The following is a 72,089-nucleotide window of genomic DNA, read 5'->3' as shown; positions in this document are numbered from 1 at the left end:
CCTGTCAATCATCTGATTTCATAATGGCCACATTCATACCAGACATTTAAAGCACCATGATTCCAGGTGCCACTTCAAACAGTCATGGCTTCCCCCAAAGAATTCTGGGAGCTGTAATTAAATCCTGGAAGAGTTGTTAGGAGACCCCTATTCTCCTCACATGGCCATAATAAATCTCTAAACAAGGATCAAACACAATCACTTCTAGATGGGATGAATCACTTTCCATTCCAAGATTTGTCCCACCAGCCTGCTAAAGCAGGATGAAAGGTCTCTTCTGCTGATCAGGCAAAGGCAGTAGACCAAGCTTCTGGTATTTATATCAGGTCAATCCACTCTAGAGTTTTCATATTCCCTGCCAATGGCTGATATTGCACAAACTAAGCCAAGCTAGAAGTTTCATAGTGTTATGTACTGAGTTGAATAGGATTCAAAAGGCAGCAGTCTGATTGGTCCTAGAAGAATAGGATCCAGAATGCAGCAGTCTGATTGGTCCACAGGAGCCACCCAATCCAGCTCCAGGTGGAAGGGAATCCACAACCTGATTGGCCTACAGGAGAATCCCGGAATTAGCCAATCATGTGGGGCGCATTGTGTAAATAATGTATGTAAGACAGACATTCTGGGGGAAATTCCATTCCTCCTCACCACTATGAGCTGAATAAAGAGCATGAAATCCACTCTCTACTTCGAGTATATTTCACATAGTCCCTGCCGACGGCTGATGTTGCACAATCTAAGCCAAGAGAGCACCAGTGTTCTCTGAGAGGGACTCATGAACCTTCCACAACCTCCTGAGGTTGCTGGACCACAACCCCCATCGCCCCCAATTACAGGCTATGCTGGCTGGGGCCGATGGGAATTGTAGTTCAGCATCATCTGGCGGACACTACGTTAGAGAAGGCTTCCTTAGCCCCTCTCTCAACACACCAATGCTCTCTGGCATGCTGCCTTAGAGAGTGGAAATAAAGTCACAATAAAACAAGAGGCCGTGTGTGTGTGTGTGTGTGTGTGCGCGCGCGTGTGTGTGTGTGTGCGTGTGTGTACAAGTGTGAGACGAAGCAAGAAGTTCCTTCCGATTTCACTGTCTTGGAATATTATAAATTGCCCAGGAGGAATTATGCTTTAATTGCTCTTGGTTACATGAAACACATATTCTAATTACTTTATTAAGCAAAGCTATAATGATGAGAAGCCCAAGCAATTAAGTATTATCTGTCTTAGTCACTTAATCGGAAGGGTGCAACGCACAGCTCCACCCCCCTCCCCAGCACTTTCTGTCGCAGATAACGAGGTTGGCTTTGAACAACCACTTTAAAGGCAACATCCCCCCCCCAAAAAAGGAGCAAGCGACTTGTAAGGATTGATTAAAGAAGTTTGATTTAATAACTGGGCCGGGGATAGAAATGAATAGATGTAGAGATTTCTCTCTCTCAGGCCCCAAACTGGATGTGATGCTTGTCATGTGGTTTGTTGTTGTGTGGGGCAGTGGGTGTTGTGGTGAGGGGCATCTGAAGGCAGCCCTGTTAGAAGAAGAAGAAGAAGAGTTTGGATTTGATATCCCGCCTTTCACTCCCTTTAAGGAGTCTCAAAGCGGCTAACATTCTCCTTTCCCTTCCTCCCCCACAACAAACACTCTGTGAGATGAGTGGGGCTGAGAGACTTCGGAGAAGTGTGACTAGCCCAAGGTCACCCAGCAGCTGTATGTGGAGGAGCAGGGAAGCGAGCCCGGTTCCCCAGATTACGAGACTACCACTCTTAACCACTACACTACACTGGCTCTCACCCACACTGGCTCTCACTGTTAAGGGTAGCTTTTAATGTTTAATAGGTTATTGTATTTTAATATTCTGTTGGAAGCCGCCCAGAGTGGCTGGGGAAACCCAGACAGACGGGCAGGGTATAAATAAAAAAATATTATTATTATTATTATTGGTGTCACACACCAGGGTATACCTTCAGGGGTGATGATCGCAGTTACAAGATGTATTCGTATCCCTCCAACATTTCTCTGATGAAAACAGGGATGTCCTAGTCTACATCAGGAAGCTTCTCCCGTGTTTGATATCACCACACTCTTATTCATCATACACACATATACATCAGTCACCTTGAGCCAAGTGCAACCTCTCTGCCGAATTTACCTCACAGGATTGATGCAAAAATAAATAAATAAATGTGTGAGGGAAGGAATCGTGTACAGCTCCTTCCACAGATAAAGGAAATGAAATAAAATTTTAGCCGTAAAGTGCCTTGAGTTTCTGTTGGGGAAAAAGGTGGGATATAATAATAATAATGATGATGATATAATAATAATAATAATAATAATAATAATAATAATAATAATGGAAATTTTGAGAATGATTAGGAACATTCTGGTATGAGTACATACAGGAGTAAATCCTGTTGAACTCAGTGGGAATCTAGTTCTGAGTAAATATGCTTGAGATTGCAGTGTAAGGCTGCCGAGTCTCTACCCAGTTACTTGGGGGTAAGCTCCATTGAATACAGTGGGAATTCCTTCTGAGTAGACAGTGTAAAGCTCCATTTACAATAAAGGAATAAACACTCCGCACATTTCCTTAAAAATGGCTGGCTGCGGAAGCATTGCAATTAAAGTATTCAAATTGGATTAGTGACTTTTTCCTTCAAAATTTTAGGAAGGGCTTTGTAAGCCACCTTCACCATTTTCTCCACCTGGTACAGGGGTTTTATTTTCTGTATAAACAGGACTACATTCTTTGCACCTACACACCCACCCACCACTTTCAATTGTTCTCTGAGACACGGAGGGGAGGAAAAAAGAAAAACTGGGACATTCAGAGGTCAGATCAGAAACTTGGATGGCTTCTATAATTCTGGGACTGTTCCTGGAAAACCAGGACACTTGGAAGGTATGTAAGATAAAGGGTAAAGAGACCCCTGACCATTAGGTCCAGTCGTGGCTGACTCTGGGGTTGCGGTGCTCATCTCGCTTTACTGGCTGAGGGAGCCAGCATACAGCTTTCGGGTCATGTGGCCAGCATGACAAAGCTGCTTCTGGCGAACCAGAGCAGTGCACGTAAATGCCGTTTACCTTCCTGCTGGACCGGTACCTATTTATCTACTTGCACTTTGACGTGCTTTCGAACTGCTAGGTTGGCAGGAGCAGGGACCAAGGAACGGGAGCTCACCCCGTCGCGGGGATTCGAACCTCTGACCTTCTGATCGGCAAGTCCTAGGCTCTGTGGTTTAACCCACAGTGCCACCCACGTCCCTTAGGAGGGTATGTACAAGTCATCATCAAAGAACTCTCCAATGGAGACAAGGTTGTCAATTCAGTACAAAAATACCAAGCTCAATATCACAGGGAGCTCAGGCAAGGTAGAACAGGTTGAAGCAGTAATGCTTCTGAATACTAGAAACCACAGGAGAGAATATTCTCTTGGGCTCAAATCCTGCTTGCTGGTTTCACACAGGCACCTGGTTAGCCAATGTGAGGACAGGATGCAGCCCCTGGCCTTTACAAGACTGTACACAACTCATATGCAGCCGCAAGCAAGTGAAATATATTAGTAGCAGATTTGTTAGGGCAATCAAAACGGTCATTAAAAGTGATGAGGGAGTTCTCCAGGTGGTTTCCCCCAGGTGTTGATTGAAATCTATGACACCGGGGAAGTAATTTGTGTTTCCTAATTTAGGAGGAAAATTTGATGGCTCTGTAAACAGCTATGTTGGGGGAGGGCTGGGGAACCATGCCCAAATTACTTGTTTTTTTCTCTCTTGCTCATAGGAAAATCCTAGAGACAGGCAGCTGTCAGTACAAAACATCTGCAAGGAGGTTGTTGCGCGACATTAGTTATATCTATTGTGTGTGCCCATCAAAAATGATGTGTTTGCTCAGCTTTTGTAGTTGTCATTAAAAGGCAAGATGTTTGATGAGAAAGCACAAAGTTGGAGGCAGAGAAGGAATCTTATGGCTGCCTGGTGGCTTCTGTAAGAAAGATTAGCAGCTGCAGCATTTGGGATCTGTTTCAAGGGGGACCATGAGAGCTGAGGATCAGTCCCAACATGTTGTTCCCTTTGTGAATGATGGAAAACATCGCCTTTTGAGAAGCTGGTCTTAAATAACGTAAGCTTTGGAGTCTGGTGTTTAAAGAAAGCTGTGATTTGAGATTGTACAAAAAGGGGAAAATATATGCAAATAAGTATATTTGCACAAATGTAGTTAATTTGCATAGCCTATCTGCATAGCAAAATTTAGTATTTTTGTTTCCATTTTCTCCCCTTTACATAGACTAGATGATTTGTATGCAGCAATGGTTGTGTGTGGATTTTGTTTTTTTAAAAATAAGCTTATTCTAAGATTTGCCAAGAGAGGGGAAGTGAAAAGGATAAAGCAAAAGGATTTTTCAGTGGAAGGGTCTCCCTCAGGAGTTTGTGGACTCTCCTTCCTTGGAGATTTTTAAGTAGAGTTTGGTTGGTCATCTGTCATGGATGCTTTGCTGAGATTCCTGATTGCAGGGGGTTGGACTAAACAACCCTTGGGTCCCTTTCAACTCTACAATTCAATGATTCTATGATTCATCAGTGACTGCACAATATAATGAACTGTATGTGTGTCTGCTTAGTTCTTCTATGCCTGACTCAGCAATGAGCTTTGGGGTCTTCAATGCCCACTGCAAATGAGGAGTGAGATTTAGGTAAAGGTAAAGGGACCCCTGATAGTTAAGTCCAGTTGCGAACGACTCTGGGGTTGCGGCGCTCATCTCGCTTTACAGGCTGAGAGAGCTGGCATTTGTCCGCAGACAGTTTTTCCAGGTCATGTGGCCAGCATGACTGAGCTGCTTCTGGCGAACCAGAGCAGTGCACGGAAACGCCATTTACCTTCCTGCCGGAGTGGTACCTATTAATCTACTTGCACTTTTGGGTGTGCTTTTGAACTGCTAGGTCGGCAGGTGCAGGGACCGAGCAACGGGAGCTCACTTCACCATGGGGATTCAAACTGCCGACTTTTTTTTTTAATCGGCAAGCCCAAGGCTCAGTGGTTTAGACCACAGCGCCACCCACAAGCTTTACAAGACCTCAAATTCTTCTCTGGCTTGGCGCAACACCTGAGCTACATGTGAACTTCTGGCTCTCAAATGAACTCTTATATATCCTGAGATAAGTGATGGTCTCTGCAGTGGAGATGCAAAAGTTTTACAGAGGCAGTCTTGTGGCTTGCAGCTCCTCAATGTGGTCTGGTGAATTTTTTTGTCAAACATTCCTTCAGTGTCATTTAGAATGGTTTTCTCCCCATCATGTGTATGTGTTCTTTAAGGGGAATGAGATTAATTAATGATGGTCGTGACAAATATCTGCTAACTCTAGGATTAGTGGCAGTCTGCCCTTGAAAACCAGTTGCTGGTACAGGACTGTGATTTTAAATAGGCAATTAGAGCGTGCCAATAAACTGATCACTGAGTGTATATATACAGTGGTGCCCCGCAAGACGAATGACTCGCAAGACGGAAAACCCGCTAGACGAAAGGGTTTTCCGTTTTTCAATGCACTTCGCAGGACGAATTTCTCTATGGGCTTGCTTCGCAAGACGAAAATGTCTTGCGATTCTTGTGATTTTTTTCCGCTCCCCACCCCCTTTTTCTAAGGCACTAAGCTGCTAATAGCCTTTTAGCAGCTAATCCGCTAATCCCTTAAGCCTTTAATAGCCGCTAATAGCCGCTAAACTGCTAATAGCGCTAATCCGCTAATAGGGTTACTTCACAAGACGAAAAAACCGCAAGACGAAGAGACTCGCGGAACGGATTCTTTTCGTCTTGCGAGGCACCACTGTGTGTGTGTGTGTGTGTGTGTGTGTGTGTATATAGATTTTCTTGTTTTGCAGAAGTATGTGTAATGTCTCTCGTATTTTTTCCATGTAACATTTTTACAAATGTTTCATTTGTTGAGACATTAGGGGGAGGGGAAAAAAGGGGGGAGGGGGGGAGATGGTTGGGGGTGGGGTCAGGTGGCGATGTTTCTATTATGCTTAATGTATGTAGGGTTTGGTGTCAGTGTTGCTTGTGCTGTTCACTTGTGTTCCTTTGGTGGTGAGAGAGGTTGCGGCTGGCCTAGAAGTTGTCCGTCTTCTCTTCTCCTAACCAAGATATTCAGTTTTATCACTTGAAGCCAAGCTTTGGGAAACTCTTCATTTAACTGATGTTGGAGAATTGGAAATTTCCCCAGTGCCCTCTTCCCAGTTACTAAAACTTGCAAATTAATGAAATACCAGATCTCTGTCTTTTGGTAAAGCTGGATTCTTTACATAACCAAATATGATAACTACTAAGTTTATTAGCAGAATAATGACCTCTGCTTCTCAACTTACAGCCATCTGAAAAATTATTACGATTGGACAGCACCAAAATATATGGCGCATGTCTCCATTTAGGGCATTGCATTTTCAGCTCGGATTGTCGGAGCCCCTGTAAAGTTCTCAAGCTCTGCTCTAATAAGGCACTAGAGAACAGGAGGCAGACTGAAAGGCAGAGGCACTTACTGCATTACATCTGTTTAGAGTCATGAATTGGTTATTCCACAGTTAATTCTCTCATCGTTTTCATGCCTGGCCTCTCACGTCTCCAGCAGTTTCCTCAGAACTGCAGAACTGCACCTCCTGGCTGTGATAAAAAAGGGTCAATTAAATTAAATGCAAATTGCACAATCATGCCATTTTGAATCACGAGCTTACATTCTCGTTTTATTGCGTCATCTTTAGTGTAATTAAGCTTCCACTTAAGCTTCCAGAATCTGTGCTGTGCTGTCCTTCACTTCGGTTTGCCAAGTGGAATCACCAAGTTAAGCAGAACTGTTACTCGTGGTCATATTTATAGCCTGTCTTTTCTCTGAGGAGACTGGCAGAACACATTGTGGTTCTCAAGAATGCTTAAGGAATTTCATATTTGTGAGCTGCAATGCTGAACAGACCCAATCCAGACTAATGTGTGAATTGGAACATAATTATTAGGGCTGTGCACCAGATTCAGCTGAAACCTCTTGAATTGAGCCAGTTGTGGATAGGGGAGGGGAAAATTCGGGCTTGGGTCAAGTTGGCCAAGACATCTTCAGATCACGCCAAGTCAGGCTACCTAGAGCCAGTGGCGTAGCGTGGGGGGTGCAGGGGGGCCGGCCGCACCGGGCGCAACATGGGGGGGGGCTCGCACTCGCAGCTCTCTGCCCCCTGCTAAAATCCACGGGTTACGGGGCGCAAATTACTTGCCTTGCCCCGGGTGCTGACAACCCACGCTACGCCACTGCCTAGAGCAATCCAGGGCTATCAAAGGAAGGGGCTTGGGCTGAAGGACTTTTAGGATCTGCTTCACCAGATGTCTATAAGAAGCCCATTCACTATCCACTCTTCCTTTTATCTTCTTTAACAGATTTTTAACTTATATGCAGAATTCATCATGCGTAGGGCTGGGCTGGATGAATCCCAAACCGGAATTAAGATTGCAGGGAAGAAATATCAACAACCTCAGATATGCAGATGACACAACCTTGATGGCAGAAAGTGAGGAGGAATTAAAGAACCTTTTAACGAGAGTGAAAGAGGAGAGTACAAAATATGGTCTGAAGCTCAATATATATATAAAAAAAATACGAAGATCATGGCCACTGGTCCCATCCCTGCAACGGGGTGAGCTCCTGTTGCTCGGTCCCTGCTCCTGCCAACCTAGTAGTTCAAAAGCACCTCAAAGTGCAAGTAGATAAATAGGTACCACTCTGGCGGGAAGGTAAACAGCGTTTCCGTGCGCTACTCTGGTTACCAGAAGCGGCTTAGTCATACTGGTCACATGACCCAGAAGCTGTACGCCAGCTCCCTTGGCCAATAAAGCAAGATGAGCGCCGCAACCCCAGAGTCGGCCACGACTGGACCTAATGGTCAGGGGTTCCTTTACCTTTACCTTTATGCATGTCTATAGTGCCTTATATTCTTAACAGTCCCATTTTAAAATCTTATTCATGCTATTACAAGTTTGGAAGTTCAACTAATGTAGAAACCTGTACACAAAGCTTGCAGTATATGCCTTAAACATTTCCCCTTAAAAAAACAGCAACACAAAAAACCAATGTTCTTTTCTTTCTTGGGTTTCAGATTATGTAAATATGTTCCTCATGCTTTATTAATTTGTTTTGCCAATCTTCATCTTCTTTGGCGGTGGCTTCTTCTTTCTGTAAAGAAGATGCCGGAACAAAGTCTTTCACATAGTAAATCCAATAAATCCTGTATCTTCCAAAATCATAGCTGCTGCTTCTTTTTTTAACAAAAGCCATTCTCAACATTCTCTTCAAATCTTTATATATCACCTCCCAGGCCTTCTCAATAATTTTACATTGCCACCGCATATGGTAGCATCTCAAACCTTTTGCCAGCCCTCCCCGCTACATCACCACCTGTCAGGGAACTGCCATTGGAGCCGGAGGTGGAGAGAAGGCTCCAGAGGGATGCCGGAGAGGGTCCCAGTAGGGAGAGAGGCAGCCCATCCGCTGGGGAAGGAAATCAGCGTAACACCAGTGGAGAAGGGGGGCAGATGGGGGAATCGGAGAGGTGGCTCCAGGACTCTTCGCCGGAGACCAGCGGAGAGAGTACGGGTACTCCGCTGCCCACACCCTCCCTGCGCAGAAGACTTCCGCACAGGGAGAGTAGGAGAAGACTGGGCATCAAACGGCTTTTATGCTGGAAAAGGTTCAAGAAACGCCCACTGACGGATTCTGCCAGCGACTGAGGCAGCCACGAAACTTGAGGCTGTCCAGACAGAAAGGGTTCAACCAGGTAACCTAGCCAGGAGTGGCGGCAACTTACGCATGAGCAACCCCTAGAACCATTACACCACCAAAGCTTCCCAAATCAGTTCACCCATGGTGTCGTTTTTATCTTGGACCAGATCATAGGCCTCCCAAATCAATTCACACAAGGTGCCATTTTTGTCATGGGCCACTCTGACGTCCCCTTGCAGTTTCCTAGGTCCTCCCCCACACATCCCATCCATCCCAGTGGCAGACCTTTCTGTCCGATTCAACATCGCAGAGTCACTGGGGAAGCACCTGTTAAACTGCAACCCATACAACCAATTTCAACAGATTACTGAACATTGCCGGTACCTCGGCTGCTGCTTCGTTTATTGAAGTATAATAGAGACAAATTAGCTCCGTGGCGCACCGAGTGCCTGGGATCCCTAATTGCATCGCAAACGACTCCTCATTATTTATTTATTTATTTTGTAGGAGCCGTGCTAATTCAATCAGTTTTTTGTTTTGTTTGCTCCATCTAATGCAGGTGCACAGCGTGACTGATGTCTAATTTCCACCAATCTTCATACACACACAAACACCTCCTTTTCTTACACGCCATCTGGAGGGATCACCAGTGGGGAACTTGAAATCCTGTAGCGATGAAGCAAATTAGGTCAAATCCAACCCGCTACCCTTAAAAAGAAATAAGGTAGTGGGATGAGGAGAAAAGAAAGAAATTGAGGAATTCCCTGGATGAAGCCATCTTGTTTCACCTCCTTCAACCCGAGTGTGGAGGCTGCCAAGTCGAAGTCATTAGTTGGGGGCAGGCCCCTAATCGGCCCTTATAAGCTGCCAGCTTGGCTCCCTGTGGCCGCCATTTTACGCACAGCGGGCCCCTCATGGAGGAGACGAGTGGGTGGCGAAACCTACCATTAGCAAAGTGCACTTGTTCAATTGCTCGTTTATTGCGGGTAATGGGAAGCAGATGAGATCAGGCAGATCTTCACAGTTTAGTAAGGGGCAGGGGGCATGAGAGAGGTGTGGAGAAAGCAGACCCTCTAAGCGCCACTATTTTCCAGGGACTGTCCCAATTTTACAGAAGCTGTCTGGGTTTCTGATTTGATTCCGGAATGTCCAGCTTTTCTTAGGATGTCCCTTGTTGTTGTTTAGCAGTGTCTGACTCTTTGTGACCCCATGGACCAGAGCACGCCAGGCACTCCTGTCTTCCACTGCCTCCTGCAGTTTGGTCAAACTCATGCTGGTAGCTTTGAGAACACTGTCCAGCCATCTCGTCCTCTGTCGTCCCCTTCTCCTTGTGCCCTCAATCTTTCCCAACATCAGGGTCTTTCCCAGGGAGTCTTCTCTTCTCATGAGGTGGCCAAAGTATTGGAGCCTCAGCTTCACGATCTGTCCTTCCAGTGAGCACTCAGGGCTGATTTCCTTCAGAATGGATAGGTTTGATCTTCTTGCAGTCCATGGGACTCTCAAGAGTCTCCTCCAGCACCATAATTCAAAGCATCAATTTTTCGGCGATCAGTCTTCTTTACGGTCCAGCTCTCACATCCATACATCACTATTGGGAAAACCATAGCTTTAACTATACGAACCTTTGTTGGCATGGTGATGTCTCTGCTTTTTAAGATTCTGTCCCTATTTTCATCAGATAAATATTGGAGGGTATGCAGCTATCTAACCCCTGAGCGATCTGAAGGCAGCCCTGTATAGGGATTTTTTTTTTTAAAAAAAATAATGTTTTGTTACAGGAAAAGAGGTAGCAAGGGAACACCTAGCTACTTTAAATGAATTCAGATCTCTAGGCCTTGATGAGCTGCATCCAAGGGTACTAAAGGAGCTTGGAGATGTAATTTCAGAGCCCTTGTTTGTTATCTTTGAGAATTCTTGGAGAACAGGTGAGGTCCCTATAGACTGGAGGCAGGCAAATGTTGTCCCCATCTTCAAAAAGGGGGAAAATTAAGGCCCAGGTAACTACCGACTGGTGAGCTTGACATCGATACCAGGGAAGGACCTAGAACAGATAATTCAACAGGCGGTCTGTGAGCATTTAGAAAAAGATGCTGTGATTACTAAGACCCAGCATGGGTTTCTCAAAAATAAGTCATGCCAGACCAATCTGATATTTATTTTTTTTGGAATTAGAAATTTTGTGGATCAAGGAAATGCTGTGGACATTTGGGCCATATTTTTCAATATGAACCATCCTGATCCACACTTCTTGGACTAATTTGCGGCTCGGTACACAGATGTTCTTCAGTTTTTGAAGTTCTGAGAATTTTCTGATACAATTTTTTGTGGCGATATCCGCATCCTACACCCGCATCCTATGGAATCCGAACAGTGGAAGGGCACCGGCGGCAGGAGGCCTCATTAGGGAAAGTGCGCCTTGGTTTAAGAACAATTTCGGTTTAAGAACGGACTTCCGGAACAGATTAAGTTTGTAAACCGAGGTACCACTGTACAAGAATATTGTGAAATTCAGTGCAGTGCAGGTTTCTTTTTTTTCTTCTTAAAATGGCAGATCAGTCCTCAAACAGCACAGAACAAGCTTATGACTGACCTGTGTAACTGACACAGGCAGCAGATAAACCGATTCATCCATCCCTATTCATAACAATGTATTGTTTCATTTTTGTCTTTATTTGCCTTCAGGGCTTTGACGAGATTGAGCTGGGTGGAATCAATGTCTTGAGAGAGATCTTGGTAGCTGTCCAATTAAGTGCTGAATGCTGTCAGGTGTTTACAAAGATCATTAGTCATGATGAAGTTTCCTGGAACAGCGGTCGCAACTACCCAATCATGGCTTTAACTTTATCTTATCCTGATGAGATGGGCAACAGGCTCTTGTGGAGCCGATGATGTACGAGGTCCTGCAGATTCGCTGATAACCATTCCCTAGGCAATCACCGCAGAGCTCAATGGAAGAAGGGGTCATGACCTTTTTGAAGCACATCCTGCAGTTTTGAAGCTTTGCCATTGCAGGGACTAGTAAAATACAGCTGCTGAAGGATTAGTGAGCCCTCTTATATAAGGCTAAGTTGGGATTAGCTGCTGAGAATGCTTGCCTGTACTGATAAGAGTGAGCTGATCCCAGAAAGTCTTCTTTATTTGGTTGGAGGAATTCATTTCAAAGTAGTGTGATTCAGCTTTCTGTGCTTTGCACACTTCAGCCTAGAACTTGTCCTTTTGTGGGGGAAAAATCAATATTTAGCTGCTGTTAGAAGAAAGAAAGAAGGCATCAGCACAACCAGGTACCTTCACTTGCCCCACCTGCAACGAAACATGTCTCTCCTGTATCATTTTTTACAGCTGCCGCAGGTGCTGTAACTCTCCTGAAATATACTCAGAGTCGAGAGTGGATTTCATGCTCTATATTCAGCTCATAGTGGTGAGGAGGAATGAAAGTTTCCCCAAAGTATCTGCATTATATACATTATTTACACAGTGGGCTGCACGTGATTGGCTAATTCCGGAATTCTCCTGTAGGCCAATCAGGTTGTGGGTTCACTTCCATCTGGAGCTGGATTGGGTGGCTCCTGCAGACCAATCATACTGCTGCATTGTTCTAGGACCAATCAGACTGCTGCATTTTGGATCCTATTCAACTCAGTACATAACATCTCCAGTGGTTTGACTTCACCCCCCCCAAAGGCACACTCTGTCTCCGGAGACAGAAGGATGCCAACCAACTCAGAGTAGACCCACTAAAATTAATGACTATGACAAACCAAGGTCCATTAATTGCAACCCTTGCAGTCAACAATTAATAAAAATGATACTCTAAAAATGTACAAAGTTGGCTTGTTGGGTTAAACCAAAGGCCCATCTAAGCCCAGAACTCTGTCTCCACCAATTTTTGTTGTTGGCACCTGTCTATCGTGGAATGAGAGTAACTTAAATAGTTTGACTTTACTCCCGAAGGCGCACTCTTCCATTGTCTTCCAGTATCACCAATAGGCAGCCAAGAATTCCACAAGGAAGGCATGTTCTGTTGTGTACCTATGAAGATCAAAGATTCACTTTCGCATCACTGCTTATAACAGGGGTGGGAAACCTCAGGCCTAGGAGACCAAATACAGCCTCTGGCCATTGTGACTGTCCCCAGGCCATTCTCCTTACTACCCTTACTACACACCCTCCTTAAGTGTCTTTACCTGGCTGGAAAATGCCCTTGAACGTGGAGAATTACTCCTGTTTTCCTGGATGGAGGACAGAAAAGTGTGGTTGTGTGTGTGTATGGAAACTAGCCTATCTACAAAGGTCAAAATTTACTTTCATTTCTCTGCCCACTTCTTCCTCTGGCCCCGCCCACCACTGATTTGCAGGTCCTGAAAGATTATCCACAGTGCTCAGTCTGAAAAAGTTTTCTCACCCTTGGCTTTTAGGCTTTGATAGTACTTAGCTTGCTTGATGTTTTTTCCTCTACTTTCTGTGTAACTGCAGTCTATACAGGTTTAAACAAATGGATCTGTTGCTGCTGCACCTAACAGTTATTAAGTATAATTGGTTTAATGGACACTGAAATGGGAATGACTATGTGTATTAATGAAAGATTTCACTTGGGGATTTTCCATGGGCTATACTGAAGCCAAGAATAAGACTCTGAGTTCTATCGGAGTTGATAATTAACTATTGTTGTTTTCTGCTAGCTAACATGTGAGTGTTTAACCTTAGATCACATGAGAGGTATTGAATTGCAAATCTGCCATCTTGGAAGGGTGGTGGCTGGAGTTCTGAGACTGTGAGAGTGAGGATATAAATGAAACTCTCCAGGTAAACAGCCTCAGGCAGGATGCAAGCTGAAATGCAGGCTGTGGGGAAAGACAGACCTCTGCTAAGTCTGTTGGAATTAGTTCATATTTTGTAAGATGCTGAACCTATGCCTTGCACTGGCATATGTCTTCTGGAATCATTTGGATGTACCGTTGATGTTTTTGTTATGTTTTGAAGGACGTTCTGCAAATAAAGTTTTAATTAAACTTATGGGCCTTGATAATGTTTTACAGTCATATCTCGGGTTATAGACGCTTCAGGTTGGGTTTTTTTGGGTTACGGACCTCCGAAACCTGGAAGTACCGGAACGGGTTACTTCCGGGTTTCGGCGGTTGTACATGTGCAGAAGCACTAAATTGCACTTTGCGCATGCGCAGAAGTGCCGAATCGCAACCCGCGCATGCGCAGATGTGCAGTTGTGGGTTGCAAACGCTGTGGGTTGTGAACATGCATCCCTCACAGATAACATTCGCAACCTGAGCAGCCACTGTATTTCCAAAAAGGAGTCAGTTTTTATGCATCCAGTCGCTTCAAACTACACAATATTAATGTCTGCAATAATGGTAGCACCACACACAGTGGATTTAGCCTCTGCTCTGACCTCCTGACCTTCTCCAAGAGAAGAATCAGTAGGTCACACATCATGGACACATGAGAAACTATTCCTTTTTCTCATCTGCAGGAGCTGACAGCTTGCTTTACTACACTGTCAAGTGCTTTGGGTCCCCAGCCTTCGCTAAGAAAACAGCAATGGAAAAACCCTGGCTAAGCTAATATTCTCTGTCACAGAGCTTGCCTGTGGGGGGATGGACCCCTGCATTGTGGGCTTAGAGATACGGTCTTTGCTTAAAGCTAATGCTGTTGGCATTTAGAATGAACTTTAATTCCTTTAATTGCCAAGCTTAGCTGCTGATATTCAGAAGAATTCTAACTGAAGTGTTTTGGGTTTGATTAAAACAAAAACAGGTGGAGGACAGGGAAATGCTGGGATATATCAAAACACCAAGGAGAACTGAATAATGCTGTACATTTGTATTAATAAGAGATGGAAATCAAAGGTATGGATCCTGAGAGGAGATTTAAGGCAAACTTGCCTTTTATGGTGCTGCTGTTTCCTCTTCCAGCCAGCCAGTTATGCTGTCTTCCAATATACTCCATTACATTCTCCCAATGGTCAGTGGACACTCATTATGCTTTGCATGCAGGCTAAGACCCTACCTGCCCGCGGACTGTCTCGCCAGAGTGGTGCATGCTCTAGTTATCTCCCGCTTGGACTACTGCAATGCGCTCTACGTGGGGCTACCTTTGAAGGTGACCCAGAAACTGCAATTAATCCAGAATGCAGCAGCTAGACTGGTGACGGGGGGTGACCACATAACACTGGTCTTGAAAGACCTACATTGGCTCCCAGTACGTTTCCAAGTACAATTCAAAGTGTTGGTGCTGACCTTTAAAGCCCTAAACGGCCTCGGTCCTGTATACCTGAAGGAGCGTCTCCACCCCCATCGTTCAGCCCAGACACTGAGATCCAGCTCCGAGGGCCTTCTGGCGGTTCCCTCATTGCAAGAAGTGATGTTACAGGGAACCAGGCAGAGGGCCTTCTCGGTAGTGGCGCCCACCCTGTGGAACACCCTCCCTTCAGATGTGAAGGAAATAAGTAGCTATCCTATCTTTAAAAGACACCTGAAGGCAGCTCTGTTCAGGGAAGTTTTTAATATTTAATGCTGTATTGTTTTTAACATTTGATTGGGAGCCACCCAGAGTGGCTGGGGAAACTCAGCCAGATGGGCAGGGTATAAATAATAAATTATTATTCTTATTCTTATTATTATCCTTAATGGGTACATGAGCAACAGTACTCATGCCCAAACACTGCAGATAAAGGGAATTATTTAATATTCTATTTTCAATATTTGCCCCAACTGTTTTATCATTTTTAATGCAATGCTGGCTGAATGAGGTGCTGGCTTATATATTTATAAAAGTATGCTCATTCTCCTTCACTGAGCTAATCTTGGTGCAGTCCTACAGTAGTACCTCGGGTTACATATGCTTCAGGTTACATACGCTTCAGGTTACAGACTTCGCTAACCCAGAAATAGTACCTCGGGTTAAGAACTTTGCTTCAGGATGAGAACAGAAATCGTGCTTCGGCGGTGCGGCAGCAGCAAGAGGCCCCATTAGCTAAAGTGGTGCTTCAGGTTAGAAACAGTTTCTGGTTAAGAACGGACCTCCAGAACGAATTAAGTTCTTAACCTGAGGTACAACTGTATTATTATTATTGCAAACATATAGATAATCATACCATGATGTGGACCTCATGGTGCATAAGCCTGGGCAGTGTTTATGGAGGTCCTGGGCTGCCCAGACAACAAGACCCCCCTCTTGGCCCGGCTGGTGTGGCCCAAAGGACCAATACGTTTGGCACCAGCTTGGCTGCAGCAGTTGCCGGAAGGAGGTATACGAGTTGTCACCCTACCATCTTAGGGACTCCATGCTGGATTTGCATAGGGTTTACTCCTGAGCCTTTTCTTTCCCCCAAATATCCTGCAAGGCAGTCAAGGTTTAGGATCATAGATTTCTTTCTCCTAGAGGGGCTACCTTCCATGTTGACGAGCCCCACCTGCCCCTCACTTCCCTCTACAGTTCGTGCAGAAACCACCTTGGCCGTTGGACCAACTATTGGTCTCGTCCACTCAGTCTGCTGGAGCCTTATGTGGCATTTGCCCTCCTAGGTTCATAAGGAAAGGGTTAACTAATTGTAAAATGACTAACCAATGGGAACCCAAGGGGCAGAGTTAACTGTGTATATGGTTTAAGCACCCCTTCATGGATCATTGCCTTGCCGTGGCGAAGGGGCTTGAAGAACTCAGAGAAGCTATGAACTATGCCGAGCAGGGCACCCATGATGAACAGGTCATAGTGGAGAGTTTTGACCAAACGTGATCCACCTGGAGCACGAATCGGCAAGCCACTCCAGTATCCCTGCCAAGAAAACTCCATGGACAAAGACAACGTGGAAGACAGGAGTGCCTGGCGTGCTCTGGTCCATGGGGTCACGAAGAGTCGGACACGACTGAACGACTAAACAACAACAAATGGTTTAAGCACAGAGGTTTTTTGGAGGAGTTAGAGTTAGGGTGGTTGAGAAGACAGTCTAGAGAAGAGAAGTCTGTGGGCTGGGCTAGTCTGGTGTGAGAGAGTTAGAGAATTTGTTAAGAGGAGTCAGTCAAACAGCTGAGATAATCAGTCAGAAGGTATTAGGAAGGTATAGGCCGGTAAAGAAACAAAAGTTAAGAAACTGACAAGAATATTATCTGAAAAACCATAAACTTGTTAATGTTTGTAAAATAAACTTGTTTTTTTTTTGGTTCACTTTTAACAACTGACTGGACTCAGTGTTTTACCAGAGAGTAACTGGTTGGTGGCAGCGGGGAAGTGAGCACAGTGGTGGCACAGGTTTCAATAGACCGTTAAACGTCCGGGGACCCTGTGTGATCGCCACAGCTGTCTTCACATGCAGGGCAAGTCCCAAACTCACTAAGGGTTTAAAACCCATTGGATACCCTCACCTGGTTTAGCCAACCAGTCAGCCATTTCCTGGGGTGTGGCTGCTGTCTCATGCTGACAGCTTCTAGGAGCCACAGGTGAGAGCTGAGTGCAGGCAGGGTGGGTACCAAAGGTGGACAAACTACCTCAGAAAGAGCAGGATGTGTCTCCCACCAGAGGTACGACCCCTAACACCACCCCCTCACAAAATGATATTTCGGAGAAACGATAAATTGTGAATGAATAAACTCAATGCTGTTTTCCCCCTGAAATGTGATGAGTAACATTTCCCTCCACCTACCCACAAAAGCCCGTAATGAAGAAGTGCAACTGAATGACAGCCAGCTATTTAAAACAAAATAGCAATAAAGTGCTCAGATCAATTGAGATTGCATAAAGCGAAAGCGAAAGGACGGGTTTAATCTGCTTTATTAAAAATATATATAGATCTAGCGTGGTTTGTATCTCTTGGCGATATTGCTTGATTGCTTTGACAAAATGAAGGCAGCGGTTGCGGCGGCGAAGTAACATAGGAGCAATGAAAGGTGGGGGAAGGGAATCAGGGAGGAGGGATGTTGAACATTCAAGGCTGGTTAATACACTGCTCCCCCACACCCACTTCTACTGGCAAGTAGGCTCCCAGTACGTTTCCGAGCACAATTCAAAGTGTTGGTGCTGACCTTTAAAGCCCTAAACGGCCTCGGTCCTGTATACCTGAAGGTGCGTCTCCACCTCCATCATTCAGCCCGGACACTGAGATCCAGGGCCGAGGGCCTTCTGGCGGTTCCCTCATTGCGAGAAGTGAGGTTACAGGGAACCAGACAGAGGGCCTTCTTGGTAGTGGCACCCGTCCTGTGGAACGCCATCCCTTCAGAAGTAAAGGAAATAAGCAGCTATCCTATCTTTAAAAGACATCTGAAGGCAGCCCTGTTCAGGGAAGTTTTTAATATTTAATGCTGTACTGGTTTTAACACTTGATTGGGAGCCACCCAGAGTTGCTGGCGAAACTCAGTCAGAAGGGCGGGGTATAAATAATAAATTATTATTATTATTATTATTATTATTACTACTACTATTACTATTACTATTACATGTTGGTAAGGCATAGGAGCAAGCTAGGTTCAGTCAGCATTTAAGTCCCCAACCTTGACTCAGCTGAAGAAATGCCACATAACTTGCTTATCCCAGCTCAGCCAGGGCTCAGTTGGCTAACAAGCTGTGCTCACAGCTAGAGGCATAAATGCTTCTGAATACCAGTTGCTGGAGACCACAGGAGCAGAGGCTAATTTAGGACAATGCAACTGGTTTCCCCACACAGGACGTAGGGCCCAAGGGAGCACCTTCCTGCCTCTTTCCCAAAGTGCTGGGCTTTGGGAACGATGGATGCAGGTGGTGCTGTGGGTTGAACCACAGAGCCTAGGACTTGCCGATCAGAAGGTCAGCGGTTCGAATCCCCGCGACGGAGTGAGCTCCCATTGCTCGGTCCCTGCTCCTGCCAACCTAGCAGTTCGAAAGTTGAACTTCAGGTTGAACTTCAAAGGAGAAAAATCATGGGGTCGCTGATCTGACTTTCATGACAATGAATGTTGATCCTGATGTGCTTGTGGGGTGTTTACACATCTTTCTGTTACTCATTCATTCACCCCACACTTTTGAATGAAATTCCCCATCGTTTTCCAAACCACAAAATGTCCGCTTTTTTATATATATAAAAAAAGTAGATTAGTTGTGCTAGGATGACAGAGCTCTTTAGTCCTCTTTAATTGTGCAAGCCTAAAGTTCTGGTGTGTTAATCAAATTAATGGCAGTCCGGAGGCAATAATCCCTAGAAATCGCACACTGCACTTTTTGGGTGATAGAAGACGGTGTTAAAGCATACTGGTAAGGTGATCTGTTAGAGCTCTGGGAACAAAGAACATGTCAGGCAGGCAGGACATATTCTTCTCGCACTCTTAAAAATTATGCTTGTTTTTTGCTGTGTTAAGCTCCACAAGATGCAATTTGGTCATTTATAAACTATGTCCTGTAAGGCCTAAATTAAACCCCACGTTGAACAAATGGCTGCCATACTCTTATGTCGAAATCTGCCATGATTGTGAGGGGCTGAAAAATGCTCTTTTCATGGCACGGAGTACAATATTCATCAATGATTATCCTTCTTTTGCAGTGAAAAGATGATTGCCTCCCTAATTTTTTTGTCATCAGATAACAATGCATTTATGTTGCGTGTGCATTGTATTTTCTGTCTCTAGGCTAATGCATCTCCTTTTGACGTCACTATCAATAACCCTGCATCTCTGGGTTCATCTTTCCTATTTAAAAAGATAATGGAAAAAGGCACAAAGAAGAAGACTGACTGAAAATAATTCAGACGTTGCTGTTAAGATTGTGAGACGAGCCCAATGGTCCATCTAGTCCACAGTCCTGTTTCTTACTAGTTTGGATTAGGCAAGAGGGATGCCAGTTCAGGTGATGGAGAGAGAGTTTAAGAACATGCAGTCGCCCCTTCGAACAGCTCAGTTCTCGAATGTTTTGGCTCCCAACGCTGCAATCTGTGACTGTTCCAGTTTGCGAACTATTTTTGGAAGCCGAATGTCTGACGGGGCTCCCCTGGCTTCTGGTTGACTGCAGGAGCTTAATGTATCCAATCAGAAGCTGCGCTTTAGTTTTGGAAGACGAACGGACTTCTGGAACGGATTCTGTTCGACTTGCAAGGTATGACTGTACAAAGGACATATAAATGAATCAGGCCAATGGCCCATCTAGTTCTACATTCTGTTCTTACAACGGCCATCAAGGTGCCCACTGGATGCCTGCAACAACATTCTCCTCTCTTACAACTAGAGCATTGCTGCCTCCATCTGTGGAAGGAGACCATAGCCATGGTGGCTAGTAGCCAGTGCTATTTTTATAGAAAACGAGGTGCTGGAACTCACCATGGACACTTCCCTTCTAGTGGCAATGGTGCCCACCTGAGAGGTGCTGGAACAGAGTTCCAAAGAGTTCCAGGTGAAGAAGAAAGCCTTATTCTCCATGAATTTGTCTAATCCTCTTTTAAAACCACCCAGTATTATACCACTTTGAACAGTCGTGGCTTCCCCTAAAGCAGCACAAGAACTGCATCTTTTTAAGGGTCCTGAGAGTCACTGAGAGAGCTACGATTCTCAGAGTGGTTTAGAAATGGAATCAATCCTTCTCCCCAAAGAACTATTCACCACAATGTGAATGTTGGAACTCTATGTGTGTCTCTGAAAACCAGTAGCTGAGGAGCAAAAGAGGGAGACAGCTTCTGCCTTCAAGCCTTGCCAATGGATTTCTCAGAGACGTGGAGTTGGCAGTTGTGTAGATTTTGGGCTAGATAGACATTTGGGTGAGATAGACATCTTATCTTCCTTCCTTTCTGGATCTCTGGATTTCTGAGTTGCCCGTATATCTCTGAGCCCAATTCAAGGTATTTGTGTTGACAAAAAAAGCCCTAAATGATTGGTTTCCCTATACTTTAAGAACCGTTTGACCCATTGCATGTCTGCCTAATCAAAGAGGTCTTCGGGGGAATCACTGCTATAGGCCCCCCAATGGCTTGGATTGGCACATTTTTTAACAGGCCTACAAATGACCATATTTCTGTGTATGGATCAAGTCAGATCAAATACATTGTGCACTGTCTATATCATCTATCTATCCATATCTATCATCTATCTATCTATCTATCATCTATCTATCTATCTATCTATCTATCTATCTATCTATCTATCTATCATCTATCTATCATCTATCTATCTATCTATCTATCTATCTATCTATCATCTATCTATCTATCTATCTATCATCTCTCTCTCTCTATCATCTATCTATCACAGGGGTCAGCGAACGTTTTCAGCAGGGGGCCGGGCAACTGTCCCTCAGACCTTGTGGGAGGGCACTCTATATTTTGAAAAAAAAAAATGAACAAATTCCTATGCCCCACAAATAACCCAGAGATGCATTTTAAATAAAAGGACACATTCTACTGATATAAAAACACGCTGATTTCCAGACCGTCCACGGGCCAGATTGAGAAGGCGATTGGGCCAGATCTGGCCTCTGGGCCTTAGTTTGCCTATCCATGATCTATCTATCTATCTATCTATCTATCTATCTATCTATCTATCATCTATCCTGTATTGCCTTTATAAAACTCTCCCATGGGTAAATACTTCTATTCATTCAGAATTTCCTTTTAGGCCAATCAGATGGTTTCAAAATTAGATTGTTATTAGGCTGTGTGGCAAAATAAAGTGGTGTTGTGTAGTGGTTAGAGTGTGAGACTAGGACTTGGGAGATCAGGATGAATGAAGGAGAACCATCTAAGCTCCTCAGAGAAAAGACAGGATATAAATGCAATAATAAATTACCATGTGGATATGGTACTTTTTGTAGTGGTCCAAAATAAAACATAATCAAACATAAGGAAGAAAGCGTAGAATTTCTGTGAGAGAGTTTTTAATAATATTTACTCAGGAGAACAATGTCAAAGTTGAAGTGAATTTGTTTCTTTGCTCAAAGAGAATGAAGATCCCTTTGCCCAGCCTCCCCCAAGAGGAGGAAAAAACATAAATGGAGAACATTACAGAGGAAAGGTTAATAAATTGAACAAAACATTGAACATCCATGACAAAAAAAGCAGCATGCCAATCAAGTTCTGGTTAAAAAACGAAACCCAAAGCAGAATAAAGGCTTACAAATTTAACAAACCGTCCAGTCCTTTGGAGAAATAGCAGGATATTTTTATTCAATTTAGTTTTCTGCACACAGTTGGCTATGAAGAAAAAGTTGCTTTACAAGTCTTGAGAAATTCCGGGAGGATGAAAGCATGAACATGATTGCTCTGCCATAGTCCAACACAGAGTTATGGCACTTATGGAAGAATCGGTATGTCTGAGCCACACGCCCCAATCTATAGATCCATGGCTGCTCATGTGCACCTGGATATCTTGTGAACATGCAACCTGGTGCGCATGCGCTGCGCATACCTCAGCTACATCGGGAATCATGCGCACAATTGGGCGCTGCATGCGGGAATTTCCATCCTGATCTAGAAGCCGGGGCTGCACGGCCCACAGCTCTGTAAAATATGCTGCAAATGCAACAACCAAAGGTTCGAGGTCAGGAAGAGAATTGTGCATGGAGGAATTGGACTGAGATCATGTATTTCCTATTTAAAATATAAGTACCCTACCTTTTTTCTCCGAAGAGACTCAAACAATAATAAAACAATTTTGTGATTTTAGGTTGTAACTGCCCTGAGACCTGCAGGTATAGGGTGGTGCACAAAATTTATTTATTTATTTAACAAACAGAACAAAGCAAACATCATCCTTAAGCAACATGATAATTCACTCACATCCTAAAGTGAAGAATATCTTTAATCAATTTGTCTTTGATTGTCTATGCAGTAGAGATGAGGATGTTGCCTTGTGTAAATTCCATCTTGGGGCGGATCTGCACCCATCGTTTATAACATTATAAAAACGTGTTATTAAAATGGGACACCAGGGGGCGCTGGAGAGCAGCGAGCCACCGGCAATGGGAAACTGCATCAAACATTTTTAACGTTTTCAAATATAATGTTCTATGAGATCAATGTAGATCCGGCCAAAGTCAGCACTGTTTACACTGACTGGCAGGAGCTCTCTGGGATTGCAGACATTTTCCAGCCTTACCTGGAGACACCAGGGACTGAACCTGAGACCTTCAGCACTGAAGGCAAATACTCTACTGCTGAGCTAGGGCTGAGCTAGGGACTCAGAAGAAGCAAGTAACTCTTCATTGCCTGACCTTGCAAGTTTGAATTTCCATTTCTTCTTTAACGAGGTTAACATTCCAGCTCTCCTTCCTCACCCAACAGCAGACTGGCCCAGTTGCAGCTGATTTGACCAGCTTCTACTACCACTAGCCCCAACCAATGATCAAGCCAATGCTCAAGGATTATGAGAGATATACTTCAACCACATCTAGAGGACAGCATAGTGGATACCCCGGTGGATACCCTACAGCCCCAGCCGCTTTGCACGCACTGTTGGATCCGGGCCCCTCTCTTCTGCATTCATTTCAAAGCAGGGGGGCCTTCTCGGTGGTTGCTCCCAGGTTTTGAAACTCCCTCCCCAGAGAAGCTGGACTGGCTCCTTCCTTCCTGTCCTGCTTCCATTGGCCAGGGGAGACTTTCCTGTTCCAACATGCTTTGGGAATCAACTGCTTTTAATGAAAGGGCTGGTGCCATGAAGTTTGTACTGGAATTATTTAAAACAGGTTTTATATATGTATATAGTTTTAATTCTGCCAGTGTTTAATTGTATTTTAATGATTGATTGTCATATTTTTTAGTGGTTCTTGTTTTTATCTGTAAGTTGCCTTAAGTCCCAGCAGGGAAAAAGGATGGGGTGAATATAATAATAATAATAACAACAACAACAACAACAACAACAATGCAGTTGTACCTCGCAAGTCGAACAGAATCCATTCCGGAAGTCTGTCCGACTTCTGATACATTCGAAAACCAAGGCACGTCTTCTGATTGGCTGCAGGAAGCTCCTGCAGCCAATCAAAAGCCGCAGAAGCCCCATTGGACGTTCAGCTTCCAAAAGAACGTTCGAAAACCGGAACAGTCTCTTTTGGTTTTTGATCGTTCGGGAGCCGAGACGTACAGCTCCCAAGGCACTTGGGGGCCGATGTACGACACGTACTGTGCTTTTTATTTTTAGGGGAAAAGGTACCACTACTCACCATGCCACAATTTAAACATTTGGTCGGGAAAGGTGCTGGCATTGTGTACCCTTGAGTACCCCCAGAAAAAAGCACTAATCCTCCTCATTATCTGTCCACAGAGAGAAATGAGCCTGTCAACCAGCTCCCTCCATTTAAATGAAGAAGGAAGCCAGTCTTTCAGAGCCCCCTGCGTTCATCAGGATGCATGCGTGTTGCAGAATCAGGCATATATATCACAAACACACACACACACACACACACCTTGGAATCACTTACAAATGGTATTTACTAGTATAGAAGACATTGTGGTAGAAAGAAGGACAGAGTAGGCGCATTGCGTCGCAACGAGAGTGCCAGGTCTGTCGATGTTATACAGCAGTGAGGGCTATTAGATGTGCCGTCGGGGCACTTTTTCTGTTCAAAGGCTCGCTGCCTGGCAGCTGCCTCCAGCGGCACTGAAGAATCCAGCTTTGAAGTGCTGGTAGCTGAACACGTACGCCTCTAGAGTTTATAGTTGCTAACTGTACAAAACATTCCCAAAGTGTGAAAAGTCCACTTTCAGTCTGGCACTGCAGTTGGCATTTCATGCTATCGGGAGCAGAGGGGTAGAGAGGGAGGGAGGGAGGGAACGGCAGATGACGGGCGATTAACCCCATTTCAAATAGGTCTTTGACGCACACTCTTGAAACGCTGCAGTGTGGCTTGAGATTGACCCTGCATGGACAATGTTTAAGAAAGCGCCCTTCTCATCATGGGCTTCTGTTCTCCACCTGCCCACACTGCCTAGTTAACTGAGGTTCCAAGGCAAGCAGAATGGCCCTTAATTTCAGATGTCACCTTAATTTCAGATGTGGTGCATGCAGCACTGAAATCTAGTTCTTACTACATCTGCACTAAACCTGCATCGAAGGCTGTGAAGAAGAGTTTGGATTTGATATCCCGCTTTATCACTATCCGAAGGCGTTTCAAAGTGGCTAACATTCTCTTTTCCCTTCCTCCCCCACAACAAACACTCTGTGAGGTGAGTGGGGCTGAGAGACGTCAGAGAAGTGTGACTAGCCCAAGGTCACCCAGCAGCTGCATGTGGAGGAGCGGGGAAGCGAACCCGGTTCACCAGATTACGAGTCCACCGCTCTTAACCACCACACCACACTGGTTCTAAACAATTGAGTCTAAACAAGTCTAAACAACTGAGTCTAAACAACTGAGCCTCTTGGGCTTGCTGATCAGAAGGTCGGCAGTTCAAATCCCCGTGACGGGGTGAGCTCCCGTTGCTCTGTCCCAGCTCCTGCCAACTTAGCAGTTTGAAAGCACACCAGCGCAAGAAGATAAATAGGTACCACTGTGGCGGGAAGCTAAACGGCGTTTTCATGGCACTCTCTGGCACTCGCCATGGTGTCCTGTTGTGCCAGAAGTGGTTTAGTCATGCTGGCCACATGACCTGGAAAGCTGTCTGCGGACAAACGCTGGCTCCCTCGGCCTGAAAGTGAGATGAGTGCCGCAACCCCAGAGTCACCTTTAACTGGACAGTTGTCCAGGGGTCCTTTACTGACTGCTGGTAGGGGCTTGTATGATCCAATTTTCCTTCACCTAAAAATAAATCTCAGCATGTAGAAAACAGGGAGAAAGGTTCCTAAGCTACTCTTCTCCCTGAAATATAGTTTCCTATGCCCAGGGATTTGTTTTGTGCCCAGTGCTATGAGTCCCCCACTACAGTTTAAAGTAGATATTTAGCACTCCAGAAATAAGTAGGTCTGAATACCTGAGTGCATCAGGATGGTTAAGCATCAGAGAACTTATGTTTTCCCCAAAGCAATATTTTGCAAAATTGTGTTCTGGGACACCCTTGGAATACCTTGCAAGGGGTTCCCCAATGAGAAGAAGAGAGACATACGAAAAGCAGCAATGGACAACCTTCAATGAACAACAGTTTGCTAGCATACTATCCATCTTCCACAAAATATGCAGATTTGTGAACATGGTAAGATTCATTTACAGTTCCTATGGGACAGTGGTGAGGCCTTGTTTGAGCTACAGAATGTTCAAGTAAGAGAGAAGGAGGGAAATATTCTGGAGGGAACAGTTTTAATGCCTCAGTTAAAACAGTTAGTGAGTCTGGGACTAGGGTAGAGAAGTAAAGTTTATGGAAATTTTGGAAAAATTGAAAAAAGTTCAGTGTGGAGTAGTTTTACAAATTGTGTGAAATGTGGTGTGTATAAAAGTATTATGCTTGCAACAAAACAGGTAGCCACCCCCTTTCCCCTCAAAAACAAAAAGCAACAAAAAAGCAAGAAACCATCAACATAAAAATAATAATCAGATTTGCCCCTTAGCACCAACAGCAAATAAAGTTAAGGTCCACCTCAATATTTAAGCTCCATAGAAGGTCTACCCTTTGAGTAGTGCCTTAAAAAAAGAAAGAAACAGAAGACACAACATATACATGCAGTTTATTCTATCTCATTTTCTGAACTACTGCTATTATTTTCCATTTCTTCTTCCTCTTCCTCTTTGCCATTTTTCTCATGGACTTCTGAAAAATGGCTTTGGGGGAAAAAATGGGAAAAACCTGTTTTCCTCCCATTTTTTCCCAGTTTTTTCCCCAAGTCTTCCCATCTCTGCTTGAGGACAGCCAGGGCAAAGCATACGGCAAATTTTTTTGCATGCCAGGCCCAGAAGGAACCAACATTCAGTTACTGAATATTATGTTGCACTAAGGCTCTGTTTGAAAGGAAAAGGAGTGTGTGTTTATATAGAATCTGTTATTATAAACCACATGATGGTAAGGGAACTTCTGAACAGTTTACAAAAATGTTTACAACAGAACATAAAAATGATTGATAAAGCGCAGCTAAAAGCAGGTACAGTGGTGCCTCGCAAGACGAAAAGAATCCGTTCCGTGAGTCTCTTCGTCTAGCGGTTTTTTCGTCTTGCGAAGCAACCCCATTAGCGGATTAGCGCTATTAGCGGTTTAACGGCTATTAGCGGCTATTAAAGGCTTAAGGGATTAGCGGATTAGCTGCTAAAAGGCTATTAGCAGCTTAGTGCCTTAGATAAAGGGGGTAGGGAGCGGAAAAAACCCCCCAGGAATCGCAAGACATTTTCGTCTTGCGAAGCAAGCCCATAGGAAATCCGTCCTGCGAAGCACCTCCAAAACGGAAAACCCTTTCGTCTAGCGGGTTTTCCGTCTTGCGAGGCATTCGTCTTGCGGGGCACCACTGTATAGACGAGTATTCAAAAGATGATTAAAGTCAGCAGTGGTTAAAAGGCAGTAAATCGCATGCAGCTTCTGCGTGTTGAGATGGGCTGTCCCTAACAAAAATGTTTTGAGCAGTTGCCGGAAAGAGTACAGTGAGAGCACCTGGCAGGTGTCAGTCGGCAGGGAGGTCCAAAGTGGAGGTGCTGGAAGGCCTGGATAAAACTGGGGAAATGGGGGGGGGGGGGGAGAGAGGGACAGGTTTTTTTGTCTGTTTTCCCCCCAAAGCTGTTTTTTTCTATCAAACAATATTTTTTCATTTTTTCTGGAAAAAAACAGCTTTTGGGGAAAAAACGGGGGTAACCCTGCTTTCCTCCCCAATTTTCCAGGTTTTTTCTAGGCCTTCCCATCTCTAGACTAGGGTAGGTGGCGGATGGAGTTATTGAGTTAGGAACAGGCCTGCCAGATGAGAACTCGTATTTTTTAAAGTTTCTTTGTAAAAACATACCATGAGAAACACTGTACAGTGGTACCCCGGGTTACAGACGCTTCAGGTTTCAGACACTTCAGGTTACAGACTCCACTAAACCAGAAATAGTACCTCGGGTTAAGAACTTTGCTTTAGGATGAGAACAGAACTCGCACGGCGGTAGCGCAGCAGCAGCGGGAGGCCCCATTAGCTAAAGTGGTACCTCAGGTTAGGAACAGTTTCAGGTTAAGAACGGACCTCCGGAACGAATTAAGTACTTAACCAGAGGTACCACTGTATTCACCAACAAATTAGCTCAACATTTGTTTCTTCTTCCATTCTCTCTCCATGAAGGAAAGCTTTTACATGGCTAATTCTGGTCTGTCTCTGGCGGAAATCGCATTTTAAAGGTTGGAATATCCACCTCAAAGCAGGGTGTTCATGCTGAGACCACAACACTTCCACAAAGTGATAGGACATCCTGGAAGACGTCCTAAGATGCTGTGGAACATGCTGGGGTCTCCTAACACAGACATTGACACAGAAAGATCTGACAACCACTCCCCAAAAGTGGAATGTTAAAACTTATGGTGTACAGCAACATGGCAAATTCTCCTTCGTATTATTTCACAGATGATAATGTGGCAGAATAATAAATATGGGGTTATCTAATGAAGGTGTTTGGCCAGTCCAGCCTTCCCTACCCTGGTGTTCAGGGTAGATATGTTGGACCATAACTCCCACCTCCCATTACCATTCATCATGTTGGCTTGGGCTGGTGGAGCTGTAGTAGTCCAAAATATCTAGAAAGCTCAGGTTGGGGAAGGTTGGTCCAAATCGTACAATGCAGTACATATGCAAAAGTGAGGAGAGGTTGCTCATTGCTGAAGAAGGTTGTAGGGCAGGATAGCCAGTACAATGCTGCCCTCTAGATGCTGTTGGAGTTCAACTCTCATCAGTTCTAGCCAGCATGGCCAATGGTCAAGGATGACAGAAGTTGTGGTCCAGCAGCATTAAGGGGTCGTCATGTTGGCTACACCTAGGTAAAGGTAAAGGGACCCCTGACCATTAGGCCCAGTTGTGGCCGACTCTGGGGTTGCAGCTCTCATCTCGCTTTATTGGCCAAGGGAGCCAGCGTACAGCTTCCGGGTCATGTGGCCAGCATGACAAAGCCGCTTCTGGCAAACCAGAGCAGCGCACGGAAACGCCGTTTACCTTCCCACCAGAGTGGTACCTATTTATCTACTTGCACTTTGACGTGCTTTCAAACTGCTAGGTTGGCAGGAGCAGGGACCGAGCAACGGGAGCGCACCCCGTCGCAGGGATTCGAACCACTGACCTTCTGATCAGCAAGTCCTAGGCTCTGTGTTTTAACCCACAGTGCCACCCGTGTCCCTTGGTGTGGGACAAAGGGAACTCTTGCTTTTCTTCTTCTCCTTTCTCACTCTTCTTCCTCCTCCTTCTTGAAAAGCATGCTTTGACAACATATCAGATGGTGAATGACCCATCACCCACAACAGGTCAAATAAAATGCATTCTTTACATAAAGTGTTAATGCATTCCAGAATAAATCTTGTTGCTGCTGGATCAGACTAAAGGCCCTACGTAGTCCAGTATTTTGTTCTCATAGTGGGCTGCTAGAACATGATGCACAGAAAGAAGGCTAAGCTAAGGGTTGGAGAAAACAAATCTGTGATGTGGTCTGAGGGAATGTGATACGGCAACCTTGCTGAAGCTAAGCTGATCTGGGTCTGGTCTCTGCCTGGATAAGACTTTCTTAAAACCTTACGTATGCCACCTTGAGTTCCAAGCTTCAGCTACTCCACCACAATGAGAACACAATACTGATTCAGACCATTGACCCTTCTAGCCCAGTGTTGTCTGACAGCAGTTCTCCAGAGTTTAAAGGAGGAGTGTTACTGATCTGAGGTCTACTGCCAGTCAGTGTAGACCAGTGTAGGCCTTGCTGTAGACAATATGGAGCTGGATGGACCAATGGCATGATTCAATATTGGCAGCTTCCTGTCTTCCTAAAGTTCTTTCCTGTCACCTCCTTCCTGATCCTTCTTTTAATGGAGGATGGCAAGAATCAAACCTAGGACCTTCTGAAACTTTCTGCAAAGTTTCCCAGCTCTGTTAGCTAAAACAATGTCTTTATTAGCCAGAACTTCCAGTGTACCTCTGTTTATCATGGAGCAATGCCTCTCCTTCAGTTTCTCAGCTACTTTCTTCCCCCAGGAATGAAGGTTCTGTTTTTCTACCTCCTTTGCAGGAGAGTTCATAATTTCAGTGGGTATGGGGCTAAGTCAACCTTATCATAGCTGAGGGTAGTGTGTGTTAGGATATTTCCGTTCCACCTTAAAAGGGAGCAGGATGTTTGTGTCACAGCCTGCGCATTTCCTGTCTCACAGGATGTTTCTGTTGTGTCTTTTGCTTTCGTTTCTCTCTCACTGCCAGACATCTCTAGCAGGCAGTCATGGTTTTTCTCTGTTCTGATCAACACTTAATAAACTTCTATATAATGCTCTCCTGGGTGCAACTTTTGCTGTGCATATCTGCTGATAAGAGCGTGCATCGGCTCTAGAATATGGAAAGCTATTTCTGGAGCTCCTGTTGCTAATTGCTGATACTGCGTGTCTACGGGAGATTGATGGACGTCCGGAGACGACATGGAGGTCAAGATGGACTTTGTCTCCCTGGCAGTATCCCAACAGTGTGGTCTGACTCAGTAGAAGGTAGCATCCTGTGACTTCTATAACAACACTGGACAGCTGTCCGGAGAGTGAAGACAGCTTCCCTGGCTTACCAGACTTCCAGGGAAGCCCAGCTGCGGACATCACAAGGTTTATAGGAAGTGTAAATGCAGACTTCCATAAAGATGATTCATAAATTGAAAAGAACTGATACTCATTTTTTTAAAAAAGCAACAAAAAACTGGCCATCTTGAAAGTAAGGTAAAGCGCAGTGAAAACCCTGCCCCCTACTCCTGAGAATGTTACCCAAATGTTCTCTCCTGTGGGATAATTTTTGAATGCAATTTCTTTTCTCGTGATTTGACAGCAAATGTTAGGGTGGAGGAGAACACAAATAAATATTTGGCACAGCGCGAACATATCTTCTAATGATATCATTTAAAATGTTCTGTGCCCTGAAATGAACTCCTTGTGGAAGCATTCCAGGCATCAGTGAGATTTCAGTCACGTCATCACAACTCAGTAAGTGCAGGAGCTTGGCGGATTCGCACTTAGAAGTGGTTTTGTACAACTGCTGAAACCTCATCGTAACTCCTGAAATTTGGGTCCAGGACTTTTGCCGGGTGAAGAAACTGCAGGATCTTTTTTTTTTTTTTGCCAGCGAGCACATAACAGAGACATAAATATTCCATGCCCTCATTGTGTTTTACAAGCTCAGGTCAACTTGCTACTAAGCAAGAAGAAAACCGTTTCGCTCTTACATCATATTAGTGATTTCCTTTACAATGTAATTAAAAATAGCACTTGTGCTGGAGGTTAGATCAAGCCCATTGCAGTTACAAAATATTTACAATAAAATAGACTTCGGGTCATAATGCCAGGATTTATCCGTCCCCTGTCCTCCATTGCCCCCAGATATAGCTAATAGCATAGCAAAGGAGCTGGGGAGAAAAAGTCAATGACACATTATACAATTTGACATCAATTCCTCGCACGCTTGATAAACCTTGAGGCAACCTCTGTATTTAGTATGATAGCATTCATGGAACCAGCCAGTGAAAACAACAATTCCCAACAGATTAGGAAACAGGATTTCCCCCCAGCTCCAAGAGAAAGTCCTGCAGGAAAAATGCAATATACAAGATTCACAACGTATTTACAACATCATTTATTTCTGCACAGAGAAAAGTCTCTTTAAAACTCTTCACCTCATGCAGCAATTGAAAGTAAATAAATAGAAGCACACAGACAAAAGTTAACCCTGTTTGAATTCAGACATGTCCTCAACCAATGGGAGGGGAGAGAGGTAGCGAAGCCACATTCATAGAGTCATAGAATTGTAGAGTCGGAAGGGATCCTGAGGGTCATCTAGTCCAACCCCCTGAAATGCAGGAATCTGAACAAAAGCATCCATGACATCTTGTTCGTTATGTTTGACTAGCAAACTGTCTGTCATTGTGACTAGTGTGGTGCGGATGACAACAGGACAATCGAGTAGGTGGGGAGGGGGAGGAGAGCAGCCTGGTCTCTGTGTTGCCCCAACCGCTGAGAATCAAGCACTGCTCTTCATCTACATAGTGCCACTTTGGGTTCTGTCTCTTGGTCACACTAGACTGTGACACAACAGTAGGATTTCAGTATAGCTAGATCATCAAAGCCCATCAAAAGCTTCTGGTTGAGCATAGACCAGATCAAAAGTTACAGAGCGAAACCACAGTGTCAGGGACTGGACTGAAGAGGAGGCTTGGGAACAAGCCCCTCTTTCCCCTCTGCTTCCCTTGGAGGGGGGGGACCAGCTCCCCTTTCCCCAGTAGTTTCCAGAGAAGAGTGAGAACAGTAATTATTATTATTATTATTATTATTATTATTATTATTACCCACCCATCTGGGTGGTTCCCAACAGATCGCCAATAAGAATGAAACTTCAACCATTAAAAGCTTCCCTAAGCAGGGCTGCCTTCAGATGTCTTCTAAAAGTCAGATAGTTTATTTCCTTGACATCTGATGGGAGGGCTTTCCACATGGTGGGTGCCACTACTGAGAAGGCCCTCTGCCTGGTTCCCTGGAACCTCACTTCTCACAGTGAGGGAACCACCAGAAGGCCCTCCTTGGTGCTGGACCTCAACATCCAGGGTGAACGATGGGGGTGGAGACGCTCCTTCAGGATTGTATTACAACAAAACACACAGAGCTGCCAAGTTATGAGATCTTAGGGGAAGGAGGGGGAGTCGGAAAACTGCCAGCAGAGACTTCCTTGGAGAGCACAGAAGCCCCCCCCTCACCCCGTACTTGTCACTCACTCAGAATTCAACAGCAAAGGGCTCGATGACTTTTGACTCCTTAAACCTCCCGTACAGCCGTGGGCTGTAGCTGGGGAAGGAAGGGGCTCAGAGTGAGCAACGTCACCATGGCGTTAAGACTGGGCCGCTTGCCTTGCTCCACAATTGCTGAATAAAAACCACAAATATGAACTCTCTTGTTTCTTCTTTGATCCTCGATGCTACCAGGGGAGGAGAGAATCCATTGAGCCTGACACACACATTCCCTATGCCTCATATAGCATGAGGGGAGGTGCCCCACAGGAGTTCGACAGAATCTGCCCATCTCCTAGCTAGGGATGAGCTAAACTGCCACTTCCATCTTGTTCCATTCTCACTGGCACTCACGTCATAGCTCTGCCTTGTCCCATTTTGCGTGGTCAGAACGGACACAAAATGCTGACTGCATTTTGTACCCACATCTCACATAAAATATGCCACTTTCGATGCATTTATCCTTAAGATACAATGTGTGTTTTCATGCACACTTTCCCCAGACCGAAAGTATATTGCAAAATCTGGAGATGTGCTTAATACGGCTGGCAGCAGCAGCGTTCTGGTCTGCAAGTGAGCTCAGACTAGGTTGTTCCACTGCGAAAAGCAGCCCAGAACCAAAACCCTCTCCCATTCCTGCTCCTAGCCGCTGGGCGGAATGCATTTGTCCGTCCATGGCACATAAATGTTCTCCCATGCGCCTGTGTGGCTTCTGCGCCATGGGCAGAAACCTTGCCATATCTTTGGGGACTATGAGGACTTTCGTAGGCTCTAGAGTTATTGCCAGTTGCACACGCTGAACAAAATGCACATCACATGTGTATCTTCTGTTGGCAATAAATACAATCCCTTCACAGAAACCTATTATTTAAGAGAGAATAAAATGCTTGAGAGAACACACCTCTCTGTTCTGAAAGCAGTAGATTTCTAAAGTGTCATCTGCTCCCCCCCCCCTTTTGCATTATGAACATTATACTTCAGCTTTCTTTTCTATCCCTGACATATATAAACATATATATATTCAAATGCTGGTATTAATTCTGTAAATCTTCGAAACGGAACTGATAATTTCTTAAATATGCAAGTATACAGAGGTCTCCACGCAGTTTCGGTATATCCTTCCTGAGTTTCAAAGTCACACTAAAAACATATAACCTCTGTCAAAATTTACTAAAATAGCTTTTTCTTCTTTGCCGTATCAGAATTAATCGCCCCTTGCATTTACAGTGTCTTTACGATGAGAGGTTGCGAGATGGAACTGAATCAATGTTAGGCAGTAAAGTGGCAGGAAAATGGTAAAGAACATACAGTTTTTCTACAGCTGAAAAACAAAGTATTGCTCATAAAAGGGAACATTCACCATGAACAAACAATGAGCGTGATTCAGTCCATGTCAAATACTTCTGAAGCCCAAAGAATTCTAGATACTGTAGTTTGTCACAAATGCTGGGAATGCTAGCTGTGCGAGGGTTAAACTACAGCTCCCAGGATTCTTTGGGGGTTGAGACAAGTTTGCAGTCTAAGGGGGCAATCCAAACCCCAGCTGCAAATTGCGGAGGGCAGAATGGGGCACAGAGCAGCAGAGCCACCATTCCATTTACAGCCTTGTCCTGGTGGCAGGTGATGAAGGTTGGGCAAGAGGATTGTTGTATCAGCCTGCAGCTCATGCAGCCGTCATGCCCAAGTAGAACAAGGCTCCATCTCATGACAGAAGTGGGACAAGCTGCTGCGATGTCAAAACTGGACGATTGTTCACCATGTGCATATAGGCCAGCCATGTCAGCTCAGAGTTGGAATGGACAGATATGCAAGCGTCAGTTTTTCACCCCCCGCCCCAAGCCCAAGTCCGGTTTGCCCCATTTCTGCATCACGTTGCGAACTGTCTTATAAATCCACATGGAAAATTTGTACTCATTTAAGCGCCTGTTTTTGTACTAATGCACACATTTTTGCAATAATCTCCCCCTAATATTTTTGAACATACTTTTTTTTTACTAATGCGCATGTTCCTCTCATACATGCTTTTCTTTGTATGCATATTCTGCTTGGAAAACAGCACCATTTGGAGATGTGTCAATTCAAATGATAGCTGTAGTTTTGGTCTGCACATAGTTTCAGAAGGTCCAGATTTCAGTGATCTGCATTAAAATGAGTGGATTGATCTTTCTTTGTCCCCTAAAGCTTGGGGACAATATCTGTTCTATATTATACATAAGACAGGGCTGGCATTCAGCTGAAGATGCAGGCATTAATTTTCTTTTCCCTAAGAGAAGGGGAAATTGTTAGAAGTCACCGTCCACAACACATCCTGACAAGACAGTGCAAGCATTCTGCTTCCTGAGAACCATATTTTATACAAACGTTGAAGGACCCTGGTAGACCTGCTGTTTCTACATCCAAGTCCAAGGCTGGTTTCGGCCTGTTGGTTTGTTTACCTTCTTCTTCTGTATTCCAAAGCCAACTTCATATTGATACCTAGCTATCAAATATAGAAACATGTAAACAGAAGGTGCGTTGCCAAGAAGACAAGATTCCAGTCGCCACAGCACGCTCATTCAGTAGGGGAGAACACAGGACAGGGTAAGCCGGAACAAGATGTACAACTTTAAGAAAAGCATTGTTGGAATTCACAAAATGGTGCCCTTCTGCATCCACTGTCCCCCTATCTACAAGGTCTCGGTTTTGAACTGGTCATTGTTATTTAAAGCAGGAGACGGCTTGCTCTTCTGAACTTCGGTCCCTGCTTTGGATGTGTCCTGAAAAAGCAGCCTTGGCACCCACAAGGACATTAAGATCCGTTTGTATTCCTTCCGGAAGTTTTGGTTCAGAAGTCCATAGATTATTGCGTTAAGGCAACTGTTGAAGTAGGCCATGAAGTAACTCACCACAAACAACCACTCGGGAACCCTGGGCGCTATTTCGGAAGGGTTGATGGCCACAGCCAGCCCAATGAAGTTCAGCGGCGCCCAGCAGAAGGCAAAGATCACAAACACAACAAACATGGTGACAAAGTTCCTGAAGTCACTCGGCTTCAGCCTCAGCTTGACTTCTGACTTCACTCTCCTCCGCACTTGGATCACCAGGATCCAGATTCGAAGGTAGCAGAAGCTCACGATGGTGATGGGCAAGATGAAATGGATGACGACCACGGCAATGGTATAATAGGAGCTGGCTGTCTGGGTGAAGGTGCATGAATAGATGCGCGGGTCGTACTTGAGAGAGCCGACGAAAAAATTGGGCACCGTCGCGATAACCGTCAGCACCCAAATCAAGCAGACGTACATCATGGTGTTCCACCAACTGTACACTTTGTCGTACGCAAAACTGTGGCATATGTAGCAGTACCTGTTGATTGCGATGGCGGTGATGTTGAAGATGGAGCCAATGACGCTCAGTCCCATCACAAAGCCGCTTGCTTTACAGTGCATATCCCCCAAGGACCAGCCATTGTGGAAGATGGCCGAGAGCACTAAAGGAAAAGGGTACAAGGCCACCACTAAGTCTGCCAGGGCCAGGCTCACCACAAATGCATTACCTAGGAGAAGGAGAGAGAAAGAGAAAACACACACACATGAATTGGACATCCCAACTCACAGGAAACTAACAAACACCTTCAAGTGACAAGTAATAAGGAGCAGCAGAATACCAGAATTGCATGCCTGTTAAGACTGAAAATCCAACTCTAAAATACGGACACTCCCCAAAAACTGAATATTGTGTTCTACCAACCTATGCCCACTTGAAGAGTCTTAGGGACAATCACCCAAACACAACAGTATGTCTTCACATAGTGATCTACAGAGGGTGCCGTTGCGGGGTGGGGAGTTGGTGACTGCCTCTCAGTAATAGTCAGGAAGATATCTGCCGTTGATCTACCAGTAAGTCTCCCTTCCAGCCCTTCAAAATGGCTGAAGTCCCCTCACTTTTGCTCTCATGATTTGTGATTTAAACTCAGGAGGAGGACACCTGTTGGCTCATGATATGTTAGAAAGCAAGGATACCCAAAGTGATATTCAATTTCAGGTGTTGTTGGATCCATCATCCATCACCGTTGGCTATGCTGGCTGATGAGAGTTGGGGAGGTCCAACATCGGCAGGGCACCATCTTGGCTACCCCTGGTATAAACTTCACAACTGTATGCCTGTCAGCTCATAATCTTCTTTGACTCTGCTAACTGATCAGGATGCTGGCGGATGGGATGACCATGCTCATTCATTTCTCAGAATTGCAAATAAAGCCCTCCATCCCACAATGGGGAAAATAGTAGTAGTAGTAGTAGTAATAATAATAATAATAATAATAATAATAATAATAATAATATTTATACCCCGCCCTCCCCAGCCAAGCCCAGGCTCAGGGCAGCTAACACCAGGTATAAAAACAATTGATGAAAATACAACTTAAAAACAAGATTAAAATACAACATTAAAATGCAGCCTCATTTCAGTAGAAATTCAAATCAAAAACTTTTTTGGGGATGAAAACGTCAAATCTTCACAAAGGCCAACTATCCAGACTGGTCCCATGTGGGCCAGAAAAAAGCCAGGGAAGTCCCCAAATAGGAGTTCCATCACAGAAAGAGAAAGGAAAAAGGAAAGAGGGGGAGGGGATCAACTTGATTCCAAGCCAAAGGCCAGGCAGAACAACTCTATCTTACAGGCCCTGCGGAAAGAAACCAGATCCTGCAGGGCCCTAGTCTCATGAGGCAGAGCGTTCCACCAGGCTGGAGCCAGAGTTGAAAAGGCCCTGGCTCTGGTTGAGGCTAATCTAACTTCCTTAGGGCCCGGGACCACTAGGGTGTTGCTATTTATGGACCTTGAGGCTCTCTGTGGGGCATACCAGGAGAGGCGGTCCCGTAGATACGAGGGTCCTAGGCCGTGAAGGGCTTTAAAGGTCAAAACCAGCACCTTAAATCTGACCCTGTACTCCACCGGGAGCCAGTGCAGCTGGAAAAGCACTGGGTGAATATTCTCCCATGGCAGGGACCCCCGTGAGGAGCCTCCCTGCAGCATTCTGTACCCGCTGGAGTTTCTGGGACAGCTTCAAGGGCAGCCCCACGTAGAGCGAATTACAGTAGTCAAGCCTGTAATTGCTTCTGGGTTTCAGGAAACCTCAGGAAGGAGAAGTACTCTTGTGCTCAGGTCCTGCTTGCAAGCTTCTCACAGGCATGTGGTCAGCCACTGTGAGAACAGGGTGCTGGACTAGACAGGCCCCTTGCCTGGTCCAATAGGCTGTTCTGGTGTTTTTATGTTCCTATGGCCTTAAGCAAGCCATTTGTCTCTTAGGTTTCCTGTCCCTAAATTGGTTGCAACACTGATCTCCTTTGCAGGTGAAATATACTCAGAGTCAAGAGTGGATTTCATGCTCTTTATTCAGCTCATAGTGGTGAGGAGGGAGAAAGTCCCCTCAAAGTATCTGCTTTATATACATTATTTACACAGTGGGTTGCACGTGATTGGCTAATTCTGGAATTCTCCGGTAGGCCAATCAGGTTGTGGATTCACTTCTATCTGGAGCTGGATTGGGTGGCTCCTGCAGACCAATTATACTGCTGCATTGTTCTAGGACCAATCAGACTGCTGCATTCTGAATCCTATTGTTCTAGGATCAATCAAACTGCTGCATTTTGGATCCTATTCAACTCAGTACATAACAGCAGGGTTTGCCTATGAGGACAAAACTACTCTTGTTACTCCTTTTGCAAGCTAAAAAAAAGGAATGATAGCCCCTGTTATGGACTGATGGTTCATGATGCAGTATGTTTACTGAAGCTAAGCAGGTCTGGATCTGGTCACGGCCTGGATGGGTGACCACTGGCTTGAGTTCCATGGAGAAAAGAGAGACAGGATTTAAAGGTATCAAGTAAAGATATTCTGGAACAGTGACAATGAATCACTTGCCTCTTCTGATAAACGTCACAAATTGAACTGACCTGCAGGAATGTATTTTCCTTTGAGTGATGATGAGCTGCTTGCTTTCAACCACTGATGTTCTGCCACCAGAACAATTTGGGAAGAAAGCACCTCCTCTATACACTACCGAAATGCTGACAACAATGTAGAAAACTCAAAGCAATAAGAACCCAATGAAAAGAAACAAAAGCTTTCAAATGCTTAGAAGTCTGTGGGATCCTTGCAATGCATTCCTCCCCTCCTGACAAAGCAATGGAAGCTCTTTGTCGATCTTTAAATGATGTTCCTTTCATCACTTTGCTCTCTCTCTATAAAAAGCAATTCCTTTCTCCCCGCCTCCCAACAGCAGGATATTAAAATTGATATTTGAAAAAAAAAAAGGGAGCGCATTTCTCGCAACATATCTTCCGCAGAGTTTGTGGGATGAAGGCCAAGTCAAATCGGCAGTGGTTTTCTAACTGTATTTGTAATAGGAAAGCTCTTCATAGTAGGTTTGTGATAGCTGGGCAGTAATGGGTATGGGGAGCTTTAACTGGATCGCTGTTTGTTTGCCTGCTTTTATGAAAATAAAAGTAATATGCACCACTTTGCCCCATATATGTCCACTCAACCCCTTTGATCTGTGGACCTGGCATTATTAGAAGTGCCTCATAATACTCATCCTGCAATCGTGTTGGAAATTGGTCATTTGGTGTGGTTGGCACATAAACTTTGGAACTCCCTGCCTATTGACACCAGGCAGATGCCCTTGTTATATACCGTATTTTTCGCTCCATAAGACGCACCAGACCACAAGACGCACCTAGTTTTTGGAGGAGGAAAACAAGAAAAATATTCTGAATCTCAGAAGCCAGAACAGCAAGAGGGATCGCTGCGCAGTGAAAGCAGCAATCCCCCTTGCTGTTCTGGCTTCTGGGATAGCTGTGCAGCCTGCATTCGCTCCATAAGACACACACACACGCAAAAATATGGTACTCTTTTGGGTGCCTGCTTAAACATTTTTGTTTAGGCAAGTCTACCCAGACACACAGAAGTCAGCATGTTTTCATCCCTTTTACTATTAATTTTAATTAATGTTTTAAATTGTTTTGACTGTTGTTGTTTTTACTGATGATTTTAATATTTCTTGTACACCATTTGGAGATCTTACTATAATCAAGAGGTATAGAACTGTTGTTCAGTAAATAAATAATAACTAGCTTTTAATTTTTTTAATGCACTTATCCATCCATCCATCTGAAATTTTTATAGAGTTGGAGAACACCTCAGAGGTCATCTACTCCAACCCATTGCTAAACACAGAGTGCAATCCCTGATAGATAATCACACCATACTTCATAAACATATGTGGCGTTTGCCCTCCCAGGTGTGTGACATCATACTGGGTTCATAGGGAAAGGGTTAACTAATTGTGAAATGACTAACCAATGGGAACCCAGGGGGCAGAGTTAACTGTGTATATGGTTTAAGCACAGAGGTTTTTTGGAGGAGTTAGATTTAGGGTGGTTGAGAAGACAGTCTGGAGTTAGAAGAGACAGAGAAGAGAAGTCTGTGGGTCGGGCTAGTCTGGTGTGAGAGAGGGAGAGAATTTGTTAAGACGAGTCAGTCAAACAGTTGAGATAATCAGTCAGAAGGTATTAGGAAGTTATAGGCCGGTAAAGAAACTAAAGTTAAGATACTGACATGAATATTATCTGAGAAACCATGAACTTATTAATGTTTGTAAAATAAACTTGTGGGTTTTTTTTGGTTCACTTTTAACAACTGACTGGACTCAGTGTTTTACCAGAGAGTAACTGGTTGGTGGCAGCGGGGAAGCGAGCACAGTGGTGGCACAGGGATCAATAGACCGTTAAACGTCCGGGGACCCTGTGTGATCACCACAACATCCAAGGATGAAGATTGTACCTCTTACCATTACGAAGTTCCTCCTAATGTTTATCCAAAATCTGCTGGTCCTAGTTCTTCCCTCTGGTACAACAGGAGACAAGGTTGCTTCCACATCTTTGTATTTAACACACTTTTATACCACTTTGCCAGCCATGTTTCACCACAAAGAATCCTGGGAACTGTAGTTTGTTATGGGCACTGAGTGCAGTTAGAAGACCCCCCCCACACACACACATGCCGCCACAGAGTTACAATCCCTATAGTCAATTCCTTTTCCAAAGGACCTCTGGCAATGGCAGGTCTGCAAGAGATATACACCAGCTCCCTCAGCCAGTAAAGCAAGATGAGCGCCGCAACCCCAGAGCCATCTGCGACTGGACCTAACGGTCAGGGGTCTCTTTATCTTTACCTAACAACTCCCACTACCTCTAAGAAGCTAGTTTCCATATTCATTTGGGGGGAGCCATGGCTGTTGAAGTGATATGAGTGTTATAATTCCTCCTCCATGATTGCAGTCATGGGATTTTTGTCTATCACATGATGGTGTATGTTTTGACTCCACAGAGTGGGAAGTGACGGAGACAGGATGTTTGTGTTACTGTTTTCTGTGAAGTGGGACTATTGTCCTTTTCCTCTTTGCTGTCTGATGCTAGAGAGAGAGGGAGCCATGTTGCAATGCTCCGTGTGTGTTTATATGTAAATAAAGTAGATTAGTCAAAATGCTGACTTGCTAAGGTCTGTCACATGAAATGCGCAAACTCTGCGGATTCCTAAGTGTGCCGGTGTCGGTTGGCATCGGTCGCTGTGATGTTTGGGCTGAAGAAAGCTTTTGAAGCTCCCGAACGATTGACCAGGAGGGAGAGAACATGCCAGTCGGGCATGTGTCTCTGCCAGGGTCCTACTCGAGTGTAGGCTGAACCCCTGACAATGAGAATGCCATGGTGCAGGTGTGACCCAAGTCTGCTCCATCTACTGTGGGACAGCCCCTCAGATATTTGAAAGTAGTTAAAATGTCCCCCACAACCATTGCCTGAATTCTCCCCTCCAGCCTAAACACAGTCCAGAGTTTCAAATGCCTTGTCTTGCTTCCAAAACTGGAATGGTGCATTCAGAGCCTTCTGCTCGTAGTTTAGGGGTGCCATATTTTGAAGAGCAAAAAAAGAGGACGCTATGATGGCTCTTAAGTACCCCTACTATATGTAGGCTATAGAAGCTGTGCTTTATTGCTGGGGGAGGGGGGGCAGGAGAAGAGAAGAGGAAAGCAAGTCTTCAACCAGCAGTTATGTCTATGTCTCATCCAGAAAGTATAGCCAGACACATTTTGGCGAATTTTAAAGATGTCCACCCAGACAGAATTTTTACCCCTGACAAAGATGACATGTCCTGGAAAAAGAAGACACATGGCAACCATAGCTTGCTGCACCTCTGATGGTGCCTGGTTTTGCTTCTAGCCCCCCCCCCCCCCAGTATGTGGCCCTTGGAAAGTTGACTAGAAGGAAATGTGGCCTCTGGAGAGGCTGAAAAAGGCCCTGCACCTCTGTTTTATGCATCCTAACAAGAACAATTTACAGGTGTATGGTGGAAGCATGCACCTGATTTTTAATACAGAGGGATGGTGAAAATGCATACAATATTGGCTATGCTTTAAAAGTACAACGTCCCCACGGTGGAAGATACTCAGTATTTCCATTGTGGTGCCTCTTTGCACCTTTTCCTATGCAGGGTTATGCCCCAAATAAATGTAGCCTTAATTAAACTTGTTCCCCTTTCTTTGTAGTGAATGCATATGCAATTTCGTTTTGTTTTGAAAGATTAAAATATAGATTATGCAAAGCCGGTCCCAGTGGGGAGAAGAGACATCTTATTGCCAGCTGATGTGGAACAAAATATATGCAGAAGTAAGTTGCCATGAACAACAGCAACAATGGAAATCTGCCAGATACATTAATGGAGAACTACAACTACAGTTGTCAGCACACCAAAAAGCGGAGAGATGCTAATATCTAGAACTCTGCCCTTACCATTATATCCTTCTGAATGTGAACAAAACATAACCAAGTATAGGACCAAGATGAGGACTGCGGAGCAGAGAGCGAGTCCTGACATGATAAAGGCTCTGTGGTTGAGTGGCCCCCGAGTCCAGGAATTGTGTATGGCAGCCTGTTCTACATGGGGTTGCACCCTCCCTCGAGGAACAGGTATACAGCCTGAGTTTACTCCACATCCAACACTGTTGATGGAGACACAAGTAGCCTCCATTGTGAGAGCCACTTACTAGCTTCTGCTGGTTCATCAGCTACGACCATTCTGGCATGAGAATAGGCTGGTCATGGTGGTAAACCCATAACTCCCAAGACAGATAACTGCAATGGGCTCTACTGGTGGTTGCCGTTGGACATGGGTGGGGAACCTACACTCTTGTAGATAATGTTGGGATACAGCTCCTAATGGTTGGCACCCATCTGTCTCAGGAGACAATGGAGTGCTCATCTGAGGATGAAGTCAAACCAATATGTTAGAGATGACCTCTCTGGGGCGCAAGGCTGGGCAGTGTGTATGGAGGTCCTGGGCTGCTCAGGTGACAAGACCCCGTTCTTGGCCTTGCTCATGTCATCTAAAGGAAAGCAGAACAGTACATTTGGCACTAACTTGGCTGCAGGAGCTGCTGGAAGGAGACATACAAGGCGCCACCCAACCATCTTAGGGACTCCACTCCAGATCTGTGTTGGGTTTACACCTTAGCCTTTTCTTCTCCCAAAGATGCCCTGCAAGGCAGTGGAAGTTCAGGATCAGAGCTCCCCTTCTGCTAGACAGGCCACCTTCCCAGCTAGATGAACCCCATCTGCCCCTCACTTCTCTCTACAGCACATGCAGAAACTGCCTTCTTGACTATTGGACCCACAGTTGATCTCGTCTGCCAGAGCCTGTCTTTGCATGCAGGCGAAGTCTCTAAGTCACTGAAGGTTTGAGACACCTGGTTTAGCTGGCCAGTGGAAGCCGTTCCTAGGGTGAGGCCGCTATCTCATGCTGGCAGCTTCTAGGAGCCACAGGTAAGAGCTGAGTGCAAGGTGGGGGACCAAAGGTTGACGAACTACCCCAGAAGAAGCACGACCTGTCCCACACCAGAGGTACTACCTCTCCCCTAACACTCCATACATACCATACAGTCATGTGATAGACAATCTCATGACTGCAAACACAGAGCAGGAATCCTAACAGGGAATTGGGATCCAACAGTGTATGGAGGACACCATGTGACACTGGAGAAATATATTTTCAGAGCCCACCCTCTTTTTGTGATTCTATATATTTATTTTTTGTACTGGTAAGTTTTCAAACTGTTTTTAATGTTGTATCTTAAATTGTTGCTACCTTAAATTGAAAGCGGGGGACAGTAAAATATATAACTTCACCATCATCATCATCATGCTGACCTATTGTCCTGCTCTCACCTTCCTCTTGCACGCTGATTGTTGCCAAATACGCTAGATCTTTTCAGATCCCAAATCTTGGAAGCATAATATAAAGTACCCAAAGCCACGACTGGCAGAATCCGAGACCAGGGAGAAGAGTTGGCGGAAGAAGACTGGAAAAAGTTTAAAGACTATTTACAGAAATACTGTAAAATTTAATGAATGTTAGAAAAATGTTGGAATGAAGTTATATGGCTTTAGTAGAAATGTTATAAGGAATTAAGTATAAATAGGTTATTAGAGCATTAAAGGGAAAAACAAGGACAGAAAGTGTTAAGATAATTATAGGATAGAAAACAGAGGAAGATGGAAAGGAATTGCTGAAACAATTAATAGAAGTGGAATACAAAAAGGGAGGTGTGAGGAGGTCGTGGAAATTAGTGAAAGAAAGATAAGATATTGAAATGGGATTGTGTTTTAAATGGGTTTTGTTTTGTTCTGTTAGTTGTATGCTAGTGTTTTGTAGTGGGTTTTTTTTGTATTGTATTGTATTTTTGTATGTTTTTTTTGTTTTTTGTAGTTTGTGTTTAATTTGTTGGAAAACTAATAAATATTATTAAAAAAAAAAAGGACCCAAAGCCACAAATATGTGCTTGATATAGAGTATCCAAAAATCATAGAATTGTAGAGTTCGAAGGGACCCCGAGGGTCATCTAGTCCAACCCCCTGCAATGCAGGAACCTTTTGCCCAGCGTGGGGCTCAAACCCACAACCGTGAGATTAAGAGTCTCATCCTCTATCAGCTGAGTCATCTCAGTTCTCTTCTGTTTCCTGATTAGCAAGCAACAGCATGCCCTCCAACATTTCTCTGGTGACAATAGGGACGTCCCATTCCATCATGATAATTATACCCCACACATCTTACTGGGTTGCCCCAGCCACTCTGGGCGGCTTCCAACATATATAGAAACATTAAACATTAATAAAATAATAAAACATTAAACATTAAAAAAAACCTTCCCTATACAGGATTGCCTTCAGATGGCTCAGGGGTTGGATAACTCCATACCCTTCAACATTTCTCCAATGAAAATAGGGGCATCCTAATGAAAAGTGGGATCAAATCAGAAACCGGGACAGTTTCTCTAAATCTGGGACGTCCCTGGAGAATAGGGACACTTGGAGGGGTCTGCAACAGGTCCACAGCGCTGCAGGTGTTTTCTCTGTTTGCATACTCTCCTAACCTACCACAGGTGTTAAAATAAACAATCCTCATCAGTCCATTGTTAACTGGGGCTTTAAGCTCCCCCACGCAGATAAAGCTACTCAGCTACCGCCTCCCAAGAAGATCTCATTCAGCATTAATAAAGGTGATTATAATGACTCTCTGTTGCCACCTTGTGTCTCAGGGTAATTCCATGAAAATGTCAACCTACAGACTCATTTTTCATTTATATACAGCAAGAATGGCCAACAGGTAGATCGCGATCTACTGGTAGATTGTGGGGTGCCTGTGGTAGATCGCGGTAGATCACGGGACCCCTTCCACCCCCCAACAACAACTTTGAGCTCCCCCAAAAAGTTCAACAACTTTGACTTCTCCAAAAAAAAAGGCTCAAAAAATTTGACTGCCCCCCAAAAGCTCAGCAACTTTGATTTCGGCTTTCTAAAAAAAGCCCAACAACTTTGGCCAATCCAGTGGGTAGATCACCGCCAGCGTTTTTATAGCAGGAGTAGATCACAGTCTCTTGCAAGTTGGACAAGCCTGATATACAGTATATGGTCAACATGTTCTATATCATTTTAAAGACAATTTCCCAAAGTTTCAGTACCTGACAACAGTTTCTTTAAAATTACATTGTACTCATGAGTAAAACAAGAAGAGGCGTGACATGCAAAGTGACGAAAAATTTCCTCTACTATTTTTCTACAGTCCAGTTAAAGTCATCCCTAAAATAATATAGAATCTGTTTTAAAATGGAAAATCAAATATTGAAAGATACGAACACCTACTTCCCGCCCCCCCCAAAAAAGCTGAAAAGCCATATCTTGATTGTGTTCATGTGAACGTAAGCAAAGTGTTAGGTATTGCTAAAGGTATTGCCCAGAAGTGAAGATCTTACTTTGCTTCTGTGCTATACCCACATTTTGAGAGGAGTGTACAGTGGTACCTCAGGTTATATACGCTTCAGGTTACATATGCTTCAGGTTACAGACTCCGCTATCCCAGAAATAGTGCTTCAGGTTAAGAACTTTGCTTCAGGATGAGAACAGAAATCGTGCTCTGGCGGCGCGGCAGCAGCAGGAGGCCCCATTAGCTAAAGTGGTGCTTCAGGTTAAGAACAGTTTCAGGTTAAGTACGGACCTCCAGAATGAATTAAGTACTTAACCTGAGATACCACTGTACATGACTGGTCCTCCTTCCATAACTGGTCTTCCCTTCCATAACTTTGGGAGAAGATAGACCTGGTCTGTCCTCTAGGCAGTGGTCCTGGGTGTGACAGTGGCTTTCTTCCATCTGTGAAACGTCATGGGGGCATGCCACCAAATCTCACAGCAGCCACAAATTTAGCAGGCTGTTACCTGAATCAAACCACTCTTTTTGCAGCCTCTGCTTTCCCACCAGCCACCTGCAATGTAAGCATAACATCAGCCCACCTTGCGAGGTCGTCGTAGTGCAAAAATGCCAATGAAGTGCTATGACTACTCAGAAAGCGCTTCAGGGACCGGGTGCATTGTTATTAGTGCCAACTGATAAGCTGAGCTACATATACATTGCATTCTTTTATAATGCCCACATCATAATGCTGTTATGCAAATCTATGGTGTGTCCACGCTTGGAATGCTGTGTGTGGTTCCTGTCACTTCAGAAGGGGTATTGCAGAGCTGGGAAAGGTTAAGAAAAAGGCAACAAAAATGATCAAGGCGATGGAGCAACTCTCTTGTGGGGAAAGGGTTGGGGGCTCTTTAATTTAGAGAAAAGGAGAGTCAGCGGTGACAGGATAGAAGTTTACAAAATTATGCATGGCATGGCATGGAAAAAGTGGACTGAGAAAAGGTTTTCTCCTTGTCTCATAACACTAGAATCCAGCGAGGCTGAATGTTGGAAGATGAAAGAAAGTGATGCAGCAGCAAACAAAGGGCTAATGCTATTCTAGGCTGCATCAACAGAAGTCTAGTGTCCACATCAAGGGAAGTCATAGTACCACTCCATTCTGCCTTGATCAGACCACAGCTGGAGTCCTGTGTCCAATTCTGGGCACCACAATTTAAGAAGGATGTTGACAAGCTGGAACGTGTTTAGAGGAGGGCGGCCAAGATGATCAAGGGTGTGGAAACCAAGCCTGATGAAGAACGGTCAAAGGATTGGGGTATGTCTAGCCTAGAAAAGAGGAGATCTTCAAATATCTCAAGGGCTGCCACATGGAAAATGGAGCAAGCTTGTTTTCTCCTGCTCTGTAGAGTAGAACTCCAACCAATGGCTTCTGACAGTAAGAGCTGTTTGACAGTGGAACAGTCTCCCTCACTGGAAGTTTTTAAGCAAAGGTTGGATGCTCATCTGTCATGGATGCTTGAGCTGACATTCCTGAATTGCAGGGGGATGACCCCTGGCATCCCTTTCAGCGCTACAATTCTGTGATTTTACTTCTTCGTGCTGTGCATGAAGTATGGAACTCATTATCACAGGAGGCACTGAGGACCACCAATTGGTTGGCTTTAAAACGCGCTCTACGTGGGGCTACCTTTGAAGGTGACCCGGAAACTGCAATTAATCCAGAATGTGGCAGCTAGACTGGTGACTGGGAGTGGCCGCCGAGACCATATAACACAGGTCCTGAAACATCTTCATTGGCTCCCAGTACATTTCCAAGCACAGTTCAAAGTGTTGGTGCTGACCTTTAAAGCCGTAAACGGCCTCAGCCCAGTATACCTGAAGGAGCGTCTCCACCCCCATCGTTCAGCCCAGACACTGAGCTCCCTCACTGCGAGAAGTGAGGTTACAGGGAACCAGGCAGAAGGCCTTCTTGGTGGTGGTGCCTGCCATGTGGAACGGCCTCCCAGCAGATGTCAAGGCAATAAACAACTATTTTACTTTTAAAAGACAACTGAAGGCGGCCCTGTTTAGGGAAGTTTTTAATGTCTGATGCGGTATTGTTTTTAATATTCGGTCGGAAGCTGCCCAGAGTGACCGGGGAAACCCAGCCAGATGGGCGGGGTATAAATAATAAATTATTATTATTATTATTATTATTATTATGAAGGGAAGTTGACCCCAAGGAGTTGGCTCCTATGCTATTCCCCTGACTGGCTTCTAACTTGCCAGATGAGGCTATGACAACCAGCCTGCACTCAACAAGAGCTCTTAGAAAATCGAGCCCTTTCTGTACCTAAGAACTACAAAAAGCAGGCACATTACCCAGTATGTGCTTGAGGAGTCAAGTGCTGTTATGAACCACTGCTAGTCTTAACCATCTGCTCCTTTGGGGAAAAGGGCCTTAAAAGCCATCGTCTGTTGGTATGCCTCATCTTTATAACAATGCACTGCAGGTTGGTAAGGTGAGTAAAAAGTACGGGTGCAATGGAAAACTGACTCAAGCAACCTCTCTCCTAAAGCTTTGGCTGGAAGTCTAGCAAGTTCATGGAACAATAACCTCAAAGATCCCAGGCTCAAACTTGCTTGCAAAGAAAACCTTTGTTTGCCTCTCCACATGATCCCAGGATTTGAACCAGACAAATACCTTTGCATCACATCGCTTGTTATCTTCTCTGCCCAAGCAGAATGCAAGGGACAAAATATATGTGACTGAGCTGCAAAACAGTTTGGCCGTAATGATGAATGGGGCAGAGCATAGCTTAAGGAGGCAACACAGAGTGACATTGATTCCTTATTTATAAGATGTAATGGATGTGCTGTTTGTAAGGTGGAAAAAGAGGCCAGCTGGAAGAACGGTTTAACGGCAAGTGAAGGATGTCAACTGGACTCTAAATAAGAAACGATGCAGCAATGTGAGGAAATGAGGATGATGGTATGTTTGGAACTGGGGTGGGAAATCTGATTTTAAGAGATTGTGTTAAATTAAATTAATTTGGTTTGATTTGTAATAATTTGGAAAATTGATTAAAAATAATTTGGGAGTGACGTTGATGCCTGCAGAACCAGTGTGGAATTGCAGAATGGCTCTTCAGTTACAAAGTTCACCCAGTGACTTCAGGTCACACTTCCTCTCATGGTCTAGCATACATTGCGTGGTTGAAGAAAGGTTGGATGCAGGGGATCAAGTATGCAACCTGAGCAGAAAGAGTAAAACGCAAATATTAAAAAATAAATTTAAAAAATCCAGATTTAGACAGGGAGCAGCTGCAATGCTATTGCAAGAAAACATCCCAGGAAAAGCGCCACTCATTGTGAGTATCAGTGTCACACACATTCTTGACCACTAGCATGTGGTTCCTGTGTCAGCTGCATTCTCCCTGGGCTCGCAGTCAAGATTCCAAAGTTAATCGAAATATTTCATTAACAATATTTCAAAAAGTGAAAATATAGACACAAAAGTTGTTGAGATTTTGGGCCAAGTTGTTGAGTGCTCCCCGCCCAGTGTTGTTGAGCTTCTTTTGCAAAATCTTCTTTTTCTTTTTTTAAGGTTTTGAGCTAAGGAAATTCGCCAAAAGCTAGGTTTCAAATATGGGTTGCCATAGACCTGGATTTTCCTGGATGTTTCAGCGATTTCCGCCTGGACACTGTTTCCGACTCCCATATTCCAGCTATGTCTGGGAAATTCCAGACATATGCCAGCCCTAGTTAACGATGACTCAGCCATGGTGATTTGCTGGTGCAAAGAACACCCCAAACAGTCTGTAATCCTGAAAGTTGAGACACTCTTCCTCAACAGCCCACTCTCAATTTTGGCCACTTGCAGCTTCAAACACTGATTAAAAAAAATAAACACACAAATTTAAAATCTCTTAATTATGTACTGAGCCAGATAATCTGGAGGCTACTTAATATTCTTTTGTAGCTCTTAGGCAACACCTGTTAGAAAGGAGATATAGCGGTTTTTGAAAAATATTTGCCTTCCCTTTAAGGTTAGCCACAGTGTTTGGTCTCTGAAGGACTGCATAGACTGATCTTGGGAATGGCTTTGCTTTATTTATTAGCATCCAGTTCACATTTGCATCTTACTGTTGCCTTCCCACTCTCTCAGAGTTTGGACTCTTATACCTTATTATTGTGGGACGCGGGTGGAGCTGTGGGTTAAACCACAGAGCCTAGGGCTTGCCAATCAGAAGGTCGGCGGTTCGAATCCCTGCGACTGAGTGAGCTCCCGTTGCTCAGTCCCTGCTCCTGCCAACCTAGCAGTTTGAAAGCACGTCAAAGTGCAAGTAGATAAATAGGCACCGCTCCGGCGGGAAGGTAAATGGCGTTTCTGTGCACTGCTCTGGTTCGCCAGAAGCGGTTTAGTCATGCTGGCCACATGAGCTGTACGCCGGCTCCCTCGGCCAGTAAAGCGAGATGAGCACCGCAAGCCCAGAGTCGGCCACAACTGGACCTAATGGTCAGGGGTCCCTTTACCCCTTTACCTTACCTTATTATTGGCTTTTCAAACTCACTCAGAATGGGTGAGCACAATTGTGCACAGTCCCCAAACAGAGATTTTTTTAAAAGAAAGTCAGGGCAGCCATGTTTTCCCATAAGAAATATCTCAAAATTTATACTGGCGCAATACTAGTTTGGATCAATGCTTTTATTAGGCCAACCAAAAATGTCATAAACTAATGTTCTTTAGAACTGTTCACCAGTCTAATCAGGGTCGTCAATGAAAGCAGGACTTGAGTGCAACGGCATTCACAAGGAAGGCAAGAAGGAAGCAAGAATTTCTAGCCTGCAAACTTTATAAGGTAAAGGGACCCCTGACCATTAGGTCCAGTCGTGACTGACTCTGGGGTTGTGGCGCTCATCTTGCTTTACCGGCCAAGGGAGCCGGCGTACAGCTTCCGGGTCATGTGGCCAGCATGACTAAGCCGCTTCTGGCGAACCAGAGCAACGCACGGAAACGCCGTTTATCTTCCTGCCGGAGCGGTACCTATTCATCTACTTGCACTTTGACGTGCTTTCGAAATGCTAGGTTGGCAGGAGCAGGGACCGAGCAACGGGAGCTCACCCCGTCACGGGGATTCGAACCGCCGACCTTCTGATCGGCAAGTCCTAGGCTCTGTGGTTTAACCCACAGCGCCACCCGCATCCCTGCAAACTTTATAACTTAAGAATAAAAAATCATTTGCATACCAGGAACTTGTGGGGCCTCAGTAAGAAAGTCGTTTTAAATGGAAGCACCATATAACTTAAAAAGAGAGACATCCTCCCCCCAAAAATAAATTAGATCCTTGCAGTTACACACAGTGCATGCGTCATTCATACTTGAACAGCACTCTCCATCCCAGTGACCAACACTTTTCCTTTTACCCACCCACATATTAAGGCGGGGAACCCTGATGATTGTCACTGATCTCTGGTGAATTGCATCCAACCGGCTCAACAGAAGTAGGATTGCAGCCAACACCTCTTTGTGTAGCAACCAAGGATAAAGTATATCCTGGCAGCCGTCCAGAGAAAGTTGTGCACAGTTAAAGCTTGCTGAAATGGATTCCAATAGGATGAAAGCACACCCTCTGGAATGCAGCCAGGATGCGTGCAACCAAACTTCAATGTGATATTCATACAGCTGCATTTCCATTGTAAGTGGTGCTGAAACTCCCCGCTGCTAAATCTTGCTACAGCCCAACTAGGAAAAGGAAGAAGCGGATGAAAGAAGACTACATGGGCTTCAGTTGGCTTAATATTATTCTAGTGTGGCCACTTGCAGATAGCCAGAAAATAGGAAATGCATTGCTGAAAAACGAGGACACAGATTTGGGTAAAATTTGCTTGTGCTGATTTATATGGAGAGTTGCAGAATGTTGACATCTCTGTCAGGAAACAGTTGGTGGTCCCCAGAAACAGGTATTATGAAGACATAGTCATCATAGCTAATAGCCAAGAGAATAGCTTCATCTTCCATGAAATATAACATCAAACGTAACAGGCCAGTCTAAGAATTCAGTCCGCTGACGGCCAAAGGAATGAATTGCTCACTCGAAGCATCATCGTTGCAGAAGTTTTGGGAGCAATTTTTATCATCAGTTCCACACTCCCATCTCCAAAAAGAGATAAAGATTGGACAATCTGTGCTTGTTTCTTTGAACCTTTGAGTGAAGTTTTAATTCAGCTCTATCTTGGGCAAAATTATTTCTCCTTCAGAATTAGACACAATGAAAGCACCAATTTCTCCCCGAGCCCCACTATTTCAAAAGATCAGATATTACTCCACGTCTTACAAAAGAGGTTAGATACATTTATGTAACCGGCAAAGTGCTGCTGATTCATACCAATTATTGTATGCAATGGCAAGGAAAGCTTTCAGATGTTTAAATACAACCCTGGTTCTTTGTAAATGCTTTCCTTCCTTCAACGCTACTCCATAGGCAGATTTGCAACTATAGCACAAGTTAAACAAACATATGAAGAGCTCTGCTGGATTGGACTCAAATAACCAAACCAAAAAGATAGATGAGTTAGAGACGGTCTATGTTCCTCTGGTGACAGTTAATAAAAATAAATAAATAAATAAATAAATAAATAAATAAATAAAAATACTAATCAACATAGAAAGTATCTTTGGTTTGTTTTGTTTCTCCGTGCCTCATACTATAGTGTTGTGTATCAGCAGTGGCGTAGCGTGGGTTGTCAGCACCCGGGGCAAGGCAAGTAATTTGCGCCCCCTAACCTGGGGCAAGGCAAGTAATTTGCCCCCCCCCCGCACTGTCCCTCCCCCAGATAGTCCCTCGCTCTCTCTCTGCACCGCACCGCATGCCTGGCACCCTCCCCTCCACAGTGGGCGGCGACCCGGCGGCTCGGATCGGATTCACACAGCCAGCACTGCAGTGAGAGAGAGTGAGTGAGCCAGGTAGGGGCAGAGAGCTGTGAGTGCGAGCGCGCCCCCCCAGATGTTGCGCCCGGTGCGGCCGGCCCCCCCTGTACCCCCCACGCTACGCCACTGTGTATCAGTCAAAGCCAAGTACCATACCCTATACCCTATCAAACCATTTGCAGCCATGTGCATCTTTCCAATGCAACCCCAGTTCCACATGCACTGTCCTAAGGAGGTGATTTATCAGATTCTTACAAGGGAGAAAAGGAGGAGAACAAAGCTAAGCTTGCTTATAATAATAATAATAATAATAACAACAACAACAGCAACAATTTTATTATTCATACACTGCCCATCGGACTGGGTTGCCCCAGCGCTCCCAACAGAATATTAAAAGCACAATAAAACATCAAACATTAAAAACTTCCCTATAGAGGGCTGCCTTCAGATGTCTTCTAAAAGTCAGATAGCTCTTTATTTCCTTGGCATCTGATGGGAGAGCGATCTACAGGGCGAGCGCTACTACCGAGAAGGCCCTCTGCCTGGTTCCCTGTAACTTCCCTTCTTGCAGTGAGGGAACTGCCAGAAGGCCCTCGGAGGAGGACCTCAGTGTCTCGGGTGAACGATGGGGGTGGAGGTGCTCCTTCATATTGCATTTCAATATCTCTGTAGAGGAGATATTTAAAGATCACAAAAGATTCCTGCCAAAATTTCTGTGCTTGTGGTCATTCCCACTGCTTTTAATATTGTATTTATGAATTGTTGTAATCCACCGTGGGACCTCATATTGATTGCTGTTTCCCTCACCCCTATGTTTTTAGTTGTTTCTAAGCGATGACAAACCTAGACAGCATCTTAAAAAGCAGAGACATCACCTTGCCGACAAAGATCTGTATAGTTAAAACTATGGTTTTCCTAGTAGTGATGTATGGAAGTGAGAGCTGGACCATAAAGAAGGCTGATCGCCAAAGAATTGATGCTTTTGAATTATGGTGCTGGAGGAAACTCTTGAGAGTCCCATGGACTGCAAGAAGATCAAACCTAGCCATGCTTAAGGAAATCAGCCCTGAGTGCTCACTGGAAGGACAGATCCTGAAGCTGAGGCTCCAATACTTTGGTCATCTCATGAGAAGAGAAGACTCCCTGGAAAGGACCCTGATGTTGGGAAAGATTGAGGGCACAAGGAGAAGGGGACGACAGGGGACGAGATGGTTGGAGAGTGTTCTCGAAGCTACCAGCATGAGTTTGACCAAACTGCGGGAGGCAGTGGAAGACAGAAGTGCCTGGCATGCTCTGGTCCATGGGGTCATGAAGAGTCGGACACGACTAAACAACAACAATTTTAGCTGTAAGCTGCTTGGTTCTCCATGAAGGACAAAAGGAGGAAAAATGAATGGATGAATGAGTGAATGGGTTCAAAATCCAAATAACAACAAAAAACAGATAAAATACAGCACAGGATCAATACCAAATAAAAGCCAGCTCTGGGCAAATGGAAAGGTATTCTGTTGGCACCACGAAGACCTAAAGTTCAAACCCAAGTGAGTCTCTCTGGGGAAGTCATTGCATAAAGGCGGGGCCACATACAACTTTCATCCATCTCCAGACACATGGAGCAAATAAAATAATGAGTAAAGACTTGTGTGTTTATAGGGATAACTGCCAAACATTTTTACTCTGGCTGCATTAGATGGCAGATGGTTGAATCACTAGTCATCAGAACACATTATTTTGTCCCAACAGCATGACTACACTAGTCCAATGTTGTGCAGGGCAAGAGACGGAGAGTCTAGTAAACGGTAGTTCAAAAACTCGCAAATAGTGTGTCACAAGAGAACTGTTAGCAAGCGAAGAGAACACATTTAGGAGCGATTCCCATAAGCCAGAGTGTCTACTCCCCAAGGAGGTTCCTTGCTGCCTCTCTGCATGATCCACAGTGCTCTTAGAATCATAGAACTGTAGAGTTGGGTGGGACCTCAAGGGTCACCAGCCAAACCTGGAGCAGTCATCTGAAGGGATCCTTTGTGCCAACATCATTATGTATTTAGGGACATTTTAAACAGCCATGAGATACATAGCCATCAGGGATTGGGGATGCACAGAACGCTCAAGACCAACTGGTACATCTCCGTGACCTCCTCTTACATGCTTTCCATGTATGGATGGTTAGGGTCATTGGAGCCCTGTTCACACTGAGAAATTGAACCACCTGCACCCAGACAAGACTCCCATTGCACCTCTCACAAGAATCACTGCTCCTCTGTCCAATTAGGAGGCATGCGAGGAAGTGCTTCACTGAGCGCAGTTAGTTTTGCACACCCTGAAATATTTGTGTGCCTTTTACTAGGGAGGCATGGAGGGTGGGAACACGAGAACAGTGGTGGGTCCTCTTTTGTGTAATGCTCTTCCCAAGGTAAGGTAAAAAGGTAAAGGACCCCTGGACGGTTGAGTCCAGTCAACAGCGACTATGGGGTGCGCGACTCATCTCAGGCTGTGGGAGACGGCTTTCATCCGGCCTAGGATCCACATATCTACGGGACTGCCTCTCCTGGTATGCCCCGCAGAGGACCTTAAGGACCACAAATGGCAACACCTTGGAGGTCCCAAGTCGCAAGGTGGTTACATTGGTCTTAACTAGGTCCAGGGCCTTTTCACTACTGGCCCCGACTTGGTGGGACGCTCTGTCACAAGAGACTAGGGCCCTGTGGGACTTGACATCTTTCCGCAGAAGAAGACAGAGCTGTTCCGCCTGGCCTTTGGTTTGGACTCAGTCTGACCCTTATGCTTCCCTCCCCTTATGGTTTTGATCTATGGGCTACTATTAAAATGAGGCTGCATTTTAAAGTATATTTTAACCTGTATTTTAAATTGGTTGGGGTTTTTTAATTGTAATTTTACTGGTGTTAGCCACCCTGAGCCCAGCTCTGGCCCGGAGAGGGTAGGGTATAAATAATAAAAAATATTATTATTATTATTATTATTATGCTCAGACAGCTTTCCAGGTCAGGCACAACGGGACACCGTGACAGAAACCAGACCGCGTGGAAATGCTGTTTACCTTCTAGGTTGGCAGGATCTGGGACAGAGCAATGAGAGCTAACTCCATTGCGGGGATTCGAACTGCCGACCTCCCAATTGACAAGCCCAAGAGACTCAGTGCTTTAGACCACAGCGCCACCTGCATCCTTTTTTTTCATCCCAAGGAAGCTCACTTGGCATCATCACCATTTTCTCCCTGTGCTAGTTCCAGGTTGCTCCAGCACTTGGGTCTAGAAGGTCCCCTCCTTAGAAAACAGTCCAGTGCTGCATCTAGCTGGTCCATCCCTTGCCCTGTTCCACTCCCACCCTCTGCAATGCCCCATATCAGGCTCTTACAAGTTCTCCAGCAGTAGCATGTGCTTCACTCTGCTTGCAACAGGTGCTCTGGAAACCTCTGCAGCTGTGGCAGAGGGGGATCTCTACAGCATCCTAACCCCTTTGAGCAATGCAGACAAGGGGTCAGGATTGTTCTCTAGGTATAGATCCTAGAGAACAATCCTTTAATCATCTGTGTGAACTGCCTTCTGTTGTGGGGTTTTGGGTGTTGGTGCGGGGCTTGTCTTGAATGATGGTGCAGAAGAAGAAGAAGAAGAGGAGGAGGAGGAGGAGGAAGAAGAAGAAGAGGAGGAGGAGGAGGAGTTTGGATTTGATATCCCGCTTTATCACTGCCCTAAAGGTAAAGGTAAAGGGACCCCTGACCATAAGGTCCAGTTGTGGCTGACTCTGGGGTTGCGGCGCTCATCTCGCTTTATTGGCCGAGGGAGCCGGCGTACAGCTTCTGGGTCATGTGGCCAGCATGACTAAGCCACTTCTGGAGAACCAGAGCAGCTCACGGAAACACCGTTTACCTTCCCACCGGAGCGGTACCTATTTATCTACTTGCACTTTGACATGCTTTCGAACTGCTAGGTTGACAGGAGCAGGGACCGAGCAATGGGAGCTCACCCTGTTGCAGGGATTTGAACCGCCAATCTTCTGATTGGCAAGTCCTAGGCTCTGTGGTTTAACCCACAGCGCCACCCGCGTCCCATCACTACCCTAAGGAGTCTCAAAGCAGCTAATAATCTCCTCCCCCCCCCCACCAACAACAAGCACTCTGTGAGGTGAGTGAGGCTAAGAGACCTCAGAGAAGTGTGACTAGCCCAAGGTCACCCAGCCGCTGCATGTGGAGGAGCAGGGAATCAAACCTGGTTCACCAGATTACGAGTCCACCGCTCTTAACCACTACACCACGCTGGCTCTGTGTGGCAGGCACACTGGAAATCAAATAAACACAATCCAGAATCTGGACTCCTTCCAAAAACCAATGCCTTTCTTTCCCGCCAGAGCCTGATGTTGTTTCCAGGCAGGTTTTGTTGAGAAGTTACTCAGCTTCTGAAATCGTCTCGAGTTGGATGCCTTTGCATGCTCTCTCTTCTAAATTGCTCTTTCAACTCCAATGAAATCTACTTCTCTTTTACCTTCCAGCAACACTTATCCCTCCCCGCGCATCCTCTCCAACTTTCTTTGCTGTTTTCGAAACTGTCATTCTCTGAGTCATTTCTTCCACAATACAAATAGGCTCTAATTTTGCTCTTCAGAAATAATTTTAAAATGCCTTTCTTTGAGAACCACCTGCATTTTCCCCCCTGCGCCTCCTTCTCTGCTTCCATTTCCAAAATGGCTGAACTCCCTCTGCACGCAATCTGGAGGAATTCTAAGTGCATAGCTGAGCTATTAATTCTTAGGCTGATTCATGGGGGCGCTTGATGATTCACCACCTGATGACTGGCAGCTGAGGCTAAGATCCACATACGCAGCAGAAAGACTGTGTTTTATTGTATGTAGAATGAGTTGACAGGCTGGATTGTACCGCTTCAGGGCGCCTGAAAATAGGAAACCAGCAAATTGGAGAGAAAGAGAAATAAAATGAGGGCCACAATCCCTGATGAGCTAGCTTTCTTCTTGCAGGGATCAGTTGTTGCTTTGATATGGAAGAGTATTAGAAAGGAAATGCATACATGCATTTATCTGAAGTGCAGAACTGCAACCATGATAGGGGGGCAGTGAGGGAAATGCCAAACCGCTCCCTGAATTTCAGTTTTCACCTAAATAACTAGCTTTTTTTTTTTTTTTAAGTGGTTTACAGGGGAAAGCATGCAGAGAGTATTCTGCTACACTGAATCCCAAGAGAGTAAGCCTAGGTACAAGAAGCTGTCGTGAAGCAAGCCAGTGTAAGCTGAGTTACATGAGATCCAAACTCTGTTCAACAGCAAGACTGCTGCTCTGCCTAAGCCTCAAAGAGGGAAAGCAAGCCTTTAAAACAGTGTTCAATGCTGGGTTGCTAGGTCACATAACTAAGCTGATCCAGTCTAAGTCCCAGGGGTGCCAACTTGAATACAATATTGGGGGAGACCCAAGCAAGCCCTGCCCTGCATAATCAATCGCACGAGACACCATTTGAATGGCAAAGCCCATCAACTTGGTGTGAGTGTGGCCCCCGCAAATATTTTATTGGGAGGGCCAAAGACCCCTTGGTCCCTAGGAGTTGGCTCCAATGGGTGCTGCCATGACCCTGAACACCCCCTTTGTGGGGGGACTTACACCGTCCTCAGCTCAGCTGGGATGAGCAAGTAATGCCGGTTTACAGTGGTACCTCGGGTTAAGAACTTAATTCGTTCCAGAGGTCCATTCTTAACCTGAAACTGTTTTTAACCTGAGGTACCACTTCAGCTAACGGGGCATCCTGCTGTCACCACACCGCCGCCACGTGATTTCTGTTCTCATCCTGAAGCAAAGTTCTTAACCTGAGGTACTACAGTGGTACCTCGGGGTACAGACGCTTCAGGTTACAGATGCTTCAGGTTAGAGACTCCGTTCACCCAGAAATATTACCTCAGGTTAAGAACTTTGCTTCAGGATGAGAACAGAAATCACATGACGGCAGTGTGGCGGCAGCGGGAGGCCCCATTAGCTAAAGTGGTACCTCAGGTTAAGAACAGTTTCAGGTTAAGAACGGACCTCCGGAACGAATTAAGTACTTAACCAGAGGTACCACTGTATTTCTGGGTTAGTGGAGTCTGTAACCTGAAGGGCCTGTAACCTGAAGCATCTGTAACCCGAGGTACCACTATCTTCGACTGAGCAAGAGTTGGAAACTTAATGCTGGCTGAGCTGGGGATCATTTGGCTGATTCAGAGATCTGCTGCATCCTAAGCTACTCAACCTTGCAGATCTTGCCAAAGGAATGCCCTCTGTGCAGTAACAACAGTTGATTAATTTTAAGCATATTAAGTCCTTTGTGTTTATGTTCTGGCTGCTCCGCATACCTCTTTAAGCCAATGATATGATATGATGTTATTGTATGATATGATATGACATTATAGCTATGGGCCTGCTAATATGGTGCCTTCCACTCACCTCAGGACCAGGGTTCGAAATTAGCAGGGTGCCAGGTGCATTTGGCATCTAAAGATTCTCCGCTTGCGATTGCCTCAAAAAGTCTGGGTGCCATTTTCTGTGCCTGGCTGACACTCAAGGATTACTGAAATGTCTGTGCTTTGATAGACAATATGTTAGGGAGTTTAACAATAAAGAGTAAGAGTGTTTTGAAAACGGCAGTACCAATATTTTTAATTGTAAACACAAAATTTAACACGTATCAACAATTTATGTTAAAAATGTGGTATTAACAATGTGTCACTTATGTAAATGGGGTATTAGTTCATGCTTATCAAAATAATAAATAAAATGTGCTGCTGCCCCCAATGGCAACTGGACGTCCTGTTTTGACACCCACAACCCAGGTCCCAGGAGCCATTTGGCTCCCAGCTTTTCTATCCCAATTTCTAACACTGCTCAGGACTCTACGGCCTCATCCTGCTATCATGTGTAAACCAGGTCCCTCTCCTACTTTCCTATTTTAGCCTCACTTCTGGTCTGAACGTCTGCAGCAAAGCTAGACTCAGTCACACCTCATCTCCGAGTGTTCTCCATACATAAGAAAATGATATGTTTGCACAGCCTTGCCTAAAACAAAAAAAAAAAGGTTTCAATATAGAGATTTGGATAAAATTACTCTGATTTAAATAGAGATGGAATACATGGAGATGAGCTGCGTGCTTGCTCAGTCTGCTGCCCAGGTGAGAAGAGCAGATGAGCAGCTTCAGAAGCCCCTGCAGATCTTCCTCCTTGGTGGTCTTCATCTTTAAACAAGACTCAGACCAGACAGCCCTTCAGAAATGGAAGACCTTTCAACACAGGAATGGCCTCTGACAGCCCCTCAAGTTGAGCCAGGGTTCCCAAACTGTTGGTCTGCAGACCACCAGTGGTCCATGAGCTTCATCTGGGTGGTCCACAGCAAGTCTGTCAAGAATGACAGGAGCAGCATATATAAAAAGTGAGTGCTGCTGCTGTTGCATCATTCTAAGAAGACCAGTCCACAAGGTGAGGAGGATGGACTGGGGGAGTGGCTGGGGTGGGGTGGGGTAGAAAGGCCCTCGGAAGTTGTGGAGAGAATTAGCAGTCAGAAAGAGAGAGTGAGAATAAATGAAAATCAATAAAAGAAGCAATGCAAATACAGTGGTACCTTGGGTTAAGTACTTAATTCTTTCCGGAGGTCCGTTCTTAACCTGAAACTGTTCTTAACCTGAAGCACCACTTTAGCTAATGGGGCCTCCTGCTGCCGCCGCTGCACAATTTCTTGTTCTCATCCTGAAGCAAAGTTCTTAACCCGAGGTATTATTTCTGGGTTAGTGGAGTCTGTAACCTAAAGCGTATGTAAGTTGAAGTGTATGTAACCCGAGGTACCACTGTACCATTAAAAATCACAGAATACCTAGCAGGTTTCATTACAGTTGCGAAAACAGGCAGAAAAATAACCAAACAGTTCATCAAGACCTTCAGCAATTTTCATGGAGGGGGAGAATTTGGAAACTTGAAATAGAGGATTGTAAAGCTAGAGATCTCCCTGGGCCCCAGCCAATAGTGTAGCCATGTGTCCTGATTTGCAAAGACCAATCCTATATGAAGGGCTGTTATAGGGCATTACTCTGTTCAAATCTAAGCAACCTTTTAAAGCAATTGCTTTCAGTCCCAAATGCATCTGATCTTAGAATCACAGTATTGTAAATTTGGAAGGGACCACAAGGGCCATCGAGTCCAATGCAGGAATCTTTTTGCCCAGTGTGGGGCTCAAAGATTAACCGTCTCATGCCCAGCCAACTGCAATCAGCTCTGTCCAGATAAAAACTCAGGGGAGCCGAGGAGGCCAGTAGGAGCACATGAGGCAACCAGTAACACATGCTTTGAGCCAGGAGCGGGAAAACTCAGGCCCAGTACAGGGACATAATAATAATAATAATGATGATGATGATGATAATAACCTTAAACCTTAACCTTAAAGGGTTGTTGCCTGGAAGAAGGGTTGATTGTTAAGCCACCTTGGGAACTGTAATTCTATGAAGGGAAAGGGGCTTCCTAACAACTCTCAGAAAGCTTAACAAACAACAACAACAACTTATTATTTATACCCCGCCCATCTGGCCGGGTTTCCCCAGCCACTCTGGGCAGCTTCCAACAGAATATTAAAACACAATAGTCTATTAAACATTAAAAGCTCCCCTAAACAGGGCTGCCTTCAGATGTCGTCTAAAAGTCTGGTAGTTGCTTTTCTCCTTGACATCTGGTGGGAGGGTGTTCCACAGGGCGGGTGCCACTACTGAGAAGGCCCTCTGTCTGGTTCCCTGTAACTTGACTTCTCGCAGTGAGGGACCCACCAGAAGGCCCTCGGCACTGGACCTCAGTGTCCGGGCAGAACGATGGGGGTGGAGATGCTCCTTCAGGTATACTGGACTGAGGCCGTTTAGGGCTTTAAAGGCCCTCCAATGACTTTCCACTTGACCCTTGAAACTCTCCCCAGGTCACACCCCTCACTGCTCTCCACGCCAAACGTTTTTGCCAGACGGAAATACATCCTTGTGCTCAGACAATTCCTCTTGCTTCCCCAGCTGGAAGATGCAGGGAGTGGGGGAAGGCAGTGTGTGTGCAAACTAGCCTACTGCGCAGGTGTGAAATTTACATAAATTGCCCCACCCACTTTTGCCCTTGGTCCCACCCACCCCTGGCATGTGGTCCTCAAAAGGTCACCCAGAATGGGATGGAAGGCTCATCCTTGCTATATATACACTTTGAAGTCCGGTAAAAGGGAATTACGTGAAAACGGCAAAAAGAACACCATCGTTATTTTCTACGGCATGGGGAAATAGCTCACAAGCTACTCAAGTTCTGTTTCATGGCTTCCTCATCACCATCTCCTCCTGCTTCAAACACCCCTATGTTACTAGGCAATTGATGACTAAACAGTCACACGGTTGTTTCCAGACACAAAATTGCTTTTAGATTAAAGGAGTTTGTAACACTGGCACTTTCTCCTCTCAGCTTGTATGGCATACGCTTTCCCTGCCCTCTTAACTGTCTACAGTCCAGCATTTTCCAAAGGCCAGAAGAGGACAGGATCAAGCTGCAAACTTCCTTTAGGAAACATTGTACCACAGAGAGGGAAATCCGGTGTAAAGGTAGGTAAAGGTAAAGGGGTCTCTGACCATTAGGTCCAGTCGTGGCCGACTCTGGGGTTGCGGCGCTCATCTTGCTTTACTGGTCAAAGGAGCCAGCGTACAGCTTCCGGGTCATGTGGCCAGCATGACTAAGCCGCTTCTGGCGAACCAGAGCAGTGCACAGAAATGCCGTTTACCTTCCCGCTGGAGCGGTACCTATTTATCTACTTGCACTTTGACTTGCTTTTGAACTGCTAGGTTGGCAGGAGCAGGGACTGAGCAACGGGAACTCAACCCGTTGCGGGGATTTGAACTGCCGACCTTCTGATTGGCAAGTCCTAGGCTCTGTGGTTTAACCCACAGCACCACCTACATCCCTTTTAAAGGTAGTTAAAGAAAGGTAAATGATCCCTGGATGGTTGAGTCCAGTCAAAGTTATCTATGGGGTTGCGGCGCTCATCTTGCTTTCAGGCCGAGGCAGCTGGCATTTGTCCACAGACAGCTTTCCGGGTCATGTGGCCAGCATAACTAAACCGCTTCTGGTGCAACGGAACACCGTGACAGATACCGGAGCGCACGGAAACATCGTTTACCTTCCCCCCACAGCAGTACCTATTTATCTACTTGCACTGGTGTGCTTTTGAACTGCTAGCTTGGCAGCAGCTGGGACAGAGCAATGGGAGCTAACTCCATTGCGGGGATTCGAACTGCCAACCTTCCAATCAGCAAGCCCAAGAGGCTCAGTGGTTTAGACCACAGCGCCACCCGCGTCCCTATCTGTATTTGCTGTACATATAATAAGGTAAAGGGACCCCTGACCATTAGGTCCAGTCGTGGCCAACTCTGGGGTTGCGGCACTCATCTCACTTTACTGGTCAAGGGAGCCGGCGTACAGCTTCCGGGTCACGTGGCCAGCATGACTAAGCCACTTCAGTGCACGGAAACACCATTTACCTTCCTGCCGGAGTGGTACCTATTTATCTACTTGCACTTTGACGTGCTCTAGAACTGCTAGGTTGGCAGGAGCAGGGACCGAGCAACGGGAGCTCACCCCGTCATGGGGAATCGAACCGCTGACCTTCTGATTGGCAAGTCCTAGGCTCTGTGGTTTAACCCACAGTGCCTCCCACATCCCGACAGCGCCACCTGCGTCCCGTTGCACCACCCGCGTCCCCCACCAAAGAGCAAAGAGTTTTCCCAAGATTCTCTGATGTAGTTGAAATGTTTATATTATGCTGCAATTTTATTTGAAATGTTCATTGATCATTTTTATGAATCGCTGCTCTTGCTTGCTTACTGCTGCCTGTATACAGTTTTTTTTTTTTTTTGTGGGAAGATGGCAAACAAAGCCTAACCTCATTTAAAATGTTTAGTAATTCATCAGCATGAATTCTATCACATGAAGAATGTGGTTTGTTTCCCAGTAATCCAAATGTTATCCAGTTTTGAACAGTCTCATGCTTGCCTCTTTTCCTGCACATAAATATAATTGAATGCATTGTGCACTGGCCGCAGCTTAGTGGCAGAACATGTGCTCTGCATGCAGAAGGTCCCATATTCAATCCTGGAATCTCCAGGTAGGACCAGGAGAGAATTCTGTATGTCAGTGTAGCTGATATTGAGCAAGTTGGCTACTGGCCAAACCTTTGCTGTGGTAAAAGGCAGGTTCTTGTGCTGTTTCTGTGAATCCAATCTCTTAATTACAGCCAATGACCTGTATTATATGTTCTGATATTAGTGCATATATATATATATATATATATACACACACACACACACACACACACACACACACACACATATATATACAGAGAGAGAGAGAGAGCTTACTTTTTCATTTAGAGAGCTCTAGCAGTGTTGGCAGTTTCCAATACCAGTATCTGTGCTGCAGCTAACGGGTACAAGCTGCTACTTGTTTCAAAGTGTGGCTGATAGACAGATCTGTCTGTGTGATGTGGTGAAAGGGTTGTGATAGGCAGTCTACTTTGTGCTAAACGGGCATTTGGCATATACCCCGTTATGCCAGGAAACATATTACCCGGCACACTACTAAAATGAGGCTGCATTTTAAGATGCATCTTAAGCTGTATTTTAATAAACTGTTTTTTCTTTTCTCTTTTTTTCTATTACATTTTATTGTAATTTATATTTGGTGTTAGCCGCCCAGAGCACAGCCCTGTCTGGAAAGGGCAGGGTATAAATAAAATTATTATTATTATTATTATTATTATTATTATTATTATTAGTAGCAGCAGTGGTAGTATTCTGCTTTTCCTCCAAAGGAGTTCAATGCACCGAGTCACCCCGTCATTATCCTCCCGATAAATGTGGCTCTAGTGAGAGATAGCAAGTGATTGTTGCGAGATAAGGAGTGGCCAAAGGTCACCTAGAAAGCTGCATGGCTGATGGTGATTTGAACCCAAGCCTGCCCATTCCAAGGCCAATACTCCATTCAACACACCAGCCTGGCATTCTATGAAGCGAGATTCTCCACACCCAAGCTCCCCAAAAGATTAGGCTACAGAGCAAGGGTAGTAGCATTATTGTTGCAGTGTGGTCAGTCAGCTTTGTCATCCTCCAAAATGCTCCATTCCCTCTTGGTTTTCCTCCCCTCTGCCAACAGTTATAGAAATCATAGAATTGTAGAGTTGGAAGGAACCCTGAGGCTCATCTGGTCCAACCACCTTGCAAGGCAAGACTATGCAGCTGTCTCATACGGGGATCGAACCTGCAACCTTTGCATTATCAGCACCATGCTCTAACGAGCTGAGACTGAATGCCTGCAATCCCCAACAGGCTGATTTGGGGATTCCCTCTGCCCTTAGGCATTTGTTACTTAAAGTTTTTGTGCTACAAACCTTGGGCAAGTCTGCTGATAACTTTCTCTTTCTCCCTCCATCCCTCCCTCCCTCCGTCCCTCCCACTCCTGTGGTTGGTGCTCTTTGGGCAACATAAACTATGGTCTGCATGACTGAACATCAGAAATGGAACCAACGATAATCATACTTTGCCAGCTTTCAGATGTATTAGTCTGTTGCAGGGGGGAAAGGGGGGGTAATGAAATGCAATGTGGCATCTTAAAGACTAGCAGATTTGTGCCAAAGGAGATTTGCGACACAGAAGTCTTTGTGGTTGTCACCTTAACCTTACAGGGTTGTTGCCTGGAAGAGGGGTTGATTGTTAAGCCACCTTAGGAACTGTAATTCTATGAAGGGAAGGGGGCTTCCTCTCAGAACACTTAACTGATAATAATAATAGTAATGATAATAATAATAATTTATTATTTATACCCCACCCACTCTGGGCGGCTTCCAACAAAGTATTAAAATACAGTGGTCTGTTAAACATTAAAAGCTTCCCTAAACAGGACACCTTCAGATGTCTTCTAAAAGTCTGGTAGTTGTTCTTCTCTTTGACATTTGGTGGAAGGACATTCCACAGGGCGGGTGCCACTACCAAGAAGGCCCTCTACCTGGTTCCCTGTAACTTGGCTTCTCACAGTGAGGGAATCGCCAGAAGGCCCTTGGCGCCGGACCTCAGTGTCCGGGCAGAATGATGGGGGTGGAAACTCTCCTTCAGGTATACTGGACCACAGCTACTGGGATTGTTTGGGGGAAGCCATGACTGTTGAAGTGGTATCCTAGTGCTTTAAATATGTAGTGCGGATGTGGCCCAAATGTTGCATCAAGGAGTGCTTCAGCTCAGCATTCCTAAAATCTTAGAGTTGGAAAGGACCCAAGAATCATCTAGTCCAACGGTTTGGAAACTTCAGCTAGTGCAGAATTCAGCGGCCAGGTTGCTCACTGGAGCAAGATGGTTTGAGCATATTACACCAATCCTAAAGGGATGTGGGTGGTGCTGTGGTCTAAACCACAGAGCCTAGGGCTTGCCGATTGGAAGATTGGCAGTTCGAATCGCCGCAATGGGGTGAGCGCCTGTTGTTCGGTCCCAGCTCCTGCCCACCTAGCAGTCCCACTGTTGAACAGCTCTCCCTGTTAGTAGGTTCTTCCTGATGCTAAGTCAGAATCTCCTTTCTTGTAACTAGGAGCCATTGGCTCAGGTCTCTGGAGCAGAAACTTTCTCCATCCTCCATGTGGCAGCCCTTTAGATATCTGAATATGTCTATCATATCTCCTCTCAGTTTCCTCTTTTCAGGCTGAACATACCCAGCTCCTTCAACCATTCCTCATAAGGCATGGTTTCAAGACTCTTGATCATTTTGGTTGCCCTCCTCTGCCGACGTTCCAGTTTGTCAATAGCCTTCTTCAACTGTGGCACCCAGAACTGGACACAGGACTCCAGGTGGGATCTGATCAAGGCAGAATAGAGTGGGACTGTTACTTCCCTTGACTGAGACACAGTGGAATGGTCTCCCTCAGGAGGTGGTGGACTCTCCTTCCTAGGAGGTTTTTAAGCTGAGGTTGGATGGCCATCTGTCATGGATGCTTTAGCTGAGATTCCTGCATTGAAGGGGGTTAGATTAGATGATCCTCGGGGTCTCTTCCAACTCTACAATTCTAGGAGAGCACTGTTAATTTTGCCAGTAGCTACCACTGCCTTTTGTGGGAATGAATTCTGTAGTTTAACTATGCACTTAGTGATGTATGGAAGTGAGAGCTGGACCATAAAGAAGGCTGATCGCCAAAGAATTGATGCTTTTGAATTATGGTGCTGGAGGAGACTCTTGAAAGTCCCATGGACTGCAAGAAGATCAAACCTATCCATTCTGAAGGAAATCAGCCCTGAGTGCTGATGTTGGGAAAGATGGAGGGCACAAGGAGAAGGGGACGACAGAGGACGAGATGGTTGGACAGTGTTCTCGAAGCTACCAGCATGAGTTTGACCAAACTGTGGGAGGCAGTGGAAGACAGGAGTGCCCGGTGTGCTCTGGTCCATGGGGTCACGAAGAGTCGGACACAACTAAACAACAACAAAAACTTGTCCCCGGCCCTAGCATCTTCTTCCAATGTCCAGAAGCAACCCTATAATATATTATGTAAGAGAAGATGAGAGTGTCCCAGAGCATATGCTGAGTGCCTGTTGCCCACCCAATGTTTTTATCCCATCCTTCTTCCAATGAGTTCAAAAAGTGCACACCATCTGCTTGCTCCCCTCATTTTTGTGACACTTTGAGGGAGGTTTGGCTGAGGGATGTGCTCTGACGCCCTGTTACTTTATAAACTCCCTAAGAGAATGTAGATTTGAACCCAGATTCACCCAGACTAAGTCCAACACTCCACCTACTAGACCACACTGCTGTCAGCTCTCTCTTACTACCCATCAACAGAGCAAGCAACCCCCACCCCCCACCCCACAGACAAGAGAGAGTCTTTGGACCCCTTACAGCCTAGCAGATACACTGCGGCAAGAGGAATGCCCCAACAATATGTTAAATCTGTTGGTCGTGTGGCATCCCAGATATTCCTTCTGTGTTTGCTGTAATAGACTAAGCACAGAAGCTTAGGATCGTGGAGCTGGAAGGGACCATAGAGGCCATGTAGGCGAACCCCTTGTTCAATGCAGAATCTGCAATGATCCAGTGACATCACTGACAGATGGCTGGCCAGCCTCTGCTTAAATAACTCCAGAAAAAGAGAGCTTACCACCTCCCGAGGAAGACTGTTCCATAGCCAAATGGCTCTTATCATTAGGAAGCTTCTCCTAATGTTTAATTCAAATCTGCTTCCTTACATTGTTTCTAGTCCAGCCCTCCGGAGCAACGAAAGAACAATCCAGCTCCGTCATCTTCCGAGTGACAGCTCTGTGGATATTTGAAGAGAGCTCCTCTCTGAGATTTATTGACACCAACAAAGTAAAAGTGAAGCCATTTCGTCTCCTTTAAGAATGAAATGGAGACTCCCACCACCTATCTAACCTGCTTTTACAAAGCTCTCCTAAAACGGGGGGGGGGGGGGGGTCATCCCCATCTTCAGCTCCTTCACGCTCCCCATTCAATATGGGTGAGGTCACAAGTGCTGGAGCTGTCCAGCACCACGGAGTGCTGAAAAGCTCACAGATTCCCATTCATTCCGACAGCCTGCAGTTAAGAAGAACTCCCCACAGGGGGAGAGTTTTGCAAACACCGCAGGAAATGAATTGCTGTCAGTTTCCCACGGGATCTAAGCGCTAAACTACGGAGAGCTCCCCTGCTTTAATCCCACCATTCATAAAATGGCCAAGGCTATTGAAAAAGGCAAGACAAAATTGGCAACCACTGGGCACAATCCGGCCCAGCCTAAGCATGTTTAAGATCCACTGCGTTTAATGGGAGAGTTCAACCGTGTTTAACTCTATCCTCCTGAAGCCAACAGGATTTCAAAGCAGCTTAACTCTGTTTGCTATTGCAGATGGTAGGCGAGCACGGTGTGAACTTGACAACCAGATATATAAGCTTGGCTGCTATGTGCCATTGAGAGCAATGGGGCTTACTTCCTGGTAAACAGTTTTAGGGTCACTTCAGGAGACTGCAACATGGAAGGAATGATAACTCACACAAAAGGAAATAAAACTGTTTATAGCCAGTAGAACTTATTTCTAAGTAGATTTGGTAAGAATTGTGTGATAGCAACCCACTCCTCCGGTCTCTTTCGCCCCCATACCCTCGGTGTGTGAACTCGATAAGATTTGTATCTAGAGCATGTATTGATCTTCAGGCAGGTATATTGGAAGCGACTGCAACTGTCTCTTTATACACAAGGCTGAATACGTCCAACACAGCTTGACTATGTGCTAACTGGGACCAGGGTAGAGAGAAGACGGTCGCTCAGTTCAATGCGTTGCGTAGGTATAAAGATCAACAGAAAGTCTCGAGTAGTGTTGAGGTTAGTATCATAGCAATGCTGGACGCAGCATAGCATGCAGTTGTGGCACAATAGTTCAGTCAAGTTCATTGCAAAGTTGTAGAATCACACTGTGCACCCTGTAGCTTTTAGGGCTGACAAAGTACAACACGGAACGAAGCTGGACTGTTTGCAAGTTAAGCTCGAATGACAGAGGATGGATCTATCAATAGTTATTCGCTATGGTACTTAAATGGAGACTCTGTGTTTAATGAGAGTATACCAGACATTGCCAGGGAGCAAGAACAGGGGGGTCTACAGCCTTTAAGCTTGGCTAGTGAGCTTCCTATAGGCATCTAGTTGGCCACTCTTGGAAAAATGATTCTGGACTAACCAGACCTTTCGGTCTGATCCAGCCGGGCTTATCTTACGAACCAGATAGAGGCTTGTGTGACTTGGAGGGAGGTTTGAATCTTGGGACTTCAGAAAGTGAAAACGGGGAGCACGGTGGAATCTGGTATTCCTTTAGAAGTATGGGACAGCCTTAGGATGAGATCCGAGGTGGAGATTCAGGTTCTATTTGGGAGGTTAGCAGTGTGCAATGTATCTTAAATAAACAAACAAGCAAACTTTTGGCAGGCTCCGGTGGTTCTGCATACTTTCTCCCTGTGTGCTCCAGAAGAGATGTAAGAAGGGATCGATCCCTGGAGGCAAATCGCCACCCGCACAACTGCTCTCTCAGCCTGTCAAAAGCAGCCAGAACCTCGCATCCCCAAAATAAGGCTGCACAACGCCATGCGCAATCCCTCTCCCCGTCCCATCGCTGCTGGGACGCGCGCAAAGGGCTCAAGCCCTGCCCCGCACGCGCTCACCTTACGCACCCGCGCGCGTCTTCCTGTTACCTGAATTCCTGAGCTTGCGGTTCTTGAACACCGAGATAATGACCAGCAGGCTGCCCGCGATATCCACCACGGTGGTGAAGATCAGCACGCTGGACAGCGCCGCGACTACCCAGCCCGGCCGGGGGTCTGCTGCCCCAGCCGCCGCCCCCGCTGCTGCTGCTTCTCCTCCAGCCGCCTCCGCTTCTGCATTGGCCGCCGCCTCGGCCTCCCCTCGCTGGGAGAAGCCGAAGCCCCCTCGACCGCCCAGCCCGCAGCAGTTCCTTAAGGAGCCATTCTCCAGCATCGCGGACCCCTGCGCCCCGAGCCCGGCCCTCGCTGCGCTCCCTCTGCTCGCATCGGAAAGAGGCGCCTCCGGGACTTCCCCTCCTCTCCTTGCCCCGTCCCAGGTGCGCTGCCTCCGGTGACTGCCCGGCTCCCGCCAGCGCCAAGGGTTTTAATAGACGGCTTCCCACTCGCCAGGCTCCGCCCCTCGCACTTGGCTCTTTTGCTAAAAAAAGGAAAGCAGGCGGGGCTCCAGCCCAATCCCCGCCCCCTCTCGTCCGACTCCTGTAAGGGAAAAGGGGACCATGGGGAGTGGGAGGAGGGGTCAAGGCGCCAGGCCCCGCCCACTGGCCCACGGCCCCGCCCCCCACGTAGGCGGGGCTTGCCAGGCTGCGAGGGAACTTTTTCTTCGCTGCCTTTCAGTTCGCCGGCAGCCTCCGAAGAGGGAAGGCGCGCGGGTGGGAAGGTCTACCTTGCTCCTTGCACGCCGACACGGAGTGACACACGCCGATTACTCACCGGATTAGCTGTGTGGAAACGCGGACGGAGGAGGAGGAGGAGGAGGAGGAGGAGGAGGAGGAGAACAGCACGCGTTTTGGTGCGCGGAAGGGAAGAAGTGTCCAGGAGGACTGGGAGGGGAGCAACGGCGGGACTGAAAATCGCAATTGTTCGTATTGTTGGCAGATGCGCGCTATTTTGGAAAACGCTGCAAAGAAATAGGAGAGAAATAGGGGGCGGCTGCACGTGTTTCAAACGCACGCCGCTCCCCAAGAATCCCAGGAGCTGCATTTTATCCCTTACAGAGCTATGTTTCCCAGCACCCTTAGCAAACTATAGTGCCCAGGATTCTTGGGGCGTGTGCGTGCTTTAAATGCATGCTGTGTATGCAGCCACAGGCGCAGGTTAGAAACAGATCGTTTGCAAAGTTTGAATAATCACATTTTAACAAAAGTTAAACAAGCAGAGTGGGTTCCAAAGTGTGTGTTTGTGATGTACATTGGATGGGTCAATAAAAGAATCTTCTGTGTCTGATATTACAATATTCCCAAACATAGCTGCATAAGATGAGCCCAGATGGATCAGGTTAAAGTTCCACGTTGTGCAGCATCCTGTACTCTTGCAGTGTCCGGTCAGATGCTTCTGCGAGGTCCACAGCACAGGCATTAACGCAACACACACACTGTATCTCCCTCACATTTGGAATTCAAAAAGTCCTGCCTCGAAACTACTGGAGAACAGCTGTCCGCAGACATGCCATGGATGCTCAAGTTGAGATTCCTGCATTGCAGGGGCTTAAACAAAGACCCTTGATGTCCCTTCCAACACTTCCAGTTCTGTGATTCTGTTTCCATTGTCAAACAACTCCTCCAGAAATGTCATAGTCCCCTCTGAACTGGTGGCTGTTACTCTGAGTGAGAGTCTTTGCATTGCACACCAACATACTTCTAAGGTTCCAATCTTATGCACGCTTACCTTGGGGAAAGGTCCCACCAAATGCAGTGGGATTTTCTCCTGAATGGGCAGGTATGGGATTGTGCTGTAAAGCTGAAATCTCAAACATGCTTACTAGGGCAGCTGTGAAGAACCTGTATGCGCCTCCAGATATCGCTGCTCACCAACTCCCATCAGCCAGAGACAGCACAGCCAATAGCCATGAATGACTGGTGTTGTAGCCCCCCAAAATATCTGGAGGAGACCAGATTGGTGAAGCATGGCATACACCTATGATAGGGTGGGCAATCCATGACCTCCAAAAGTGGTTGGGCTCCAACTCCCGTAAGCCCCCACCAGCCTGGTCAATGGTCAGGGATGGTGGAACTGGGCACCCAGTTTTCTGTGACGATCACACAGGGTCCCGTGATGTTTCACCGTCTATTGATCCCTGTGC

At 45.5% G+C, this 72,089-nt stretch overlaps 1 protein-coding gene across 1 annotated transcript; it reads right to left on the bottom strand.

The window, feature by feature from the left end:
* Nucleotides 1-32,915: 32,915 nt before the first annotated feature.
* MTNR1B (melatonin receptor 1B) lies at nt 32,916-70,479 on the bottom strand. Its single transcript, XM_083436675.1, has 2 exons — nt 69,941-70,479; nt 32,916-36,040 (listed from the first exon to the last, which is right to left on the bottom strand). The coding sequence occupies exons 1-2, from the start codon at nt 70,221-70,223 to the stop codon at nt 35,172-35,174; spliced, it is 1,152 nt and encodes a 383-aa protein (XP_083292801.1). The 5' UTR covers nt 70,224-70,479; the 3' UTR covers nt 32,916-35,171.
* Nucleotides 70,480-72,089: the final 1,610 nt, after the last annotated feature.

Source organism: Podarcis tiliguerta (genome assembly GCF_965153285.1).
Source record: "Podarcis tiliguerta genome assembly, chromosome: 4".
In the NCBI taxonomy this organism is placed as follows: domain Eukaryota; kingdom Metazoa; phylum Chordata; class Lepidosauria; order Squamata; family Lacertidae; genus Podarcis; species Podarcis tiliguerta.
This window is presented reverse-complemented; position numbering and strand designations above follow the sequence as displayed.

What these genes read in the sequence shown, in the direction of transcription:
- MTNR1B (XM_083436675.1), bottom strand. Translation starts at nt 70,223, where the DNA reads ATGCTGGAGAATGGCTCCTTAAGGAACTGCTGCGGGCTGGGCGGTCGA. An exon ending in CCGCAAGCTCAGGAATTCAG is followed by an intron (nt 36,041 to 69,940) that starts GTAACAGGAAGA and finishes TCCTTCTCCTAG; the next exon opens with GTAATGCATTTGTGGTGAGC.